Source organism: Paramormyrops kingsleyae, chromosome 16, assembly GCF_048594095.1.
Source record: "Paramormyrops kingsleyae isolate MSU_618 chromosome 16, PKINGS_0.4, whole genome shotgun sequence".
Taxonomy (NCBI): domain Eukaryota; kingdom Metazoa; phylum Chordata; class Actinopteri; order Osteoglossiformes; family Mormyridae; genus Paramormyrops; species Paramormyrops kingsleyae.
In genome coordinates this window covers 15,247,440-15,318,536 of record NC_132812.1, presented here as the reverse complement: position 1 = coordinate 15,318,536, position 71,097 = coordinate 15,247,440, and the positions used below count along the sequence as shown (strand labels likewise).

At 44.9% G+C, this 71,097-nt stretch overlaps 3 protein-coding genes and 1 long non-coding RNA gene across 10 annotated transcripts; 2 read left to right on the top strand and 2 right to left on the bottom strand.

Annotated features, from left to right (window-relative positions):
* Window positions 1-3,007: 3,007 nt before the first annotated feature.
* On the bottom strand, window positions 3,008-4,238 carry LOC140578691 (uncharacterized). The gene is made up of 3 exons (XR_011982956.1): window positions 3,638-4,238; window positions 3,219-3,501; window positions 3,008-3,091 (listed from the first exon to the last, which is right to left on the bottom strand). It is a non-coding gene; the product is annotated as an uncharacterized lncRNA (long non-coding RNA).
* Window positions 4,239-5,373: 1,135 nt separating this feature from the next.
* Window positions 5,374-24,673, top strand: LOC111852305 (glutamate decarboxylase 1-like). The gene is made up of 17 exons (XM_023828068.2): window positions 5,374-6,041; window positions 6,966-7,127; window positions 9,224-9,286; window positions 10,920-11,072; window positions 11,872-12,114; window positions 12,944-13,034; window positions 16,788-16,900; window positions 17,266-17,381; window positions 17,685-17,764; window positions 17,855-17,909; window positions 18,931-19,047; window positions 19,197-19,261; window positions 19,354-19,432; window positions 19,953-20,102; window positions 20,903-21,010; window positions 21,860-21,949; window positions 22,044-24,673. Exons 2-17 carry the CDS (start codon window positions 7,052-7,054, stop codon window positions 22,215-22,217), a joined length of 1,773 nt encoding a protein of 590 aa, XP_023683836.1. The 5' UTR covers window positions 5,374-6,041; window positions 6,966-7,051; the 3' UTR covers window positions 22,218-24,673.
* Window positions 24,674-30,463: 5,790 nt separating this feature from the next.
* LOC111852272 (Golgi reassembly-stacking protein 2-like) lies at window positions 30,464-36,893 on the top strand. 2 transcript variants are annotated; one of them, XM_023827969.2, is made up of 10 exons: window positions 30,464-30,515; window positions 31,543-31,623; window positions 32,236-32,439; window positions 33,687-33,773; window positions 34,066-34,196; window positions 34,283-34,415; window positions 34,927-35,050; window positions 35,187-35,273; window positions 35,376-35,498; window positions 35,961-36,893. In XM_023827969.2, the coding sequence occupies exons 3-10, from the start codon at window positions 32,296-32,298 to the stop codon at window positions 36,248-36,250; spliced, it is 1,119 nt and encodes a 372-aa protein (XP_023683737.2). In that variant the 5' UTR covers window positions 30,464-30,515; window positions 31,543-31,623; window positions 32,236-32,295; the 3' UTR covers window positions 36,251-36,893. The 2 variants fall into 2 exon arrangements, with proteins under 2 accessions (XP_023683737.2, XP_023683736.2); XM_023827968.2 differs by having other exon boundaries at window positions 30,476-30,666.
* A 2,803-nt stretch (window positions 36,894-39,696) lies between these two features.
* On the bottom strand, window positions 39,697-68,364 carry LOC111852271 (serine/threonine-protein kinase tousled-like 1-B). 6 transcript variants are annotated; one of them, XM_023827964.2, is made up of 23 exons: window positions 68,113-68,364; window positions 67,854-67,943; window positions 53,654-53,775; window positions 53,332-53,403; window positions 49,829-49,867; window positions 48,898-48,973; window positions 48,750-48,793; window positions 48,118-48,213; window positions 47,493-47,579; window positions 47,315-47,407; window positions 46,863-46,973; window positions 46,373-46,509; window positions 45,857-46,045; window positions 45,698-45,764; window positions 45,391-45,488; window positions 44,779-44,860; window positions 44,600-44,691; window positions 43,893-43,982; window positions 43,190-43,359; window positions 42,678-42,813; window positions 41,808-41,919; window positions 41,616-41,723; window positions 39,697-41,396 (listed from the first exon to the last, which is right to left on the bottom strand). In XM_023827964.2, the coding sequence occupies exons 3-23, from the start codon at window positions 53,768-53,770 to the stop codon at window positions 41,223-41,225; spliced, it is 2,190 nt and encodes a 729-aa protein (XP_023683732.1). In that variant the 5' UTR covers window positions 53,771-53,775; window positions 67,854-67,943; window positions 68,113-68,364; the 3' UTR covers window positions 39,697-41,222. The 6 variants fall into 6 exon arrangements, with proteins under 6 accessions (XP_023683732.1, XP_023683733.1, XP_023683729.1 ...); XM_023827965.2 differs by lacking the exon at window positions 68,113-68,364 and having other exon boundaries at window positions 67,854-67,986; XM_023827961.2 differs by lacking the exons at window positions 67,854-67,943; window positions 68,113-68,364 and adding an exon at window positions 67,533-67,817.
* Between the last annotated feature and the right edge of the window lie 2,733 nt (window positions 68,365-71,097).

Genomic DNA, 71,097 nt, shown 5'->3' with positions numbered 1-71,097 from the left:
AGGTGGAACACCTGGGGTCCCCGAGAACCAATGTGCATTTGGAATCTGAGAGGGAGTCGAAATTCCAGTAGGAAACTGCCATCTGTTATGCACTCGCTTCATACATTCAGTATATTCCCCATTTTAGAAATGAAAGTAGCATATGAATTTATTCTATATGACTTAATAGCCAATGACATTAGTGGCAGGATCAGTACCTGCTGTCTGTCGTTTTCCCATTTGGCCAGCAGGTGTCACTGGCCATCCTGTTCCTTTCTGTGTTTAGTGTCTGTCACAGTCCCTAGTGTGTTTCCCTGCTTCTCAAGCTGCTGTGCAGCTGAATGGACTCAGTATGTGGCTGAGAACCTGCTGTGGAGGGATCTGTTGAAAATTTTGAGTTTTGGTTATCTTGTTGGTTATCTTGTTGGTTATCTTGTTCTAGTATTTCCGTAAGTGGTTTTTGCACCATTGTTCTTTGTTATCCTTACTTGTATCTAGTCTTGTAGTAATGTTCTGTAGCCTTGTTTCTAGTTTTTCCTAGTGTTTGAGTCAGTAGTGATTATTGATTTTGCTCACCTGTTTCTTGTTCATCGTGGCCCTTAGTGTTCTGGTTGATTTAGTAATGCTTACATGTAAAGCTAAGTCGAGCTACACTTATAGCTTACTATGTCATTTAATCGGACTACTGTCCTTGTCCCAGTATACATGCATGGGAGGGGAATCAATTTATTGACCGAAGCATGTCCAACTCCACTACAATAGGTGGCGCTATGGCTCCTTTCAGCTTGTTAGTATTGCGTAATAGTTGACAGATGTAAAAAAATATATAAAATTATTAATAATGGACGTGCAGACAAATGAAGTGACACCAGCTTTTATTTCCTGCCTTTGTTTTGACCCCTCGCAGCCCCTTTGTGTCTTGTTAGTTTGTGAGTAACAATAAAACCCCTTGTCTCCAAGCCTCTGTGTGGATTGTCCCTTCTGTCACACCGTAACATTTAGCCAGAACAGCTTCATTTTTAAAATCTGTTACTACAGCTACTAAAAAAGAGCAATATAAAGTTATCTCGCTTTACCTCGATTACCACTGTTTGGCTCTATGTGGGATTTTAACCAGCAAGCCCTGGGTAACAAGGTCATTACCCGTGCGGACTGAAAGGTGGACAGCGTGATATTTATTTTGTTAACATACTTGTCGACGCTTAATTGAATCTGTGTTATGTTTGTTTTATGTAATAGCCTCAGGGCACCCTTCAGCAGTTTTTCAATATGTCATATATGTACAGCATCATTATCGATAATGTTAGGGTAAATGATTGCAATTAAAATGCTAAAATTGCATAACCACCACATTCGTTTCCATGATCATTAGACGTACAGTGATCTGATCATTTGTGTGCTGAATCTTCTAGCAATGTTATCTCATGCTGACATTTGCTCACAGACTTTTACAGAGCCATTTAAAAAAATCCATCCTAGATTTTGTGTTTCTAGTAAATCCTGTCAGGCAGCGTGTCCATAATGTTGTTTCAGTCCATCAGTGACAATCTGCAGACTCATAAACGCCATTTGAGGGCTCGCACAACACAGCTCGCACGTCACACGCTTGTCATGCCGGGCAGATTGAGGCTCTCTTTAAGCTGACAGCATATACTACTCAGTGTTTGTGTTCAATATTCATCCCAACACCAATACTTTTTCAATCTGTCAGTAAATTCATATCAGAGATCCGTTTCACCAACAATGCAGGCTTTTATAAAGATAATTATCTAAAAGATTGTACTTTTAGATAACAATTTATTTCAAATTTTGGTTTTTTTTTTCAAAGTTGTTTTTGTGTCCCTCATTCAGAATATTACAGTTCAACGTAATATTTGTTACGCAGACACTTTTAATTCTTTCTTATTTCTTGGAATTTAAGGCATTATGGGGTCTCAGTCCAATGTCCTCACCTATGACTCCTTGAGGGGCCCCTAAAATCAATTATTAACTGACATACGGATACAGGATGGCTTTGGATCGTGACTCAAATAGCCTTGTATTACAGTTTTTCTGAATTGCTAAAACACATTTCCTAAAATCTCATCTCTTTGTCTCAAAACACTAAACACAAATTCTAAAATTCAAGCTACACTCACAAAACCTTCAACTTGTCTTGCAAAACCAAACATTTGACCCAAAACTATTTTAACTTTACTCAAAATCAAGCACTACTGTCAAAAACCACACAAAACCAGCCAATGTGCAAACACAACTTAGCAACTATTACACACTACATAAATAAGTACAAAACACTGTGGGATAGCGGGAAAATAATATTTATTTATTCATTCATTCATCCTTGTACATTTAAACAAAAAAGCACACATATAAACAAAAAAGAACTGCAGCAAAAAAAGTTTTACATAAAAAAAAAAAAACATATATTTGTACCGCATATTCAGAAAAATTATTCTGCCTCAGCATCACGCCTCTGTGCTGGGTCAGGCCACAGGACTTCATCCACGTCACATGCTATGTTCTCCCTTGCAAGGCAACGGGGAAAGAAACCTTTAGCATGCCGAATCCAGCCCTGGCAAGATTCCACTCCAATGTCACCACATGCTCCATTCATTGCTTGAAGCAGATTTTCCTGCGTGTAAGGGTTTCGGTCATATACTTTCCATCTCCATGCCGAGAAAAACTCCTCAATAGGGTTTAAAAAAGGAGAGTATGGTGGAAGAAACACATTCATAAAATGCTGCTCATTGTGAAACCAATCGCGAATTCTTTGACCACGGTGAAAGCTCACATTGTCCCAAATGATAACATACATGGGATGCTCTGTCTGCTCGCGATCTCTCTGCTCAAGCAAAGCATCCCGTAGGCCATCTAGGAATGCTAGTAGTACTTCAGTGTTGTATGGCCCAACAGTAACATGACTGTGGAGAACCCCATAGCTGCTGATGGCAGCACAGATAGTTACATTTCCACCACGCTGGCCAGGCAGTTCAATAATGGCACGTTGACCTATGATGTTGCGACCTCTTCTCCTTTTTGCTAGATTGAATCCAGCTTCATCCACAAAGATGTATTCATGAGGCCTAACCATTGAGTCAAGCTCAAAGATTCTCTGTACACAGTGAAAACAAACTACATTTAGTTCTGTAAATGACACAGTATGATGTATACATGTGCTGCTTCCCAGACAATACAGGATACATTCTAGTACTGAGTTTACTGTAAAAAAGTTTACTTACTTGCACATATTGACATCGTTGCTCTTTCACTCTCTCACAGTTTCGCTCAAATGGTACCCGATAAACTTGCTTCATCCTTATCCTGTTGCGTTGCAGGACACGGTCAATTGTTGACAGACTCACACTAATTATTCCCTCAAAATGTATGTTGTCTTCTATAATCTGTTGCTGTATTTCACGCAGTCGAATTGCATTATTTTGACGGACCATATCCACAATAAGTGTCTCCTGGTGTTGTGAGAACATGCGTGTTCTTCCACCCTCATGTGGCCGTCTTTCAATTCTAAAAAAAAAAACATTTAGTTAGAAGTATACATATATACATACATATATATTTTATTCAGTAAATGTTTTCAAACACAGTACCATGGAGAAAATATTTTTCACTGTCCCCTTACTGAGACAAGTATACTTTTTACCTGTTTTCTTCTCTGAAGGTCCGGATTATAGTAGCCACTGAGAACCTGCTTAGGTTTGGTTGTACACGTTGCCCTGCCTCCCTCATAGTCATGCCATGCACCAGAACATGATCTATGACAGTTGCTCGAATTTCATTTGAAATTACAGATCTTCTTCTTGGTCTTCGCCCTTGCCCACCACCTCTTCCTCTTCCTCTTCCTCTTCCTCTTCTATTGTGTTGCTCCATTGTTGGATCCACTCATGCCATTTGCATTTGACTAGGCTTATATACTGTTTACTAATTGGGTTCACTGATTGGACACATGTGTTTTCAATTTTGAGTGGTAGTGTGTAAATGATGAAAACAGTGTGTTAGTTGTGTTTAACTTCTGTAGCCTGTGTGCATCATTCTGGGTACAAGTGCACCACACTGCTAAATGTGTTTTGTGTTTGAGAATGTGGTTAGAGTTTTGGTAAATGGGAGATTCAGATTTGCAAATTGTGTCCTAACCAAGTGAATAGTGTTTAAGATTTTGACAACTGTGGAATTGATTTGATGAAAGAGTTTTGGTAGTTGATAGTTTAGTTTTTACAATGGGATTTAGTGTTTTAGCAATTCAGAAAAACTGTAACACGGCAGAAAGAAACGTTGGCGAGTTTCAGTACCTCAGTTGTATCGTGAACGAGCGCCATCTGCTGTCAACATTATTGTATTACAAATGTTCTTAAAACATGGTTCCTTTTCTTCATTAATATGTCCTAAATGCAGTTCCGTTAGAGTTGCGTACATGGCGACTTGTTTTATTACTGTTTGACGTCATCCGGTATAGTCAGGAAATTTAGTTCAAGACATATGCAGAAACTGTTTATATTGGTGATCTATTCAGTTCATTTTAGTGTTTATTGCCAAACACCCAGAGAAACTGAAGGCTTTTACGTGTGACCACGGGGTTATGTGTAACAAAAGTGACAACACAATAACACTGACTGTACAAAACATTGCGAGACGGCGGGAGGTGCAGCTTTATACAGAAGTCGCGATGACACACAGTGCAGTGCAGTACAATAAATGTTATGATATGTGCGCAATGCCTGCAAATCCTACACAGACAAGCTCTAAGATAGAACGTCTTAGAAATGAAGTGGCATCCATTAAGCTTAAGAAAAGCTATTCATATACCAATTAACAGGTGACGGGATGTCTTTTTTCTATAGTTCATATCTAATGAATGTATTTGCAACCTAATAATTAATTGATTCAGATAAACATTGTAGCAAGCGTATACGTCATGTAATCATTTTTGAATATAAAATGATCATGTCTGGCTGAAAGGCGTTAGGGGAACTGTCCAAGTACTGAAATCCACACAAAGCGACGCCTCCACTAGGATCCCCGGAACGTCGAGAAATGGCTGCTTCGTGACTCGTTTTGTATTAAACTGTACTGTTCTTTATTGTTTATTACAAAATACATCGGACTTTAAAAGTAGTTAGCGCGTGTAGCTTTCACAATGTGGAACTGGTTTGCAGTTTCCGAAATGTTTTAATATGTAATATCAATGTAGTAAGAATTCCTATTCATTTTATGGTGTTTGTCACCTCCCTATAATTTTTGAGGACTTGTAGTGATTTTGGAACCGTGCTGACATTTAAAACCTTAAATCTTGTACAGAATCGCGGTCGGTCCAGCTCATTGATTCTCTGCTGCCATCTTGTGGTTGTAGCTTGTTCCGAAAACCGAGACATTCAGTTACGAAGGCGAGATCCCACTTCGCCGAATTGTGATGGTTCATTGTAATTAAAATTACCCAGCATGGGTATTGACAGTTTTAAATAAGTGTCAAGGGGTTCGAACAAAACATTCCCCTCCCCCCACGAGCAGTAGTTTTCCTCGATTCCAAGAGAGATTGACTTCTAGTGCACCGGGCACCTGATGACTTCCCTCTCTCCTCTTTGTCTGCTTATATGGTGGTTTTTGGGACGTGATGAGTTACTCACAGGACGAAATGTCTAAAGTCCATCTGCGTGATCGGGATTGCTAATGACGGTACAAATCCCCGTCAGCAGTCAAACGCATCCAAATGTCATCACGTTTCGTGATATTTTTCTGCCGACAAAGTGAATCCGTTTGATATTGGATGAACTCTGCACAACACCAGAGGAGGTATATTGGCGTGACTCATACGTGCGTAGTAACTGATAAATAGGCGATTCACGCTTTTGAAAACAGTAAATGTAACGTGCTTCAACAAAATGGTCACGACGGATGGAAATCTTGCAATCTATTTATATTCAGACGACGTTTTCCTGGGAATGTTATAAGCGCACATAACGTTGTATGGCTCTGTGGTTTTAAATTGGTTCTGAAATAGTTTGTCGGACTCTACCGCCTACAGCATACACCTGTGTCTGCTCGCCGGCACGGTAAGATGTCTCTCATATTTAATGCCTTTGGGTTTCCTAATATCTGTAACAGCGAATATCTTTCATTGAACATTCCTTGTAAATCTAAAGTGGAATAGTATTGGTTAATTGTGCATGTCAATATCGTTGAAAATGTCATGTTTGTAAGGAAAACTGTTAACACGATTAAAGAATGCGATTTTATGCATTATTTTATATTACGTACGGGGTGGCAATTAATGCCATAGAAATACATCACGTTTTCATCTCGTAACCATTTTAAAGAAAGATATTTACAGGCTGTGATGTGGTGGTTTTCTAACAGATCGTTTGCTTAATAAACAAATCGGTCAATCAGATATGTCACAATAAGAAAACTGCACAGATATATAAACTATATAATTATAAATGCTAATTCATATATGCCTATTTAAAATAATCCTTCCAATAGCATTCTAACATTTATAATAGAGATTCTCAGTGAAACCAACCTTTATACGAGTTTAGAAAACAAATTGTCGTAGCAATTCAATCAAACCCTAGAGTTTTTTTTAGTTTTCTAGCTGTTAGTTTTATCTGCACCTACCACGAGTAATTATATATGTAACGAGTTTTCAATCCAGTTAAACTTTCCAAATATCCATATAATTGAAAGTATTGATGTTATCGAAGATTCCCTAAATGTGCTGCTCTCTCCCGTTTCTCAGTTTTAACAAGCGTTAAATAAATATGCATACTATTCAATACTGTATCACGCCAAATCAACTTTTGTGCCCATTGAACTTAAAAATAAATAGACTCCATCAATATCCCCGATTTCACCAAATTTACCGTCTGGTTTGTCCCTGCATTTCTTTCTTTGATTTTTGGGTATTTTTTGTGCATAGAATTGTATGCGATAGCCTACAACAAATCTGATTTTTCCAATTCCCCTTTCTTCTGCAGCGAACTGTACATTTTCATCATAGATGAAATTAGAGTCCCTATACAGTACTATCGCGTGAGGAATACGGATCTCTGTCTTAGAACCGATGGCGACGTCTGCCCCTTCATCCTCGAGCGGCGACCCGGATCCCAGCTCGACTAATTTACGACCACCGCTCTCAGGTTAGTATATCACCGATAAATATGTGATATAAGTTAGTACCGTTTTCTATGCTAAGCTTCATAATTTATTATTTTTATAAAACAAAAAAACAGTGCCACACGTTCCATTGTAACCCAATAAATCAACCCAACACGGGTGGGTCGACCTCCCACGTCTGCTTGAAAGATGAACTTTGTTCTCAGATTGGGTGGTGGAGGCGCCGCTCTGAAGGAGGCCCTCAGGTTACCATTTCCCCCATTTTCCTCATTAATAGAATGACAATATTTTAAATGCGTAATTCAAACGTTTTTCTTTTTGTGATTTTCTTTTTGCTACTTGTGTCGCTTAAGTACGACATGTGTCATTGAACACTTAAAAAATCACAGTCATATTATTATTATTATTATTATTATTATTATTATTATTATTATTATTATATAAATCCGCTTTGGTTATTATTTGTAGTATTAATATTGTTGTTGTTACTTTACATTCAAGCCAGAAGGGGGGAAATGACACATTACTGTGGCTATGACTTAAAACGTTTGAGAGAGCGGTTCCAAGAGCAATTATGTGAAAAGTGGCGCTAATTGTTGGCGCCCTGAATTGGCCCTAATGGCTTTCGCTTTGCGCTGACTTATTGTGATGTCAGAGGAAAGGAGCGGAGGCAGAGGAGAGGCAAACGGCCAGACGTTACGGCTCAACGATTTTTTCCTATCACCTATTAAAGGAAAATGTGTTCCATCGTATAATTTTCTCCCCCAGTAATACAACGATGCAATTAAAAAGACCATTGGCTGAAGCTTGGCAAATATGACCATTATGGAAAAATAAATAGCAGAATTCGTTGATGCAGATAATATTCAGCATTATATTATGCACAAACATAACCAAAAAGCGTGTTGTATTTTGTATCTTGTTTTCTAGATGTGTCTGTTCTTTAGATTTAAATATCAACGAGAATCCTGGGTTGGTCTAAAATAGGATGCATTTGCTTTAAGAAAAACTGAGGAATACAAGAAATGGATGTGAGAAAATGACATAACCAGTGATCATGGAAAGTGTATCGATGCTTATACTGTATAGCGCCTGATTCGTTGCATTTATACGGCGGCGATTCAGTTATCGTGCCAGTCTTTTTTTGGGGCTTGTTTTGCCTGCGGCTTGTCGGTGTGTCACATCCCTGTCAACTATGCTGGCGCCACTACGAAGCCCATCTTACTGACGTCCCGGTGTAAACCGCTGCCACGTTTTTTATTTGTAACAAATCGGAAAATCGTGCAATTAATCATAAAAGGACAAAGTGCTATTTATTTGAATTATTTACTCGCAGTATACGTCGCACATTGTTTTGTTCGAATAGAATTCATTTTAAAGTGAATGTCACGTAACTTAACTCAAATTGTGCATTCAGTCCCAAATAATGCCGCGCTATTATGCTTAAACTATTTTAGTGTGCTCGTTTTCTGTACCCGCTATGTGGGTTTAGCCTGATATGCTCCAACGCATTCCATAATTTTTAAATATGTACTTTAAGAACAAAAGTAATACCATATATGAATTGGTTCAAAATAAAGACAAGAATTAATGTGTCAATAAAGCCCGCTAGATTATCTGTGGGTCTAGGAGATTTGTGGCGCATAAGATAATAGCAGGACTAATGGCCCCTGCACGCGCGAGAGCGGGTCTGCGGGACAGCGGTGTGTGACGCGCTGATGTGTTTTTTGATCAGGCCAATCTTAAAATGAACGAGAGGCTGGCAGTGCAAGTCCGATCTAGCAGAATACCATTTTTCACTCAATTAATTTCTGAACCCCCCCAACGACCCCATTTCATGCTCATTTATTTTAAACTGCCATCAGATTCGTGCCAATGTTTATTAGACATTCACGTCTCAGATGATCTTTATTGATTGGCCCATGGGATTAAAAAAAATAAACTGTTCTCGAGAGCGGGAGCCCCAGGCAGCAGAAATTTTAATCTACATTTCCGTAATTCGGCATTCATTATCTGCGTGGTTTAAATCGTTTTCTCGTCATGCGCTTTCAGTGTCAGATAAAATAAATATGTAAATATACAATCAGGTTATTCAATAGTTTTTCCGATTTTGTTATAGCCTATGACTCCTGGTGCGGAGTTGCACACGGATGTACAAGAAAACTGGGACTGAAGATCTGTGGTAAGTTTTGGAGCCTAACATCTTTATGCCGTAATACATTTCACGGTTGTATGAACAGCTTAGTTCGGCTTAGCTCTGAAACGGTGGGAAGAATCTGCCCTTTTAAAAGATAAATTTGTCCATATTTGTTCCTGGTGGATTGGACTAATTATGAACCTCGATATTTGTCCATTAATGTTTGTTTTATTTGTTTTTTTTTATTTTGTTTGGACATACATGCTTTTTTCCTGTTTGTTCATTTGGAACATGATGTGGCGAAAGACCGATTGTCAGTGTTATTTTAATCTTTAAAAAAGGTCACCAAGCAATACTCACCTTGATGAATGTTTAAATTATTTTAATTCGACCGAGACGTCCGAGACTTATTTCTTTCAAAAGGGGGAATGTTATATTGTCCGATGACTGAGCGTTAATTAATTTGAAAACAACATTCCACGCACGAATAACATCCCCAAGCAATAATCTTGTCTTTTCCTCAATCAAAGCAAAGTCCAGTTTTGCCTATCTGCCTTGCTGCGATAATTCGGTCCGCATTGTCACACGCTCCATATCTGTGCTGGATAATTAGCGTAAATGCCTTTGACTACAGTACTAGCTGTGAGAATATGCTGACCGTTTTGAGAAAAGATATATGCTTGGTTTGCATATTGAAATTGTTGTTTGTAGTTTAGCTTGCAATATTAATGAAAATGCCGAAGCGTGACATATATGTCACTACTTGTTATTGCGCTCTTTGTGTGAATCCAGTTTTTATCCGACGATTATGCCAGTTAATTTAATTCGTTCGTCTTCAGCATCGTTATGCACAATATGCATGTTATCTAATAATAGTGATTCGATTAGCTATTGCTTCCTTTGTCGATTTTTGGAAGTCGATTGTCCTGCGTTTATTTGTTGTTGTATACTATATGAATGGGGGGGGGGGGTAAATGAAAATGCTCGTATTAGGCCTGCTTCTATAAATATATCATTTGGTTTCTTCCATTGCCTTCGTAATTTTCAGAAATAGATATTTAAGAGATGTGGGCTATTCAATACATATTTCAAATTCCATATGGAAATTGGGCCTAAAGCACGGCATGTAAATATAAATTCACTTTTAAAAAATAACAGCACACCCACAAACTAAGTACAAGCGATTTTATTGAAATCATATTTTTTATGCCGAAACATGGACAGAACGACCCCTGCTGGCAAACACGAGAAACGACGATCGATATAACGTTTATATTGCTCCTGGGAGGATATCACACGGTTCGTCTTATTTATGTAATTGTATTACATTTGCAGCTCTAATACCAAATATTACAATTTGATCATTATAGGTCTGTTTGTTTTTATGCACTGCCATGCCGTACGGAAGTTATGATTTCTTACAAACATAACTTCCCTTAGCAAGCCGAGCAAAGGACATTAAAAAATAATTCTTATCCTGCTTAAAGTGGATAACTGCAAGGAATCCTAGATGTCAATTTCATATTTTATATTTTTTGATTACATGTGTGCATTATACAAAATAGTTTAATTTAATTTTAATCTTCAGTGATCTCCAAAGTACCAACGCTAGAATAACTGCATCTTCCAATTCGCAGTTTATCGCCTAACCCTTATTCTTCCTCATTTAATAATCCAGGGTTCTTACAGAAGAACAACAATTACGAAGAGAAGAGCAGGATTGGCGGTTCCTTGAAGGACCGCCAAACGTCCAAGACTCTGTTCTCTTGGGAAAACAGCGATTCACAGTTAAGACGGACAGAGACCGATTTCTCCAATCTTTTTGCTAGAGGTAAGTCAGTAATTTCCCTCCAGTTTTTTTTTTTTTTATCAATACATGTTCTTTTTGAATTGTCCAAATCATGTCAGCAATGAGCCATTTGTTGTAGCCTATGTTTTTGGTGAGGTCAGTCGGGGTAAACGGCGCCCCCATAAGGTTGTGTTATTAGTAGCTGCTTGGCGTCTTGGCTTCTCTAACTCAGTTAAATGGGATTGTTACAGTGGCAGTTAATCACATTTCCACTTCCCGGAAGTAACTGGAAGACAACTATTTTGTGATTCAGAAAAGTTATACTGAATTGGAATATACAGCAGGCCTATATCATATTTATGCTTTATCTTTGTTTTAAACCCAGTTGTAACGTGGAACATGTAAAAACAACTGTGGGTCGTAAAAGCCGTTTTGGCTGCTGACGTAGCGATCTGTCAATTGATTATACGAGTTAGAAGGGAAGAAAACCGGAACATAATATAGTAACATATTAAAATAACAGTGTGAAATTATTATAATAGATCACGGCTGGTGTTTTATCCATGCATTTGAACGCCTGATGTCAACTTTAAACTTGGAATATTGATCAAAGATAAAGACCGAAAGATTAAATAAATACCAATATGACTGACCTGTTTTTCATATTTGTTTTTTTTTTTTTGTTAGGTGGTCAATAAATCGTTAAAATCTTGTCTGATTGTGTGCAGTGCTTATTTGATTTATTGATTCATTCATAATAATTATGAATTAATGTTACTGTTATGTACCATTTATTTGTTTTTATCAGGAGAAATGACACTTTTTCCCATTTGAATGATAGATCTATTACCAGCCAAAAATGGAGAGGAGCAAACCATACAGTTCTTGCTGGAAGTTGTTGACATCCTCACAAACTACGTCCACAAGACATTCGATAGAACCACAAAAGTCCTGGACTTCCACCACCCTCACCAGCTCCTTGAGGGTATGGAGGGCTTCAATCTGGACCTTTCCGACCAGCCGGAGTCTCTGGAGCAGATCCTGGTCGATTGTAGGGACACACTCAAGTACGGAGTGAGGACAGGTACTGCAGACCCTTCAGGTTATTCACACACACCAACATTATGGCAGTTTAACTTCGCGTTAACAGGAATAAGGCTCTAAACCACAAAAAGAGCAGCGTAAATCCTGCCTTAAGGCTGACGGTCATTTTACTTCGTCGTGCACAATGCCACGGATTCCAAGTACCTCAGGTTGTGCAGGAATTCACTGTAATACTGCCTTCGTGTTCTACTGAGGCTCATGTGGGAATCCTGTACAAACCATTTCATAGTTTCCTACAAGTATATGATTTTGGATTAGGGCCAATTGAGTCAATGGGTTTTAGTGAAAAAATCAGATTAGAGGCACAGCAGAACTGAACTGTCCATGGTGCTGATGTTTTCCTGCCAGCACTTGTGCATGAATCATATTTATCTGCAAGACATTTATTTATTTAGCAAGACCTTATGTCCGAAGTGACATACGTGTGAGATACTGAGAGCTGAGTCAACTAGCCATGGGGTCACAGGTGCCACTCGGGGGCGTCGGAGGGTGACATTTTGCCAGGGGGTGCACCATGTCTAGCTGGTCTCCTGGCCTTGTTCAGAGGCCCATCAGCGATATGATACTCAGACGGCCATGGGATTTGAATCCACAACCGTTCGGACATGGGCATAGATCTCTAACCCACTGCACTACACACTTACTCTTTTAATGCTTTATTTATAAGAATTTCATGTAACAGTTTCATTACACCTAGGCCTACCTGTTCATATTTGAATTCACATGCAGATATTGTAGTATGAGAAGTGAAAATTCGAGAAAATTTTGAAAAGAGACAAAGCTGATATTAAAGGTTGCGCCCCCTACAGGTCACCCGAGGTTTTTTAACCAGCTCTCATCTGGCCTGGATATAATCGGCCTGGCAGGAGAGTGGCTCACCTCCACTGCAAACACCAACATGTGAGTTTCAGCCTGGTTTCATATTCATCAGTTTGTTTAATCGGCACAGTGGTTCTGTATAATATTTTTTATCCCTCCCAAAGCATGCAGTAAATGATCATTTTTATCATTTTTGGCTTCATGGGATGTTTCACAGCCCACATAATCTGAAAAACATTTTTAGACTCCCAAGAGCCAGGAGCTATTTATCTTTGTTTTTAATGGATGTTGTCCTGTGTTGTGGCATTACATAAGGAGGTAGTCAAATGCTCATGAATAAAATAACTTTTGTAATATATGTGTGGTTATTAGCTCAGTAGACTCAAACTCTGATTTAGGCTTATAAGCTTTCTCCCTGGGGGAGGGGGGGGGGGGGGAGGGTGCGGAAGATTAAAATCATGCAGCTGTCCCTTTAAGTAAGAAAATGTGCGTAGTGGAGCAGGAACACAGAAAAGGCTTCTGCTTAGGTGCTTCAGATATGACATAGATCTGCCCAGATATCTGTCAGGGTTATGTCACATGACCTATTTCATGTCACATGACAATCTATTTTAAGATGGAGTCAGATATTAAGTTGATGAGGCACTGAGGGAATGCCATGCTCCGACTGGCATCATGCCTTTAATAAATGAGATAGATCGTTCGTCCTATTCTCACTAAAGGATTGACTTGTATTGTTCTATTGTTGATTTCAGTGATGCCGTAACAGTGCGCTGCAGGAGCCTTCGAGCAAAGCAAATTGCATATTGATCAGCGTTCATGGTTTTGTGGGCTGGGGGTCCATTCTGTGCAATGCATGTCAATCCACAGGAAAAAACACAATGACTAGTGACAATTGGATCCTCTGAGACCTTTCGATAAGAGCCTCAATTGGGCAGAATTAGCTGCAGAATAATAAAGGTGATCATTCTGCGGTGGCTTTTGTTTAGAATGGACCAGCATAGGGAGACAGTATGCTAATGTGGGGAGGGGGGTGGGGGGGGGGGGGGGTAAGCTGTCCTAGATACAGGTTAATGCTCCATTGACTGTGGCTCATTGCTCACTGGTATTTGTAGACTGACTGCTGCATCCGGGCAATTTCAGCATTGCCCCCCCCCCCAGCAATGATGGTGGGGCGTGTCAGGCCCTACTGAAGGACACACAGATACTCTGTGGCTGTCACCTCCAAAGCCTTTTATCGTGACTTTGTCACCACTCAGGATGATATTCCGAGAGGAATAGAATGGATGATACGTTCCGACTCTTACGGAGATCTTCAGAGGAACGGCGCATTCGCACGCTTTTATACATCGACGTGTTTTTGCAGAGCAGCTAAAGGTTGAAAATGCTGCCATTGGAATATGATTGTGAGATGGGTGTGAGGGGAGGTGTGGCCGTCCGGGGGGGGGGGGGGGAGTCCCAAAAGTGTGCGCACTCCCTTCACCTGTTTCTTAATCATTGTAGATTGAGTTTTTTTTCCGCTCTCCCCAGAAAACGCATCCAGACCCCAATGCTCAGTTACAGACCTTCTGTAATACACCGCTTGCTTACTTTCTCATATGTCTGTTTTTTTCATTCAGTTTTCCCCCCATAGTCATCATGAAACAGCTGTCTTTTGTTTTCACAACCATTCAGTCATTTTTTAAATGAAATGCCACCAAGAAAATGCATCACCCAGGACTGACCTCCTGCAGTCATAGACTTGCTTGTGTCCCTTACCCTGATTATCTGGGGACAGGTGAAGTTCAGAATTGCCTTCATCAGGGACATTCCTAGGATCTTAACACATCCAGGACTTACCAGAGACCTAATATGACTAAGGGTTTACAAACAGAGCTTGGCTGTTAATCGTTCGGAGCTCATTCAGATTCATTCACTGGTGTTTGACCTTGTTGTCATTCGCTGGCATTTTTGGAGGGTTCTTTGCCTTGTGTATGATTTTGAATTTCCATCCAGTATTTGGGTCTTTTGAAAAATAAAGAACAGAGTGCTGGCGCTTGCCCTACAAGGCAGCTCTCGTCGTGCTCAGGCAGAGAGGAGCACATTTGTGCTTTTCTTTTTCTCCAGTGTCTAATGAGGTTATTATAACGTCACGCCTGACACTTATTGACTGGCACTTAATGTGTGTAATAAAATCGTCCTCAGTGCATATCATCATGAATATAAATAATTGTGGCAGGTATTTTTGCGACTGTGTTCAGTCACCTGTGTTGTTTCTTCCTGTCTGTGTCAGTTGTCGTAAGGTTTTGGGGTGAAGGTATCCATAGATGTAGTCAGCAGAAATGTTTACCGCGATTCAAACCACGCACTTGCACATTAAATAAACACAGTCCTTATTTAGGATATGTGGCTTGTTCAACCTTCTGACTCTACTTGGTAGATATTTATTGATTTTTTGAGACTCATGGAAGGGGTTGGTTTGAGTGAATATCAGAAACAACAAACTTGGACCTGAATGTAGAGTAACTGGCCGGGTCCGGCAGCGGCAACGGACTGTTGGGGAAACACCTGTGCATTTTACCAAAAAAGGGACGTCAGTGTGAATCCCCTGAACATCTCTGCTGCCTCCTGTTACCTTCTGAGTATGACTCTCGTGATGCTTGCAGAATATGCTTTTCCTAATGACAAGCTATGTTTTCTTTCCCTTCCATACTGGTCTGTAAAGCAGGGTCTTTACTGTAACTTTCATGAATCAAGAGCAGCTTTTTCTTGAGAAAAATAATCGTTTTGAACCGGTTTAGATTTTTTTTCCATTTTTATTCTTCTCTGTTAAAGCCAGAAAAAAAACCCCTCACGAATCTGTACCTCTGCACATCTTGTGAAAAAGGCATGGCAACAAAAGAAAATAACACGACACTGTTTCTTTAAGCACCTACACGCAATATACAGCATTATTACGGTTGACTGATGTTGGAATGAGGTACCATAATGCATCAGTATTTCACAGTCCACTGCATAGTGCATCCAAAAGCGAGGCTGTATCTATCCCACATTTTAGGGCTCTTTTGATTCTTCATGCCCACTGTCTATCCTCTTTTCTCTCCCCTGGCCTAGAAGCTACATTTCAAGCTGAATGAGCTCTTATCTCCACGCACCATGGCTCTCTGCTTTGTCCCTTCCCATTCTTGCCAAATCAAATGGGTCTTTTCATTTCGATCAATACAAATGAACAGATTTAATTAGAAAGTCTAGATGCTGATTTTATTCGAATGCGGTGTACCTCTCTCTCCTTTGAGATGATGTTTGCATTTGTTTGTTGCGATGTCAGTCCGTTTGTAGTTATTTGAAAATGTTTGAGAAGCTGCAGAGATTATGGTAACATTCTCGCTGAGGAGGTAGTGGTCGCCTTGAGGAACATGGCCCATTTTATGTGGTTATTTTCAGAGAGCAAAACCAAAAGGTTAAGAACAGATTTAATGAAACATAAAAATAGATGTCGAGGGCCATTACAGAGCCCAGAGGTATAATACCAGTAAAATGTGAGTTTTTGTATGTCATCCCCACCCCTCAGAGCTCTCCCCATCCCCACTACTGCCAGCATACTGCTTAACATGCTGCAAATCTCTGTGAATCTCTGTTGGTTTGTATGCTCCAGTTAATGTTGTCTTCTAATGTCCTGTGTCTTAATCGTCATTATAAACATCTGCAACAAGAGTTCAAAGCCCATGTCATTTTTCCATTTAAAAATAATGCTACTTTTTCATTTTGCATTCAGCCTTGTTTGGATGAGGCTTCTCAGAGGCTATCTTTGTGTTGATTGGAAAGTAACACGGAAAGGCGTGGCCTGTCTTTAAGGTTCACCTATGAGATTGCTCCAGTCTTCGTGCTCATGGAACAACTGACTCTGAGAAAGATGAGGGAGATAGTCGGATGGCCAGGTGGAGAAGGAGATGGAATATTCTCACCAGGTCAGTACAGTCCTAAGTCTATAACCTATATTAATTTAGCTAACAACCTTGAAAGCTCTTACCAAGACATCCACTATTAAAACCCCAAATTTTTAGGACAACAGTTCATTAGAGAAATTCAAGTCCAGCACCCCTGTTCAAGGGTACGGTAACTTGGGCTCTCCAGGGGTTTGGACCAGCAAACTTGCCACCTGAAGTCCATGTCCTTAACCTCGAGACTGCCTTCTGTCCATATATAGCGATGGCAAATTTACCTCCTGGAAAAATTCCACAGAAAGACACCCTGTTTCCATGTAGAGGGCATTGTGTTCATGTCTTTGGCACAGTTCCTCTGTCCCTGGAAGATGATGTCATCTTCTTTACAGGTGGAGCAATATCCAACATGTACAGTGTGATGGTGGCGCGCTATAAATACTTCCCAGAGGTCAAAACCAAAGGCATGTCTGCAGCGCCCAAACTGATCCTCTTCACTTCAGAACATGTATGTCCTGTTCCCAGCCTATCAGGCAGACCCATTCTGACACACCTGGGTTCGACTGCCTAATTTTGTATTATCATTCCTTGCCTTTATTTGATTAAACCAAATGAATTTCAGAAGCAATGCAGTGGAGTTTACTTACCTGTGATAGATTGTTTGGCGAGCTACACTCTTTATCCTTGAGAGTTTTGATTGGTGGAGGGAGTGAAATGGGGGTGTGGTTTATCTGATTGCTCCAATCTCTGTGCTTGTGGAGCACTTACAGCTTTGATTGATAGCGTGTGGGACCGCCCCTCTCTGTTACAGAGCCACTACTCGATAAAGAAAGCTGGGGCAGCCCTGGGCTTCGGAGTAGAGAACGTGATCCTGCTGAAATCTGACGAGAGGTGGGAACGCGCGGAGGCACGCATGTCGCTCACGACTTGTGAAACGCACATGAGAAGTGGGTTTAAGGGCCTCTCTCCTTCTCCTTTCAGAGGGCGAGTAATTCCTGCAGATCTGGAGGCCAAGATCATCGCAGCCAAGCAGAAGGTGCGCCCCAAAGTTCCTCCTTAGTGGTGGTTAAGCAGTAAATGGCCAAAGTCAGTTCTCAATCTCAGCTGCATGCAGAGTGGAATCCGAGGCTGTAGATTGTGTTGTATGTAAGCGTTTAAGCACCAGACAACAAATACGTCAGGAGAACAGGGAGTGTGACGTGTCATGGCATCTCCGTCCCCTGCCTGTAGCATCCTGCTATGGTTTGCTAGCAGCTCCGTGTCTGACAACAAGGCTTTTCAGAGAGTTATCAAATCGGCACAAAATGATTACCAACACCCAGATACCTTCACTAGAGTGTATATTCAGACCCAGATATTGACCACTGGCCACGAAAATCAGCCAGGCTGCCACCTCTGCACTCTGCTGCCCTCTGGAAGGTGTTATAGATCTATTAGGATGCACATTCCCAGGTTACTGAAAAGCTTCTACCCGAGCACTGTCAAAGAACTGAACTCTGCTAAATAACTGTTCACTGCATCTAAGTGCAAAGTTCTGATCACATGTCTTTCACTGTTACAAATGGCATTATTGGGACAAAAGTGCAATATCCCTGGACTCATTGTAATTACTGTAATGGAACTACTCCACTATTTTCTATATATATACTTGCACCTTGTATATATGTATGCATACGGGGGCACTGAAGGTTGCATTTATTTATTTATTTTATTTGTTGCGTGTGTGCAGCTTAATACAGTGTTTCCCAACCCAGTCCTCAGGGAACCCCAGACAGTCCATGGTTTTGCATCCTCCCAGCTCCCAGCCAATCAGGAACACCGAATACCTGTTACAGCTGCGCTGGGAGCTGAGAGGAAGCAAAAACGTGGACTGTCTGGGGTTCCCCGAGGACTGAGTTGGGAATCACTGGCTTAATATGTAGAGCACATGTATGTGTTGAATATGTAAGATATATTATATTATACTACACGTACTATCCAGGGGATGCACTAAATTTCATTGTACGATGTCCATCTGTGCGATGACAATAAAAGGCATTCTATTCTATTTCACACAGGGACACGTTCCTCTGTTCGTGAACGCCACAGCAGGCACCACCGTGTACGGCGCCTTTGACCCCATCAACGAGATCGCAGACCTCTGTGAGAAGTACAACATGTGGCTCCATGTGGACGTGAGTGTTACACCAATCACCAATCCCGGAGCACGTACTAACAGCGCCTCGGCCAATCCCGGGCGCTCACACATCCCCCGTCCCGTCGGATAGCACGCCGCGTGATATCGTGCGGGATGGGGTGAGAGTTCCGCCTCTCGTTTGGGCAGGGCGCCTGGGGGGGCAGCTTGCTGATGTCCAGGAAGCACCGGCACAAGCTGAGCGGCGTTGAGAGGTACGGACCGCTGGCCCCGCCCACTCACCCACACGCAGTGGAGGTGTGGCACGGCGGGCAGTGCGCTAACTCTGCTGCTGTCGCTGCCGCAGGGCCAACTCGGTCACCTGGAACCCGCATAAGATGATGGGCGTGCCCCTGCAGTGCTCCGCCATCCTGGTGCGAGAAAAGGTAAGAAGCTAACCCATCTTCAGACACTGGCATCCGGATGCAGACAGCCAGCATCTTAGGAGAGACAGACGGAGGACACATGTAGCTATTGTCTGCTCTGAATGACGTATTTTGATTCTCAAAAACACAAACCTGCATTCCTTATTAAGCATGTGACCCTGCTGATACTTTAACGACCCTGTTACTAACATGGGTTATCAGGCCCTTTGCTCTTAACAAGGTTCTCAGGGGTCATTAAACCCCTCTTCTCGATGACGACAGTTTACACACCGAAACATTAGTGCATTATTTCTTTCTAACTATGTGAGTTGCTTGTTTCCGTGGGGGCTGAACGGTGAGGTGCACTGAAGTTTCTGTGGTTTCCGACCTTTGCAGGTTCTCCCCATGCTTTCTAATGGTGCTCCAGTTTGCTCCTACAGTCAGAAAACATGCATTTAGGTGAATTGGTGTCTCAAAATAGCCCATAGTCTGTGAGAATGTGTCCTACGGTTTACCGTCGCGCTTTCCTGGACGTTTGCAGGGCCTGCTCGAGGGATGCAACCAGATGTGCGCCGGCTACCTGTTCCAGCAGGACAAGCAGTACGATGTCAGCTACGACACGGGGGACAAGGCCATCCAGTGCGGCCGACACGTGGACATATTCAAGTTCTGGCTGATGTGGAGGGCTAAGGTGCATTTCCCTAAATGCAAAAACGCTGAGATTTTCCAGTCAGACTTCACCTGCAAAATGCTGAGAAACTTCTGAGTGAAACATAATTCAGTGCCATTTAGGAACATTGTACAGCTATGCTAGATATTTTTAAATATTTTACCACAGGCCTGGGCAATTATTTTCTGCGGAAGTCCAAATCATATCTTCACCATGTCAACAGTGGCCGTTTTTAAATGATTATTTTCATGTCCTACATTCTAAATTCGTTTTTCCTTTTTGAGATGGCTCAGTTTTGTATGCTGGTATAGAAGTAGCAGTTGTCTTTGTGATTGTTCTTGGGAAGGCAGTTTGGTGGCACTGTTGTTTCACACCTTTGGAACCTGCGTTTGAGTCTCTGCCGCGGTTCTGTGTTCACATTTTCTCCCCCAGTTGTCATGGGCTTTTCTCTGCTGTTTCCCCCTCACAGTCCAAAAAACATGCTGATGTTAACTGGAGTTATCAAATTGGCTACAGGTTTGAGCGAATGGTGTGTGAGCGCATGGTGTGTGAGCGAATGGTGTGTGAGCGAATGGTGTGTGACTGTGCCCTGCAATGCGTTGGCACCCCATCCTGGCTTGTTCCCTGCCTTGTGCCCATCACTGTGACCCTAAAAATGACACACAGCTACAGAGGATGGATAGATTATTCATGGAACTTGAACATAGTATTTTTTTTTTTTCATTTTAATGATCTGGATGATGGATCTGGCTCTTGATGGATCTGGAATCATGTGACTCTTGACAGCACTGATTTCTTTTTCCTCTTGTCCACTTCACCAGGGAACCATCGGCTTTGAGCAGCACATCAACAAGTGTCTGGAGCTCGCTGAGTATCTCTACAACAAAATCAAAGACCGGGAGGGATATGAGATGGTTTTCCAGGGAGAGGTGAGCCTACCCCCCCCCCCCCCCCCCTTCTGTCTTGGTCTGCTCCCAAAGATAACAGACGTGGCCAATGGATTACCTTCATAAGGTGTCAGGGCAGAGAGATATGTCACGAATATAAAGCAGATCCCATTAACTGTGGTGCCCACAGCACTGTTTCATTAATAATCGAGTCCTGGGTGGCTTAATGTATCGAATGCAGACTTTAGGTCTCCTGACTAGGGTGGGGTGGAGGTATGGCTTTGTGCCAGGGGTGGATGCCCAGACAGATTTATCACCTTTTTGGGTCCCATAGCTCTTTCTCCCTGATGGTTCTCTATTACAGAAACCCAAGTAAGCACAGAAATACAGATTTTATAGATCCCCAGTTTTGTGGATGGGCCGCGCAGAGAAAATTTGGAATTTTCTTGCATACAAACTGTATCTCCAGTTATAATATTTCCTTCAGTCAGTTTAAGGCAGAGGTGGAGATTTCCGATCCAGAGAGTACAAATCCAGACCAAGATTTTGTTTCAACCAATCAGTTGAGTACTCTGTGACTGTGACACAACTGGTTGGTTGAAACAAAATCTTGGTCTGGATTTGTACTCTCTGGATCGGAAATCTCCACCTCTGGTTTAAGGAACCTCTCTTCAACCGTTCTGTTGCTATTTAAAAAATAATTTATATTAAATTTTAAAGCTATTGGTTCTATGCCAAATATGTGTCAGGATGTATCTGTGGGGGTTGGGGGGTGTTCGTCTCAAGATCATGTGCAGGAAGATCTATTTCTGTTGTATGCGTTCTGACCTGTTAGTTATTGGTGGCAGTTTGGTGATGATGTTGTAACGATTGTTTCGGGTCTCTCTGCAGCCTCAGCACACAAACGTCTGCTTCTGGTACATCCCACCGAGCCTGAGGGGCATGCCGGACTGCGAGGAACGGCATGAGAGGTTGCACAAGGTAGGCCGACTGTCACCCCTGCATGAGACATCGCTGACTGCCACGTTTAGGCGGGAGCGGGATGAACATCTGCCTTTTCTTTACGTCAACCCAGGTGGCACCGAAAATCAAAGCCCTCATGATGGAGTGTGGGACCACCATGGTGGGCTACCAGCCTCAGGCAGATAAAGTGAACTTCTTCCGCATGGTTGTCTCCAATCCCGCCGCCACAAAGTCCGACATCGACTTCCTGATCGAGGAGATCGAGAGGCTGGGCCAGGATTTGTAGGCCCCACCTTTAGCCAACGAGAACGTAACCAGCTCTGCAGGGACTTTAAGACGCCTGGTGGCCCCTTATCATGTTGAGGTCTGGGCTTCTCCTGTGGGATTTTTAAATCGTAGTCGGTACGGTACGGTAGGTCCTTCTTGGTAGTGGTGATGCCCCTAAATCCCACCAGCTCTTGTTACAGTCTCTTATGTCCTATAGCTGTGACTCTTCCGTTATACATCACATATCAGGGTCAATGATCCCACTCAGTCTTGGAGCCACGTGCTCACTGAGAGATCCCAAATGATCCCCTAAGCTTCTTTGACGTAAGTATACTCAAGAAATGCCATGATGTACTATAGAAATATATGACCACTCTATATATGTTAATTGCTCTATATTGTCCATCCATGCTTTTCGTTGAAGCTGTAATTCCTAAGCCTGACCTGCAAACACTCTTTCCAACCTGATCTTCCCACCCAGTGTGAAATAACCAGGAAATTGTGAGACACAGTTTTTGCAACACATTCTGTACTCTATAGCTGTTTATTAGGCAGAATGGACTTTGTGCAGACCGTGTATAGTACTGTAAAATTGCCTGTGTGAACAGACATAGACGCCATAGTTTTACCTTAAAATTCATTCATACAATTGTAATATCAATGATATAGGTATATGAAGAAACGGCTTTGTTTATATTAAGAAATGATCAGTGTCAAACAGCTGTAGCATTTTCGCCCATTAGTAATGTATCTTAATTTATATTGTAAAGCAACTTGAGAGGTTTAAGTAAATATAAAGCATTTAACTGTATTTGTGAGCCAAAGAAAGAGAAAAACACATATATGTTCTGCCCTTAGAGTTATATACATATATGCATATTGGTGAATACTCCAAAAACTCTTATATAACATAATTATATATAACATCACTTTGACACCTTACACCTTAGACAAATTCCTGTGTGGATTGTTTGTGATGCGTCACTGTAATATTGCGCTGACAGAATGTTCCGGAGTCACCCATCAGCCTAGCTGGTAGTTGAAGTAGGTAATTAGGCACCAGCAGTCCCAGTGTGCCCAGTTTTTCATGTAGCGTGAAGCACAATGCTAATGCTAACGGGGAATCTTTATCCAGGGTGGTGGGAGGATGTGTACTGATTATATATGATATATATAATTTAATATTTTAAATTTTTATTAGGTGGGCAACTCCATGAAAGTGTGATCACGTAATTCAGCACTTCAGTCTTGCCATATGCATTACATATTTCTGATTTATATTGATTTTAAACAATACAGGAATGACGATCTCCTTTAACATTGTTTAGAAGAAGCCAGTGTACCTGTGTGACTTTTTGAGAGCAGAGATCTCTGTTCTTTGAATGCAATCGCAAACATAAGGTTGGCACTTTACACTTCAGTCATGCCATTGCAAAACATTGTCCTATTCACAGTACTAATAAAATCTCCATATGAACATCGAATGGCTTTGTGTATTGCTGTAGTCATGGTTGCGTCAGCCCTCTGGTCAAGTAACTTATAGGGATTATTCTAGTTTGACGAAGGACAGCAACCACCCAACCCATAGCCATAAAAACCAAGAAACCAGATCTCAGGATTCAAACGCACAGCCCTTCCGTGAGAATTATCTGTGTACCGGACAAATATTATTTAGATGAATCTGTCAATCTAGTCCTCCCATATCTGCATTTTCAGTAACTGCGGTTTCAGTTACCCACGGTCTGAAAAAAATTGTACAATGTATAACGGTATGTTTTTTCATTGTTCCTTCATCCTCTGAGGGCTATAAAAATCATGATTTTCATTGCTCTGTCATCCCTTGATACATGATATGTTTTCATTGCTCTATCGTCTCTTGAGAATTTATTACTGTATAATAATGTACAATGTGTTTTATTCTTACTGCATTTAATGTTGAGATTGTCTTACTGTGCATACCTTATCAATTACAATATGTATATTCATAAAAATCGGGTTATATATGGGATCCGCGAATTTGGCTATCCGCTGTAACTCTTGGAACATACTTCCTGCGGCTATGGGGACACTACTGTATTTCACATTTCTTCTTCGTTTTATATCTATGCCCGTGTATTCTTTATATTCAGTACCACTGGCTGCAAGAATTGTGTTTGTTAACCTTAGCATAACATTGCAGCTTCTCAGATGGCTCAGGAAGCCGTTTTGTAATATTTGGTCAGACACAGGGGTCCTTGTGCAGCTCAGGCCTGCTCTTCAGGACCCACAGCTGTCTAGGAATATGCCTGATGGATATTATCATGGTACAGAGGCCTGTTTGAAGGATGTAAACATAACTTTACTCAAAACATAATGAGATGAGTATCGAACATGTTTCAGTTGTACTGCTTCTGTCGTTACCGTGATAATAGCCACTAATAAACAAAAATGTTCTTAGTATTTCGTTTGAAAATAAAAGACGACAAGGGTACCTAACACCCTAGCAATTATTGTGCATGTTACATCAAAACATAAAAACGTGACGCAATAATCTCTTATCATAACTTAACATAAAATCAACATACATTTGGTTTAATTTTCAGCTTACTATCTGAAGAAGCTGAACCGAGTCACTCATTAGTTAATCGTAGAGAGGTAATGATGACAGTATTGTCTAAGTTACATTAGATTGATGGATAATTACAGTGCAAATTAGGAAGCAGGTGTTTCAGTCCTATGGAAATAATTGAAAGTAAATGAAAATGAATAAGGCAGATTGGACACTCATTCCCAGCCTCATTTTTCGGTTGCTTTCAGTTGTGTACTTTATAGAACTAGTAACTCACCTGACATCCACTTGCTTCTTATATTAAATCACTCTGCTATATTCCCTGGGTGATAAACTTGGGGGTTTATCATCTGTAACATAATGCAAAACCTATTGTTGGTATTTTACTGCTGCACATAACACCTTTTTATACATTTCATCTACAGATAATGTAATGAAATGGTACGTTTTTATTGCTATTGTAGCATTTTGGAGATTTAAAAAAGGCAAGTAACTGAATTGTAGCGTAGCATGAAACTTTAACACTGGCAGACTAGCCCCTGTGTTTGTTTTTGCCCGTTGTGCTCAGATGCAGCTAAAGAGTCTTTCCTGTACGGGCTATTAAATACCGAGTTTATTTTGACGTTACATTTGACGGCACAAATCCTGCCTCATGCAGCTGCAGAAGCTCCCTGGTCACATAATGGCTGTGAGATTATCAGAAAAGGAAAGTTGCTATAGTGCTAAACATAATGGGGGGGGGGGGGGGGGGGGGGGTTACAGGGTTTTCAAGCCGCATACCATCCCATTCATGCAGCTATTATAGTGCAGCATTCATGCAGGGTGGGGCACCCATCACCTCAGAACCACCCAGCCCCCCGCACAGTATGAAATACATAAAATACACATTTTACATTTTATCCAAATCGACATACGGTTTTTGTAATTGAGGAAACAGGGTCAGACAGTCCTTGGAGCAATTGGGAGTCTTGCTCAAGGGCCCAATGGCGAAATCATTTTGACAACCCTAGCATTTGAACTGACAGGGGTGATTTAATCATTTTTATGGTGGACAGGCATAAGAGGGGCCACAATGCATACAGATGGGGCAAACCTTATCATTAGCCAATAATATGTTTAGAATTGGTGAGTGACAGGGGAGGGGGCCCACCACGGGCCAATCAGTTTTCATCTGGGGTCACTGCTCCTGTGGCCCCGCCCCTCTGAACCAGCAACCTTCTGATCTCAGGCACCATGTCCTAAACCACTGAGCCACAAAGTACAAGAGACTGAAACCCAAATGAGGGAGCAGATTTACAGCTGTCTAAGGAGGGAGATCGCTGCAGGTGTGACCCCCCAAGCCGTGTATCCGCTGTGTTCTACACGCCACACCCTTCATCTTTCGTGCCTTTAATTCGATATGCAGCGCGTACTGCTGGTTTACGCTAAAGGCGACTGGCTATTGATCCCATCAAAGCTTGACTTGTGGAAAATTATGGTTTTCATAAAAAGCCACTGACCTGGGCTGCAGTCAAATGCCATTCATATTAATGGGTTTTATTGAAAGGAATTCAAGGAAAAATATGAATCCCAACATAATTTCCAGTTGTAGTTAAGGAGCAGAGACATAAAAAGTAAGCAGAATTAAAAAGCCCATAAAAGCTTTTGTGCTCATATCATGGCTGTAAAATCCTTCCGGATGAAGAAAGTTTATTCAAGATGATATTAAATCTCTTAAATAACATAGCATTGTTTTCTAGACAAAAATGCGCAGTACATAAATCACTATTTTATGCAGCTGGACCGTTACAGAACATGCACGAGTTTAACAATAAAAAAGGATCCTCCTTGAAATTAGTGACATCAGTGAAATTACCTTATTAATTAATGCTAATTTTATTACTGTTACAATTCATGCTCATTCAGTTAAACTGCAATGCTTACAGTGATGTGTTAACTAATTTTACATGCAAATAAAGAAATATGTAGCAGAGATTAATTGTATTGACTTGCTTAAGTCTCCCCTGGAGCAATGGGTAAATCCCAAACTGGTACCTTGTTAAACTGGAAAGCAAGCTATTAGCTCCTGTTTTCTATTACCTTGAAGGAATCAGCAAGTACCAAGAGTAATTATTCTACGGCAAGGACTCGCTGAAGGACTGAACGAGGAGCCATTATGAGGTTATAATGATGCAGCCCCGTGGGCGACCCCAAACAGATCACGCTTGGGGTAATAAAAGATGGCAGCTGACCCGGTCTGACAGTAGCACTGAGCTGCAGGCCAAGGCTAAAGAGAGGTATTTACAAATAGGCAAGAGCAGTTTTGTCATGTAAAGCGTGTGTCCAGCATGCTAATGTTAAAGCTAATGCTAAGGCTAAAGCTAATGCTAAGGCTAATGCTGCTCATATGCCTAGCTGACTCTTTAACAGCATTTATGTTTGCAATATGCTATTTGTCTCACTTGTACGTCGCTTTGGAGAAAAGCAACTGCTAAATATGTAAAATGTACACGTCCATATTGCGGTCCCATATTTTCCCAAGCTGCAAGGCACCAAATATCTGTGCCGAGAATGATAACATGTGAGGCAAACAGTCACAGGTCTACCCGAGAGTCTAGACTACCATCCTGTACCTGTACTTAAGCGATGGAAGGATGGAAGCTCATAGATCTCATACAGACCATTTTCCTTTCATTTCAAGCTGTAATTAACAGCAACAATTATATGACTGAGTATTTTATTATTACCCTTGTTTGCCTTGTTTGCTGTGCCTCCGCCTTTTCTCTACCCACCCCCCCCCCCCCATCTCCCCCCCGGCTCCTTTTGACCAGCTTCCCAGACAGAGGAGCTCAGTCTTCCATGGCCTGCTTAAACACTGCCCCCCTCCCACCCCCCAACCCCCGGGGGGTAATGAACTGTCACAAAGAAGTGTCTCTTCAAAACACGTCTGCTACTGAATTAAACTGATTTCCTGTCCACAATCATGGCCGCTATTAATCGCGTCAAAATCAATTTAGGAGATCTGCATTAGCTCACGAATTCAAATGGGGCCCACAGCTGCAGCCTGTGAGACGGAATACCCTAGAATCGAGGTGACAGGGGCTGCATCCACACATCTTTGATCCCTGTCATGTCTGCCCCCCCCCCCTTATTGCTGTCAGGGTGGGTGGCTCAACCCTCCAATGGATTTAGAGGGAAATCATTGCAGCTGGCATTCTTAACCTTGGAGATATACCCATGATTATTTATAAATAATAATACCACATATTATTATATAAAAATCCTGCTATGTGCTGCTGGAAGAAGACACTCGTTAAGAAACCTCAAAGTGCGGCAGAGGCTCAGAATCAGGGAAGGTGTGATAGGCAACGGCACAGCATTTTAATAAGGTGTTTTACGTTGCATGCAGGGAAAAACAACAAGACCATCGATGCCCGTCACGTGATCAGCCATAACAATATAACAATGGTCAGCCATTCCAGATTCTCTGAAAAAGGAGAAAAAAAAAAAAGCAAAATGGATCCCTAAAAATCCATAAGCCCGCCGCGCAATTTCCAGCGTTTTTCCCTGAAAGCATTGGCCGGAGATCACGGCTATTTTCCACGCCGCAGTGAAATGGATCAAAGGATAATGATCGTTTATGTTTAGATTCGGGGACGGTGGCGACTGGAAGAGGTGCAGAATCGGGGAAAGCCGAAACCATTATGCGACTGAGATTTCATCCCGGCCTGAAAATTGGTCTTTTCATAATGCACAAAAAAGCTGCTCACAAACAGCAGAGTATGAAGGCGTCTCTGAATCCAGTTTGTCTCTACAATACAATACAATACAAAAGTTGGCTATATTGAAGTGTTTTTTATATATTTTGCATTGTTCTGCTAAAATACTCCAAATGGAAAACAAAGTCTCCAGTCATCTGTTCTTCAATCTGTAACAAAATTACAATAAAAAACTATAACAAACAATAAATAAATGTTATCCCCCACAACGCTGACTAGGATACACGATTAGAAGAAATTTGAATGTACACCTTTGGACCAGGGTACAGATACTGATAGAGCTAGCTAGAGAAACAGCAGAATCGCAATTTATATATGACTGTATGCACACACAAAAGCAAAGACAGAGTCTTCTGCAAGAACTCCGTGATGTACGCTTGGCTGTAGAAGCTAACAACGCCTTAGCTTTGTGGGGGGGGGCCCCAGACGGGCCGAGACAATGAAATGAACTTAGACAATTTTCACAGATCCAAGACTGCTCATCTTTGCATTTCCCATTTCATCTATGTGTTTTCATTTTCTGTTGTTTATCTATTGCACTCACTGCAGAGCTGAACCATTTCCCAAGTTGGTCAATTTCAGCAAAATCCAGCAGTATATTCCTTCATGTTTATTTACATTTTTTCCTTCATTATCTTATAGTCTTATTTATCTCACCAAAAAAATTCTATTAAATATTCTTCAAATATCATAGGAAGGATAGTGTTAGATTTACATAATGGAGAATGCAAGAAAATAAAATATATTGTTACTTGTGAGGTGGACACTGTCAGTCACTGGTAGGTATCAGGAACAGCTCTTGTTGTGATATTCAAACCCACTAGTAATGTAACTCTTGTGCCTAAATAAAAATGTTTATAAATCACTGATTGGCACCTACTGCCATCCCTACTAGAGTCTCCCCCTGCACGGTGCCCCATGCTGCCTATGATTTGTGTCAGGAACCACCCCCAACAACCCAGTACTGATTAAGCAGTTGGAAGATGGATGGATGGATGGCTGAATGGATGGATGATCTGTTGTGTAGGATTGTAACTGCATTTTGGCTTATATTGTCCTCTCTCTGTATATTTTAGTGACAATGTTGGCCAAAAATGGTAAACGTGGTTGGAAAGAAAACATCTGCAGTCTTAGTAGCTATGGTATTTGTCTTAATTATCATCATTATCATTATTACCATTATCGTTTACTTCTGTGGGCTGGATCTGTGCCGATGACTTCTATGACTGTAAGTGCTTTCTGAAAATGTGCCAGGTCACCTTTCATTTGTACAAACTTCAAATACATGGTTCATATTTTCTAGTTCCATCGGATATTAAAAAATAATAAATCTAAAGTCTAATGTTACTGTTGCCTACAGGGTCTTGTGGTCCAATCCAGCCCCAGTATGCGTGGAGTTTGCATGCTCTTCCTAAGTTGCACAAGGGTCTTCCTGCAGTCTAAATACACGCAGTTAGACGAATTAGCATCTCTGTTCTCTGCATGTGCCTGTCTACCCCGCAACCCTGGCAACATGCAGCCAGAAAAACAAAGCACAAGACACAAGGCAGCGGAGCATATCTTGGGGCCGCTGAAAGAAATCGGACCACCGCAGACCCTGCAAAGAATTTCAGTTCCTTACTTTTGTATATATCATCTACAGTGTCGAGCAACAATAATTTTAGCATGTTTCTTTAATATATCTAAAGAAGATCTCTGTCTTGAAAATATTTATTACAATTCTATCTACAACTTGGTCTCGGCTTGTTAAAAAACGGAGCTGTATAATAACATAGATGATTAATCAGCAACGTTCAAGTCCCATTTTCAGCGCTTTTGCCCAGTCTTCTATTCCTGTAAAGATAATTAGTTATATTTGGATAAACCCCATGCAACGTAACGTGGAGGAACAGTAATAACACACCTACACCAGCAATACTAATCGCCTCCCTCCGTGTCCCGTAGCGCCCCCTACAGCCCGGCTCGAGAAGTGCGCGTTCCGGCGTCCGTGCTTCCTGGATCCCAGTGCCACGTAAGAACACCGGCGGCGGACAGAGCTCGGCCGTGCTACTGGGGAAGAGTCGCGTCTTCGCCACAAACGAGGAAGAACCGGGGGAGAAATGGGGGGATCGCAGAGTGTCGAGATTCCCGGAGGAGGGTCGGAGGGTTACCACGTCCTCAGAGTAGGCGACTTTATTCTTCATGCCGTCATTTGTCGGGCTGAAGCCTTGGCGTGATCTGCGTTTAGGCGGCCTCCGAGCCCTTGGACGCCGCGCGGCTCGCTAACCGAACACGGGGATTGAGCTGCGGCCTACTAATGATGCGGGAGCGCTGCAATCGCAAGTGTATTTAACTCACTGCACGACTTTAGTTTATGTCAAACACGATTAAGGTTTTCTACTAAAAATTTGCATGACGTGCAGTTTTGCACTCGTTTTTTCCATTTCTAGTTGATATTTAGCGGTGCTCACCGAGGGCTAACTCACTGGCGAACCGATTCTGACTCAATATATTCATGTTATATGTTTAAAATCATTTCAGTAAACTGACAGCTCTTTATTTAGAATGTGACCCGTGTAATACAAAGGTAGGCCATAATCGACAGCATGCCACCTGGCACCTCAGCCAGCGATTGACAGATGAATTAGTTAGATTTTAGTTAAATATACTGTGTGTGATTACTGGTGTATATGAGACCCTGGTCTGCTACTCTTTTGGCCCCGGTGCAATAGCGAGGTGCGCCGCGTTATCCCGTGTCCTCCTCGTGTCGACGTGTTTGGTGTTAAAATGTTAAGGTGGCTGTTTTGTTAGGCAGGGCTGTGGGTCCCACATAGCTCTGATCTTTGTTGCCACCGTTGCTGTGTGATTCCCTTCGTTTCCTGAGTTTATTCAGATTAAAAGCTCGTTTATTATATTATAACAATTTAAGTACTGTTTAAGTTGTATTACATTGACTGGGCGACACTAAAGCAGTGTTTTAGGGCCAGAACCTGTTAAAAACAGTCATTCTCCCACCCAGGTGTTTAACCGTTTCTGAAACTTGGTCTCGTTTTCTACAGGTACAAGAGAATTCCCCAGGTCACCGTGCAGGATTGGAGCCATTCTTTGACTTTATTGTTTCTATAAATAACAATAGATTGGTACGTTCTTCCCCTCCCTTGACGGAACAAAACCTGTATTAATGCTGGAGATTCATGACAGTCAGTGTTCGTAGTGCTGCAAAAGAGCACTACAGAATCAGAACTGTGGTACTTAGAGAGCGGTGCTCGTTAACGGAAGGGCTCCTATATCTTAATGTATGCCTCCATCCATTTTCTATAGCAGCTTGGTCTGTGCAGTGTCTCTTTGGACACGGACCGGTTTTCTGCACACACAAGATTGTTTCACAGATGTCCTGTAGGGGGCGTGGGTCATGAATCCTATTGTTATGCCCATTGTGGTGATTTCACCCCTTACAAGTTAATTGGAGGACCTTTTCAGATCATCCACATTTTTGATCAAGGCAGAGAGGATGCGGTTCACCTTAACCTTTGTGAGATTATAGTTTCTGAGTGTGTTTTTCACAGCATGAAGTAATTATGAGAATATTTCAAATTTCATGTTGACCGAGAGCTGTAATTTGCAAGCCTGGTCTGCCTTCAATAATACTGGCATTATCTTCACCATGTTCTTTTAGTCTCTGTGACTAATACTCACTTATACTGGGACACTAATGTTTTTTTATTATTATTATTCATTGTTGTTTGGAGCAGAACAAAGATAATGACACTCTGAAGGACCTTCTGAAGGTGAATGTGGAAAAGCCTGTGAAGATGCTGGTGTACAGCAGCAAAACACTGGAGCTGAGGGAGACCGCTGTCACGCCCAGCAACATGTGGGGCGGCCAGGGGCTGCTGGGGGTCAGCATCCGCTTCTGCAGTTTCGAGGGAGCCAATGAGAACGTGTGGCATGTGCTGGTGGGTATACCCGCGTCCAATCAGGAAGCAGCTTCCACAGCACTACATGCCATTACTGAAGGCTGGTGATGTTTTGCGCACATATTTCGGAACTAGTACATTGACCAGACTGCTTTTTGCGTAACTTATTTAGGGGAAAATCAAGTCAGCTGACCCTGGCAGCCTTTGGCACCAAGCTTGTTAAAATCAGGTCACCAGATAAACTTTCCATATCCTATTTTTTTCCTCATGAGATAGATACAGGTGAGCAAAAATAATAGGTTAATATTTGTGGAAAAGGTCAAGGTTGGGGGCAGATTTCTGGTTAATATGACTAACATTGATTTTGTAGGGGGCTGTATGGGTTAGTGACTTTGTGGGTTAGTGCTTGTGATCAGAAGGTTGCCGGTTCAAGTCCTGTGGCTGGCAGAGAGATGCTGTCTTTTGGGCCCTGAGAAAGGTCCTTAACCCCCCAGTAACTCTAGTGGCGCTGGACACTGGCTGACTGCCCACCCATCTTGCCCTGACATGTATATATGTCTTTGTTAGAGGTGGGTGTGTTGATCCAACTATCGATAGTATTGATACCAATACTGGTATTGTTATCGGATTGATACCAGCGTGATGGGGTCGATACTTTAGTTTCAGTTTCTCTCCTCTATATACATTCTGTATGTTGCTCCCGCTTCACCAAAATGACGAAATGTCTGTGTAAATTATAATAATAATCATCAATACTTTGATCCTCGTGGGGAAATTGTCTTTTTTACGCCTCCCTCAACGTGCTCTTTGTAGAGTAAGCTGTCTGTGAAGTCTTTGTGTCTCACGGGGTGCGGAATAGGTAGCTGTAAACCCAGTTTCTCCATGCAGATGAATAAAGTGTCGCTATTCCGCTCCGCTTCTCTTCTGAATAATCTGCTTGAACCCATGTACTCTTAACCACAGGGGTCTTATTTGACGTGCGCGAGCTTTGGGCTGTATTCATTACTATTCGGTACAGCAGGCATCTTGTATGTATTTCCTCCTCAAGCCTGCGAACTGCGTTTCCCAGCAGGCCTCTGCCATCTGTTTCTCTTGCCGCTCGTGAGCGCCGCAAATCTACCGCTCCCAGCGAAAACAAACAAGGAAATCTGTGCCGTAATAAATGGCCCTGAAAGTCATTAGCGTGTGTAGCTATGCGGTGAAGGCCTCTGCTGTCTGAAATGCCTCTGCTGTCACAACTGGGGGATTTTGCACGCAACGTCAGCCCTGTTTCCTGTCATCGACAGGAAGTGGAGGCCAATTCGCCGGCCGCCCTGGCTGGACTGCGGCCGCACACGGACTACATAATTGGAGCAGACACGGTCATGAACGAGGTGCCCTCTTTCTCCCTTTATGTAATACAGATGCGTTCATTTTCTTGAAGGTGTAGCTGTGGTCTGGTGCGGTGTTTCTCAACTCGGTCCTTAGAGACCCATCCCAGCTCCTAACACATGTGCTTGGTATTCTGTGTTTTTGTTTGGCTGGGAGAGGGCAGACATGTGGACTGTCGGGGGGGGGGGGGGGGGGGGTCTCAGGACTGGTTTGAGAAACACTGCATTAATGTTTCCTCCTATGTTTGTGCACTGAGCACTTTCAATCTCCCTAACTGCTGCTGCTCTTCTGTAGTCGGAGGACCTTTTCTCGCTAATCGAAACGCACGAAGGAAAAGGTCTGAAGCTGTACGTGTACAACACGGACACGGATAACTGCCGAGAGGTGGTCATCACGCCCAACAGCGCGTGGGGCGGAGAGGGCAGGTGTGGATCCCATCCGGGGGCAGGGGCTGGCATCCAGGGAAGCCCGACGTATGATGGAATCCATCTCATTTCCTGTTTCTCTCCAGTCTGGGCTGCGGCATCGGCTACGGATATCTCCACCGGATACCGACCCGGCCGTTTGAAGAGGGCAAGAAGATCAGTTTTCCTGAGCAGATTCCCGGCCAGCCGGTCAGCCCAGTGAAGGACGGCTTCACTGAGGTGAGGCCACTGCAGACGAGCGTGGGACAGGCATCCCAGCTGCTTGGAATTTCCGGCAGAAAGTCAGTGCCTCCACTGGGTATCCCTGATGAATGATGAACACGGGGGGTTTCGGCTTCCAATCTGTGGATTTTAAGGCAAAGCTGTCTTCGTGAAATTTGCTGGCGAATGATTGGGTCGCCGTCAACAAAGCGAGATACGGTAACCCTGGATGAAAAATATCTGAGAGGCCCAGAGTCACTCCCCGAGCGATTTAACCGACGTTCTCCCACAATTTATATTCACTGGCGCCGTGGCTCCTGGCACAGTCACACGCCATCTGCTGCATTTGTGCGGCCAGATCCCATTTTCCGTGGTGCCCTCATGCTGACATCCAAAGTCACCGAACTGATGTTTTCTCACTGTCGGCCATCGCTGACGCCTCCGTCCCAGACGTGTAGGTGCGTCTGTATTCCAGCAGGTGGCGACCTTACCATACTCCCAAATACTAATCAATCATTTTCATGCCCAGGTGCAGCTCTCCGCTGTCAGCCCACCTGCGGCTGTCCCGCCAGCTGCCTCGGGGCTTGAAGAGGGGCTGTCTGGCCTGTCAATCAGCTCAGCCACGCCCACAATACCCAGCGTTCTACACACAGGTACCTCCTGACCTTTTCACTCCCAATGCATGGCATTCGTCCTTCATGCTGCCTGTCAGCCCCCAAACCATTGCCTGTCAGCTGTAATTTATGATTTTAATTATTATATCTTCAATGCTTTGCGTCTTGTTTCAAGGTGTCCCAACTGTGCCTCTCTTGCCCACACAAGTCAGCCCTTCGATGGCGGGCATCTCGCCCCTCAGCCCAGCCAACACATTACAGGGTCAGCTTCACCTCTTTACTCTATGCCATTTTACAGCACCTGGACTCTGGTTTAGGGTTTAATCTAATTTTTGTTTTCTGCTAAAACGCTGTGCCCATGCAGGCTTGATGACCCTTCCAGGCGGCCTCCCCCCGCTTCCCACCCTACCCAACGTGAACCTGACGCTACCGGACCCGACTGCCGCTTCGTTACCAGGGATCGGGTCGCTGCCCCCATCCACAGCAGGTGAGACTCCCTGCCTGTAAATCCGCCCTACTTACCGCACTTATGCATTCCCTGGAATTAGCGGGGATTGGTAGCTTACTGTCACATAAATACAGATGGGAATTATTCTTTTGTTATTCTGAAGCAGTGTTTCTAAACTCAGGTCTTTGGTAACAGTCCACATTTTTGCTCCCTCCCAGGCAGTCCACATTTTTGCTCCCTCCCAGGCAGTCCACATTTTTGCTCCCTCCCTGCTCCCAGCCAATCATGAAAACCGAATACTAGGTACAAGCATGCTGGGAGCTGGGAGGGAGCAAAAATGTGGACTGCCTGGGAGGGAGCAAAAATGTGGACTGCCTGGGAGGGAGCAAAAATGTGGACTGCCTGAGGTTCCCCATGAATTGGATTGAGAAACGCTGCTCCATAGAGGTATTTTGAGGCAGCGATGCGTTATTGGCTCCTTGCTATGCTCTCGTCCTGCAGGCCTGCCCCCCCTCACCTCCCTGCCGCCCCTGAGCCTGTCGGGCTTGGGCCCGCTTCCCATGCCCACCATGCTGCCCCCCCAGCTGGCCACGCGGCTGCCCCTAGTCTCGGACCTGTCGCTCCCGCCGCCCGCTGTTCCGGGTCTGGCTGATCCGGCAGCTGCTCTGATTCTGGACGCCGTCGCCACCGCAGTCTCTCCTCGCCCCCCCAGTGACGGGGGCGCACCCCCAGAGTCCGGCACTATGGAGACGCACGTGACAAAGGCTGAGGCATCCTCCGCCTCCTCGTAACAGCAACCCCCTCCCCCCCCCCGACCAGCTCTATTTAGAGTATTTATTCAGTCGCAGGAGAGATTGCACGTCCCTACAGAGAAACCCGCCGTACTGCATAAGGCACATCCTAACAGTGAAAGCAGGGCTCCGCATGTCGGCAGGAACAGCGAAGGGAGTGAAGTGAAGGTCACATTCACCGCTCACATTCTCTACTTTACATAGTCTCTGTCTGCAGGCCCTGTGATTCATCCCAATATAATCATTCACTGATCAGCGCGCTAGTTTGTTTTGGGGAAACCATAGGTTTTGGTCCACTTCTTGATATTTTTCCCTCTTTTTTTTTTTCTTTTTTTCCTTTTTCCATTACCACCACATAAATGTTTCTTTTGGTTCTGTGTATCCCATCTCGTATAGCAGCGATAGACAGTCCAGCTCTACCGCTCCTTTCCGGTAAAATCCAGAGCATTGTGTGGTGCCCTTTGTGTGCTGTTTGAGGAGTATTTCGTTGCAGGGTACTTAACGCCCTACGCTACAGGGGGAAGTTATTGGGAATTAAATGGGTGCTGTTTGGCTGGAGACCCAAGGAGGGCGCTGTTGGCCACATTCAGAAAAATAACCATGTCATCATACACAAGCAATAAACTCAAGGAATTTTACACTATTCTTAGTTGTATTTTGTCATGACTCTAAGCTCTTTGTTTTATAAGCTATGAAAATTCATTGCTGTATACTGGAGGGAGTGCGTCCATATTGAAGTATTTTGTGGTTTGACATGGTCAAAGCAGGGATTAAAGTGTGTTAATGTTTGCATCAGCATCACACCGACATAAAGCTTTAAGCTGATTGGAGGAGCTTGGCATGCCCTGGCTGAAGTGGTCTTGTTCCGTTATGAGATTGTTTGCAAGACCCCTGACCAGTTAAGGAACCTGTTGATGAAGAGTGAACTCTAGATGGACTAGAGTGGTTGTCAGCAGTTGGTGGATGGTGGTTGGATGCAGTTTAGATGCAGATTAAAATACAACTGAACCCACTGCAGTCAATCCCCAAACACAAGGTTTACTGTATATGAAAAAAAACAGCTGATTTGACAACTGGGGCAATTTTTTTCATGTACTGTGGACCTTGGCTTTGAGGTTCTAGTGGAATTTGGTCCTTCATGAAAAATAGTTGAGGACCCTAGTACCTGACACCTGACAAACTTGCCAAAAATACTTTTTTTTTTTTATACGATTTGCTCCTGGAATGGTGACCTAATTCAGTTTGGTAATGTGCCTCTGACATCACGTACCACATGACCCTGCGTAGGCCGCCGCCCTCAGGCAGGTCAGACGTTCACGGCAGGGTGGCGCAGTGCTGTGCCTCTGACATCACGTACCACATGACCCTGCGTAGGCCGCCGCCCTCAGGCAGGTCAGACGTTCACGGCAGGGTGGCGCAGTGCTGTGCCTCTGATATCACGTACCACATGACCCTGCGTAGGCCGCCGCCCTCAGGCAGGTCAGACGTTCACGGCAGGGTGGCGCAGTGCTGTGCCTCTGACATCACGTACCACATGACCCTGCGTAGGCCGCCGCCCTCAGGCAGGTCAGACGTTCACGGCAGGGTGGCGCAGTGCTGTGCCTCTGACATCACGTACCACATGACCCTGCGTAGGCCGCCGCCCTCAGGCAGGTCAGACGTTCACGGCAGGGTGGCGCAGTGCTGTGCCTCTGACATCACGTACCACATGACCCTGCGTAGGCCGCCGCCCTCAGGCAGGTCAGACGTTCACGGCAGGGTGGCGCAGTGGTGTGCCTCTGACATCACGTACCACATGACCCTGCGTAGGCCGCCGCCCTCAGGCAGGTCAGACGTTCACGGCAGGGTGGCGCAGTGCTGTGCCTCTGACATCACGTACCACATGACCCTGCGTAGGCCGTCGCCCTCAGGCAGGTCAGACGTTCACGGCAGGGTGGCGCAGTGCTGTGCCTCTGACATCACGTACCACATGACCCTGCGTAGGCCGTCGCCCTCAGGCAGGTCAGACGTTCACGGCAGGGTGGCATTGTGCTGTGCCTCTGACATCACGTACCACAAGACCCTGCGTAGGCCGCCGCCCTCAGGCAGGTCAGACGTTCACGGCAGGGTGGCGTTGTGCTGTGCCTCTGACATCACGTACCACATGACCCTGCGTAGGCCGCCGCCCTCAGGCAGGTCAGACGTTCACGGCAGGGTGGCGTTGTGCTGTGCCTCTGACATCACGTACCACAAGACCCTGCGTAGGCCGCCGCCCTCAGGCAGGTCAGACGTTCACGGCAGGGTGGCGTTGTGCTGTGCCTCTGACATCACGTACCACATGACCCTGCGTAGGCCGCCGCCCTCAGGCAGGTCTGACGTTCACGCCAGGGTGGCGTTGTGCTGTGCCTCTGACATCACGTACCACATGACCCTGCGTAGGCCGCCGCCCTCAGGCAGGTCTGACGTTCACGCCAGGGTGGCGTTGTGCTGTGCCTCTGACATCACGTACCACATGACCCTGCGTAGGCCGCCGCCCTCAGGCAGGTCTGACGTTCACGCCAGGGTGGCGTTGTGCTGTGCCTCTGACATCACGTACCACATGACCCTGCGTAGGCCGCCGCCCTCAGGCAGGTCAGACGTTCACGGCAGGGTGGCGTTGTGCTGTGCCTCTGGCATCCGCGTAGCGAGCATGGGGGCCAGATACTGTCAAATGAGCTTCACACCTCTGTCGTGCTTTTTATTCTGAATGTTGAGTCATTTATATAATGACACATTGATGTGCTTTGGACAGGGCCCGTATTAATGCTACTGTATTTAACAGACGCCATGTCCAAGATCGGCTGTCTGTGCTTACGTGGGCTAATCAATGCCTTTTCCGTACTGTCATCCGTCCATCACCTAGACAACGGTTCTAGAGTCATCCACACTAGAATAGACAGGCAATAGACAACGTTACAAAAGCCCTATTACTGCAAACTGCTGCATGCATTTGTAAAACTGTCATTTTTTTTAAAGGAGCTAAACAATGTTAGTGCACGAGAGACCATTTAAGCCACAGTTTCCAAACCGTGCAGAAACAGACTCTGGTTGGTCTGTGCTCCTGCTATTTCCTTCATGTGCCGAATGAAGACAAATGGCTAAAAGTACAGTGAGGTGCTGTATCGCCGCTTGTATTTCACAGCCAGGATCAATGTAGCAACCGGAGGCCACATGCTGAAATAATTTCAAGGGCAAGAGGGACGTCACTGCAGAGCTGCGCTCCAAACCGGCCTGTATAAATAATGCGTGTCTAATTACACCAAATGACAGCAGTGGCAGAAACACAAGACAACTTGGCTGTCTTTCTGCCACCAGGCTGTTCTTCCCCATTGCAAAAACAGAGGGAAAAAGTTAAAAATAGCTGGGCGACATCGGTGAGAAGGACTGACCCATTTCTGATGGCGAGGATCACAAAGGAAACCAGTGTCTTAAAACCAGTGCTGATGGATTCTCTTTAATGACAACAAATGTTAGCAGGAAGCTGAGGCGCGTCGAGGCGCTCAGATGCCGTCTTGCCGCTCGACCACGTCCACCACCTCCTTTATGGCTTTCCCAGGTACATTTATTTTGGGGTCACTGTACCTTTTTGTGTACAGTAAGGGGGGACCTTACACCTCGAGGTGAACACAAGGCCCGTCATCGCTGAAGAATAGGAGGGACATACAGATTGACAGGTACGGCGGAATTTGACCGAAACGTCATATTACGTTATTACATCAAATTATGCTGTCTTCCAGAGCGGCCACAATGTGTGGCGTTCTGCTGTCCAACGATGCAGACACGCCATGTCAAGTCACCCGATTCAACTCAAACACACAGTCCGGGTACTTCCATGGTGGACAACTCTGCAGAAGATAGAGAGATTTACTGCAGTGAAGCAGTCTCACTGCAGTGCTGAAGCTGATTCAGTGCTGGCTGTCTGACTCCCCCATGCCAGCGCAATTTAAATACAAAAAAAAAAAAAAAAGTAAAAATTAAAAAAAAAAAAAACCCACGCAGGACAGCTTCCAGCCAAAGTCTCCAATTTTGAACATGCTGTGTTTTTCCCAGTAACTGATATTTCTTTTCATCAGAACTGTACAATCTTGTACCTAAATATTAAACCATGCTGCCTTATTCCAAAGTAAAACACCTATAGCAGCAAAAATTAAACACATTTCAAGAGATTTACAATAAAAAGGAGGGGAAAAAAAAAACATTGTACAGAATCTGCTGAAATTCAAGAATAACTGAAATTGACTCCTGTACAGTAAATATACATTTATTTTCTAAGAGGGTTTTTTTTTTTAATCTTCCTGCATAGGATTCTATACATTGCAGTTTGTCTACATTTGGTTACTTTGTGCATTCCACAGTATGAGCCTGCATGAGGAGAGGGGGGCGCCCTTGAGTCCTCAGTTTGCCAGACAGCTGTGCCCCCCCCCCCGGTTCAAAGGAGGCGCTCGGCATAGAGCGAGACTCCCTTTCCTCGCATCGCCGCCGACGGCAAGACTGCTGTGGGAACCACGGGACTCCCGAAATAAACTGACGGCGGTTTAATCCTCCGTGCTGGGCGGACGCAGAGACCTTAGAACAGCAGGCTGCCCTGTTTCCCTCTCTGTCTTCCAGGCCATCCAACCAGCAAGACAACTCAAATTACAGGAGTCACGTTTCAAGCTACTTTGACGCAGTGCTCTTGAATCTGCGGCCTCTGTCAGGCCCCACTTGAAATGGAAGAAAAAAAAAAAAGATCAGTTCTTTCTTTTTTTGTTTTTTTTTGTTTTTAACGTCCATTTTCGTTCCTTGAAAGTAAACACCCATATGTAGCCCGGCGTGTCCTACGCGGTAACCAAGCGTCGTCACGGCAACATCCGAAGGGCCCGCGGGGGGGCTGAGTCCTTTTTCACTTGCCGAGTGGTTGCCGTGGCCTTGGGGGGTGGGGTGGGTCGAGAACACTGTCGCTCGGAGTGAGCTCTCAGTAGGAGGTGATGCCGGAAGGGGGGGGGGCGGAGGTGCCAGAACCACCCATCTGCAAGTTCCCTGAGGAGTTGGACCGTCTCATGTGTGGAAGCAGGTAGGAGTCACTACCGAGCTGGTGCACGTCGATGCGGTCTTCCTTTCGGTACGCCAGACAGCGCCTTATGAAGCCCTGGTGAAAACAGCATTCCATAACCATCCATCCAAAGTTGCCAGGTGCAAGACAGCAAGAAATCGTGATTATAAATCTGTCCACTAGATGTCAGCAAACACTGCCAACTCCTGATAACAGTACATATGGGAAAAATCTGCGTTTCCTCTTAAATCAAACAGCGATGGATGACATTGAGGATGAAACGCTGTATGTTTCATGGTGAAAATCATTCCTCACCTTGGCTTCGTTACTGGCGACAGGCTTGACAGGGAACTGGACTTCAGTGGCTTTGAGTATGGTGTTCTCCTGCAAGATGTCCTGCTGGGACTGATTGTGGCCAAATGGCTGAAAAGGTAAACAAGACAAAGGATGGGCATCCAGAAACCAGTCTGGAGCACTGGAAACATGGGGGGCGGCAGGAATCCTTACCTTCCTTCCATAAAGACACTGGAAAAAGATGACCCCCACGGACCAAACATCCACCTTGTTGGAGATCTTCGGAGGTTCTTTGCCAACTACAAAACACTCGGGAGGTAGGTACCTAAATGGAAGAAAGCAATGAGATTAACAGAGATGTAGGAGACGGAGCTGAACGTCGGGATAAAACACTCAGTTTTCACACTGACACAACCTGCACAGGTACATGATAGCAGGTCTGGGCAATTATTTTCGGTAGAGTGACAAATCGCACCATGTCAGCAGGCATCATGACTTGGTATATTTTACTTTTACCGTTTTCAAAAACAGGTGTAGAGAAAAAAAAATAAAATCCTGTGCATCATGGGCGTGTCCCCCTCACAATTATTCATTTGGACCTCCCCACATTTAACATAAAATATTAGTTTTATGCCAGTGTGCCCCCCCCCCCCCCCCCCCCACATTCGAAATTGCATTTATGTTTAACTTAACATATACACCAGCAGCAAAATTGTGGAAACACCTCGCATTTCTGGTGTTATGCTTTAAAAATTACTACACGAATATTGGCGGTAAAGTTTATAAACAATCAAAGAATTGTTACAAATATACTTTGGATGATGAAATACGTTAACCGGAGCAACAGCAGAATACAGTTCTGCAATCTCTAAAAACATGGAAGCGTTTCCGCAGTTTTGGCCACTAGTGTATATTAGTGATTAAAAAAAAAATCTATCGATCTCCATAGATTGGAACATAAAGTTTTATTTTAATGACGATGCGGAGAAGTCAGAGGCTCCATGCGGTGCATGTGACCCGCTAGCTGGCTCTCGCTTTACCCGAACAGCGGCCACACCTCCAGACACACACGCCTCCTCTCACCAGTAGGTTCCCGCTCCCTGTGATGTCAGATCCATCCCATCCACGCCATAGTTGTCGTCGTCCATTATTTTGGACAGGCCGAAGTCCGTGATCTTGATTTCCCCACAGGCGGTGCCGTCCACCAGCAAAATGTTACCTTGGCAAACACCGAAACCACAGTCAGTGTCCAGAAAACACCAAACCACCGCAGTCTGGCAAAATAAAGGTCATGGAGATAAACTGCTCCTCTAAAGGGCAAATGGTTTATCTAACACAAAGGCTAATGTCCTCAAACAAAATTCCAAAAGCTGATAAAACCTCACATCAACAACTCTAATTACATGAATTTGTTGGGAATATAAAACAAAACACATTTTGTTTACGCTTTTTGTAGAACCATTTCAAGTTTTTTTTTTTTCTTTTAACCTTGAAAAGCAAATACATATGGACTCATAATGGGACAACTGGGTTTCAGATGAATTTTCCCAGTAACCTCTGAGCTCAGGGGCCCCAATGAACCTGAGAGGACCTACCAGGTTTGAGGTCGTAGTGAATAATGGGCGGCTTGATCTCGTTCAAGTATCGCAGCGCGTTCACAATCTGCATAACGATGGAGCGCGCCTCCTTCTCCGACATCAGCTTATGCTGCTTCAAGTAGAAGTCCAGGTCGTTGCCTTCACAGTATTCCAATACCGTACAGAACCTGCAGGGGGAGCCACACGCACCCCTATCAGTCTCTATTCAAAACCCGCTACAGAAGATACATATACGACAGTGTACAAACCCAGCCCATTAAGCAAATAGCTCTTCCACACTGGTGATATAGTAGGCCCCATTAAATGAGGATATATGCATTCTCTAAAAAGTAAGCTCTACAAGCTGCAAATGTCAGTCATGGGTTGTGACAAACAAAACTCCTCGTTATTTTACTAGATCTGTTGTAATTCATCCTCCAAACACTAGGGGGAGCAGGTTGTTACAAGGTGACTCAGCATTGTTTTCTCTTCTTCCCTCCTGTCACTGCTGGTGTTTTGCGCACATTATTCCTTTCCTTCCTGCCTAAAGCCCACTGCACCATACCCCTGGAACGGTGCCGTGGTCAACCCCCCTCCACACCGCTTCGCGATTGGTCAGAATAAAACCAAGTATCACACTTTGACAGTCAGTCAGTGTCTGAACATGGCACTCCCTCTGGGTACTGAACAAGAAAATAAACACAAATCGGCCATGACTCACGTATCCGTGTCCAGAGAGAAATAGTCGTACAGCTTCACTATTCTAGGGTGATCCAGCTGCTTGTGTATTCTGTACTCTCGACAGGCATGTCTGCAAGAAAACACATCACAGAAAGAGGCTTCAGCACGATGGAGGAGCCACGTTACAGAAAATCTGCCCAGCAGCAGCAGGATAGTAGAGGAAAAGTCTTTTTAGGGGTCGGTGGGGAATATTGAGGCCTGACATCAACAGGATTCTGGATGTTTTGGTTGTGGAAGTTCTACAGTGTATCTGTGTTGGCTTCCTCCCATAGGCATGTGGTTTGACAAATCTGCATTTCTAAATCGCCCATAGTGCATGATACCGTGTTTATGTGCGAGTGCGTGTGACTGGTAATGGACTGGCATCCAGTCCAGGGGATCCCCTGGATCCTGGCACACTGAAATCTGAACTAAATAAGCAGTTATGGATGGATGGATGGACAGACGGAAGATGGATGGATGTTCAGGGATCAGGATGATGGAGGAAGCACATTTTACTTTATGAGTGCATCTGGCGATTTCAGCTCATCAACAGAGAGCCCTTCCTGGCAGCGGTGAGCGCACAGGGAGGGAAATCACAATTACCAGAATAACCGAGGTGGAACATGGCGGGTTTGGGCTAAACAAACCACGCCAAACTAACGGCCGCCCACACGGCTGGGAAGGGGGGGGGCAGGGGGAGCATACTTGTGGTAGTTCTCCTTCTTTTCCTCCCTCCAGTTCTTGTTGAGCTGGTGGATCTTGACCGCGGTGTACCGCTGCTCAAACAGGTCGAAGGCCTGCGGATATCGTATGGTTAGACTGAGCGTAACGTAACCAGTGCTACCGGACCAGCAGCCAAACTCAGCATCCCAGCATCTACCCACCTTATAAACTTCGCTGAAGCCCCCCCGTCCGAGCAGGTGCAGCAGCAGATATCGCTCGTTCAGAGTCGGGTGATCTTTGAACCTTCAAACGAATGGGAGCAGTTAACGAAAAACTTAAGCGTTTTAAAATTCTGCTTAAAAAAATATCCGAATTCACCTCGAAAAGCCAAATCCGACGGAGTCCAAAAACACCCAACACTGCCAGACCATGTTCGCATCGCTTATTCAGGGCCGTATAAGAAAATGTATTTAAACTTTAACCTGTTTAATAATTTCAGATGCAGTTGTATGAGCTGCATAAAATTCACTTTCGGAAAAGTTTCCCCACCAGTAACAAAGGAGAGTTTTCAAACTTTATCAGATCCCCTGCTGAGGTGCCCATATAAAATTCAAACAAACGAAATCGTATTCATCCCCTTGAAGTCTGGCACACGATCTGCCTCATCACACATTCTGAATGATGTTCAACCACAACACCAATTTATTACAACCACCATTGGGCGGGCACTCCAGCAAGACCTTATGCCGATTTCCGAGGCCGCACCCAACTGACCAAAACACGGACCCCCTCCATGGACAGACCCCCCCCCCCCAGGGCTGACCCAGACTCACTGTGAACTGTCCTCATTATTTATCCTCTTCAGCTCACGGATGTGAAGGTTGCGTACTCTTTCAAGACGCTCCAGTTCAGCCTGGATCTCGGCTTCCTCCTATAAATGATTGGCACCCCGACAGAGATCGGGCAAGGTGGGGGGGGGGGGGGTTGGGGGGTGAGCTTCACGTTTGTCTGTACCGCTGACAGGTTTTGCACAGAATAACAACACCTGAGGTAGTACTGCAGCGAGCATGCCTACAGCAGCCCCGCCCAGATTATCTGTCAAGACGACGCGTCTCGCACAAACATTTACAGTCAACTCACCTTCTTAAGATGCCCCAGTCGCAGTTTGAAGATCTCTTCCTGCTCGTGGTACTCCGCTACACTTAACCTTTCATACATGGGAAAGAAAAAATAAAGGTTTAACAAGCCGTCGCATGGAAACGTCGACCGCCTTCCGCCGACACCCAGGCAGACGCTCACAGCTGCGGCAGGCTGGGCTTGATGAACGGGTCGCTCTCGGCTCCGTTCACCGCCTTGGCTTTCCTCTGCTTGGGCTCGGAGCTGGAGGCCGGCGCTTGCGAGCTGCTGCCGGATGGTGGCTTCCTCTTGGCCAGGAGTTTCCTCTGCCTCTCGATCTCCTCCCTCTGCTGGTTGATCCACTCTTGCTGTCTGTGTGGGGTAGGTGGGGGGGGGGGGGTACAACCCATAACATTACAGGGTGGGTCAAGTAATCCAGCAGAGGTGCTATATTTCACTGTGAGGAAATGAGACGGGGCGCTGTGCAACTCAGCAGGTTATTGACTGGAAGGTTGTGGGTTCAAATCCCGCAGCCAGCAGACTGATCATATCACCGTTGGGCCCTTGAGCGAGGCCATTAAGCCTAACTGGGACACAGTCTGACCCTGTTCTCTGATCCTCATGGGCACTTCGCTTTGGATAAAAACTCACTGCTCTGTCCTGTGTGCCAGATCTCCAGAGTGGCAGGGAAACACTCACTTGACCAGATTCTGGAAGGCGAATCCGTCAGTCCACTGCTCCGTGAAGGAGGCGCCGTGCCGCACCGTGGTGAAGTGACCCAGCCGCAGCCGGTCCTGCATGCTCTTCTCTCGGCACGCCTGCTTCTCCTGCGTGCTCTGAGGACCACAAAGGCGACAGCCGTCATGCCCCCTGCGTCCTGTAAGGGGCGCTCCGTGCCTGTCCCGGGGGCCATGGCTTGCATTTTAAGGTCCGCTCGCTCAAAATGGCGTCCCCACAGAACAAGCCGGAACTGTTCCGGATTTGTACTTTAAATACAAACACAGAAGCCTCCTCTCACAGTTACGAGGTCCCTCCTTGCCATCGTCTGTCTGTTGCCAAGGGCAGCTGTACATACAGCAGTTATCCGCTTTCCAGACAGGAGGCGAGAGTAACTCTCACATTTACAACAAAAAGCGCAGAATGAGGGGGGGAAAAGACGGGGGAAAAAAAAAAAAAGACAAGCACCAACCTTTTCGATAAGCAGCTTCTTGCTCATGGTGATACATTTATTTAATCGCTCTTTATACTTCTCAAGTAACTTCTGCTGTTCATCTATTTGTCTCCTGAGATCACAGTTTGCCTGTGGAAAGAGACGAGGATTAAATGAAACAGCTGGGAGGAAAACGTGACGCCGTTCAGCATGTAAAGTGGGCGTCGCTCTGTGCGCTGCTTCCTAAAAACTGCAGCGATCTTCCAAAAAAACCCCGGAGTGCCTCGGGTTTGCTGAATACACCCAGATCAAATTATTCATCATACTAAAGCAGTCTGCTCTTTTTTAAGTAATGCAAACACCTTCCCTGTTAAAGTGAAGGATGTTTATTCAGACCTAACTAGTCGATCCCTGATGCCACTTACTCCTCCATGAAAGATCACCGAGACTCTGCAGGCCCCCCTTCCCGCCTAATTAGTGCCCCCGCTCACCCTGAGCAGATCATCTATTCTCCCTTCTTTCTTCTCAAGGTCCAGGTTCTTATTACTTTCGAGGGCTGCCAGCTTGAGCACAGTAAGATCAGTCTGTATCGAAACAAAAATCGCCTGGGGTCAGGTCTGCAAACAAAACTAATAAAACACAAACAACAACAAACAAATTAGACCCTACCTGAACACATTTGAATGACAGTTGCCTTGAATGGATCATGTGGTCCCCAAATGACAGGCTAGTAGGAGATGAACTGTTTTGTCTCATCTGTGCCAACAAACGAGGGGGGGGGGGGGGGAACATGTCAAACAAAACGTTTGGTCACATTTCACTGGTTACAGTGAGATACTTGTTACAAACACACCAAATATTGAAAGGCCTGTTTATTTAAAAATATATGTTCTCGTGCATTCATAGGTTCAGGATTTCCAGTAAAAAAAAAAAATTAAATGCATATAATTTGGATGATCTTCAGGGCTGCCATGTGCTCAGCTTTTAAAATCATCAACACGCTGGGTAATTCAAAGTGCCAGACCTCAAACCTGCTGCTTCCAATCCTATTTCCCATCAGTCCCATTGACTCTCATTGCAATGACAGTGAAATGGTAACTGGGAACTGTATAGAGAACTGACCACATTCTGGCACAGAACGACATTCTGTCACTAAATGACAAATGCTATTATGGACTAAAACAAAACAAACAGCCAGCAAACACAAGGAGGAATACATCTATAATTCTGGGGGGAAATTCCTCCGAAAGATTCCTGGATGATGAGAAGATATGTCATTCCTGGGAATACTCACCGTGGAGCCCGGAGCAGAGTGGGAATGTGAGTTCTGGGGCGAGCGGATGACTGGAGGTGCACCCCTCAGAGGACTGGATCCATTCCCCCCCTGGAACTAGAAAAAGATCGCCATAAAGAGGCGTGCTGGACACCGTCTCCGGTGCGGAGCGAGCCAGTCTTTGGGCCCATCGAGAAGAGTCCAAATGCACCCGGGGACAGTGATGCAGAATAACGGCAGAATAACTACAAAACCAAACCTGAAATAAGCTGCAAACACGCAGGAAATGCTCACGTCATACAGGAGAAGTAATATGCCTCGTATTTGTCTTTTATTGTGTTTGCCTTGACAGCCCTAGATACACAGCAGTCCTTTTGGTTAAACCTGCTGGCTGTGGAATTAAAAGCAAACCCTACAGGGTACCTGGCCAGTAACCACAATGAACGCATTCGGCCAACAGCTGCGGCGTGACCAGTATATCTATTAACATTCACCCCTATTGGGTTAGCGCAGTGGTTCTCAAACAGGTCCTCGGCCCCCCCCCAGGCAATCCTACCAGGAGCTGGGAGGGAGCAAACACATGGAGCACCAGGGGGTCCCTGTGGACCGGGGGGGAGAAACACTGAGTTAGCGTCCTTCGCTAAGTCACTCACATCAAAGTAGTCGCTAATTTTGGTTCCTCGGACGATGGACTTCCCTGCAAGAGAGAGACGGAGAGTGTGTGAGTATTGCAGGCTGAGCTATAGCACGTCCATCGGCCCAGGCTGTGGCCCTGGGGGGGGGGGCTGGAGGGCACCTCACCTTGGCTGCACTCAGACTGACCCTCTGCCTTCCGCTTCCTGCCTCTTGACGACTCGGAGTGCTTCTTGTCGGGGGTCTGTCAGATGAGAGTATAACATCTCCCTGAAGGAGGTTCTGGCCATCGCTGAGACATGGAACTTACACGCCACGGACGAGGTGAATGATGAGCAGGCCGGATGGAAATAAACGGCGAGCGTGAAGCAGAACAGAGGCGGACAGGACCCCATAGCCAGAACACACCTACGGCCAAAAGCCGAAACGGACGCCAAGTTATGCACGAGATGTATAAACTGGATTTCCATGACATCCCGTCCAGGGTGTCCCCCGCCTCACTCGCTCCGATTCCTGGGACGGGCTCCAGGCTCCAGACTGACCGTGACCCTCAGCAGGGTAAGTTCTCGTGGTTCCAAGATCAACACTCACAGTACCAAGCAGTAAAGCTCCTGCCTGCACCAACGTACACTAGAAAAAGCCCCCCCGCTCAAACACATGGATCACTCCTAAGCACGGCAAACACGCAGCTCATAAAACGGATACAAATAGTTTGTTGAGGAAATCACGCCAAGCACACGCAGGGGAGACTGCGGGAGGCGGCAGCCACGGAGCAGAGGGAGTCCCCCGGCTACAGGCAGCCACTGACCCGCTTCCCGACACGGATCCGGCACATTCTATTTCCCTGCCATCTGGAGGTGACTCATGGTCCTTGGTTTTTGACACTCGGGTGAGGGGGGGGAGCGATGACTGCATTTCCACAGACGGATTTTTCTAGATGGTGATGATTTCTCGATTCGGCCATTAATAATTTAATATCTGGCGGACACAAAGGCGAGCTTGTGTCAGGCCTCGGAGGCGACGGCCGTGCTGCTTCACCCGCACGTCAAAGGGTCACGTGATCGGCGCCGGCCAATGGAAGCGCTGTAGTCATACGTACCGAGTATGCAGGAGAGCTGCCCCTCTTCACGTCGGAGCCCTGCTCGGGGGGGGGGAAATGGGAAAAAGAGGAGGAAAACGGGTTTCAGTGATTTATGTACCAAGGGGGCCGGTTGCAAAGGTGGGGGGAGGAGGGGACACAAACGAAAACGGCAGAGATTCCGTATTACACCTAGAACCCGATCGGTACAGGAGAGAGAAACAGCTGCCATTTTATACTCCCGGGCGAGCCGGTCAGGAAAGAGAGATATTTCACGAGGGCCAATAGTAACGGGCCACGGTGTCCATGAGCGGACGATGAGATCAGCAGCGTTTCTCTGTGATGTCAGAAGCAACACAGCGATACATCGCTTCCTATCGGTGACAAAGCAGTTTTCCTTGTGGGGAAAAACACACAAGTAAAAGACTTCTACGATACAATGAATGTCTCTCGTCCTGCTTCACGGAATATGCTAATTTAACCAATAATGAATAAATAATAATGATAATAATAATAAACAAACAAAATACCCACTCAAACCACAGTACCAGCAGAGCCTCCAAACCGCCAACCACAAGGGGCAGAGCTCGAAATGAGTCCCACCCCCCTCAGTATGGCGTATCCCCCCCGGGAGCTAGGCCCCGCAGAATGCCCCCCCCCCCCGACAGGTGGTGCCTGGCCCGTTGTTAGTCATTAGCATCTGTGGGCCTTCTGTGTGAGTGCAGCACGGTGACACAGAGAGCGGACACGCGCAGACTGACGCAGACATGCACAAAGGAGAGGGACACAGAGAGCAGACACGCGCAGACTGACGCAGACACGCACAAGACAGAGGGACAGACAGAGAGCGGACACGCGCAGACTGCCGCAGACACGCACAAAGGAGAGGGACACAGAGAGCAGACACGCGCAGACTGACGCAGACACGCACAAAGCAGAGGGACATACAGAGAGCAGACACACGCAGACTGACGCAGACATGCACAAAGCAGAGGGACATACAGAGAGCAGACACGCGCAGACTGACGCAGACACGCACAAAGGAGAGGGACACAGAGAGCAGACACGCGCAGACTGACGCAGACACGCACAAAGCAGAGGGACACAGAGAGCAGACACACGCAGACAGACACAAGACAGAGGGACATACAGAGAGCGGACACGCGCAGACTGACGCAGACACGCACAAAGCAGAGGGACACAGAGAGCAGACACACGCAGACAGACACAGACACGCACAAAGCAGAGGGACATACAGAGAGCAGACACGCGCAGACTGACGCAGACACGCACAAAGGAGAGGGACACAGAGAGCAGACACGCGCAGACTGACGCAGACACGCACAAAGCAGAGGGACACAGAGAGCAGACACGCGCAGACTGACGCAGACACGCACAAAGAAGAGGGACATACAGAGAGCAGACACACGCAGACTGACGCAGACATGCACAAAGCAGAGGGACATACAGAGAGCAGACACGCGCAGACTGACGCAGACACGCACAAAGGAGAGGGACACAGAGAGCAGACACGCGCAGACTGACGCATTCACGCACAAAGCAGAGGGACACAGAGAGCAGACACACGCAGACAGACACAAGACAGAGGGACATACAGAGAGCGGACACGCGCAGACTGACGCAGACACGCACAAAGCAGAGGGACATACAGAGAGCGGACACGCGCAGACTGGCGCAGACTGACGCAGACTGACGCAGACTGACGCAGACACGCACAAAGCAGAGGGACATAGAGAGCAGACACACGCAGACTGACACAGACACACACAAAGCAGAGGGACATAGAGAGCAGACACGCGCAGACTGACGCAGACACACACAAAGCAGAGGGACATAGAGAGCGGACACGCGCAGACTGACGCAGACACACACAAGGCAGAGGGACATACAGAGAGCAGACACGCGCAGACTGACGCAGACACACACAAGGCAGAGGGACATACAGAGAGCAGACACACGTATGTCTGCACTCATACATTTTCGATTAGTACCGCAAAATATTCTTCCAATTTAGCCTTCCGTCTATAGGCACTGTCTAACAACGAATCTTTTTGTAAATTTTGTTACACATACATCAGTGAGCTCCGACTGGTTTGGACTTTGAACCCTTTTCTGAATAGCTTCCTTTCTCTTCTCCAAATTGGTTATTCTTCACAGGAATGAAGAATGCTTTGCCTTTTCCCTCAGAAGCCAGCCACATGTGAGCATGGACGATGTACAGGACTTTCGCTACATGGTAAATGTTGTTTTGCTCACTTGGGTTTTGTCTCCATTGTTTGCTGTTTACAACTATTTTGAAACTCAAAAGGAGACTGAGCCACGTTTAAGTGCAGCTCCAGCTTATGATAAAGACGACCAGCCATTGAACATTAGAGCAAGAGTGCACTGAAACTGAGGGGGGTGGGGGGGTGGGAGAGAGTGAGACGTGTAGCGACTACATTTCTGGATCCCTGTGCCATTGCTGTGGTGGTTCCTTTTATGTACAACTTTGTGTTTGTGACACTACAGTATAATTCGCTTTTGCTAAATACGTGCATTTACTTTAAACACAAGGCTGTGTGTGAGATTAATCAACAGTCAAGCATTTATAAAAACTGAACTTTATTACTAATCAAAGTCAAAATAAATTATTCAAAATATATACTTCGCTTCTATAACCAAAAAATTTTGGTTGGACAAAAAAAAATGCACAGACATGCGCTCAAGCTACAACAAACAAAAAAAAAAAAACATATAAAAAGCTTTGGTTAAAAGTGCAAATGAAAAATGTCAGAAATATACACATTAACAACTCCTCTTATATACAATATGTACAATTACACAAATGCTAAAGCTAATTATTTGTGTTGTCGTCAGCTACGTCATTTATTTTTTACACCAAGCAGTGTGAACGCTGAAGTTTGTTTTTTTACACTAGTAATAACAGTACTGCGGAGGCAGATCTTTTCTTTCGGAAACTCCCGCAAAGATATGTTAATACAGTAGTGCGAACATAGCCAGAGACACACATAAACCAGAGGGACATACAGAGAGCAGACAAACACAGACAGAGACACCACCAGCAGACTCAGATGCACAAAACAGAATCAGAGAAACCACACACACACACACACACACACACACACACACACAGCAGAGACAGGCACTGGGACATACCTACACAAGCCCAGACCCTCCTCTGTGATTTGTTCCACCATCAGGTCTGGCAGTGTGGATGGGGGGGGGGGGGGGGCACAGACCTAAACAATAAGCCACCTGAGGCGCCACAGTACCGACCACACGTCGAGCCTCCCTCACTCATTGGCCTCGCAGGTCACCTGACTGCATTTCCAGTCTGCATTTCCGCTCAGAGCAGCGGGAAGGAGCTCAGGCACACAGCGAGGCCTGAGACACAAGCCGTCAGAAAGCACCCCCCATCTGGGCACGACTTCTATGCCATACGTGGAGAACCATCACTGGGGGCGGGGGGGTCGATTTTTAAAACAGGAATAATTAAGACTTGCCTCCGATTCCTTGTCGCTTGACGATCCAAGGCTTCCAAAACTGTGGTTGGAACATTCATTGTTTGTCAAGCCCTAGAAAGTGAAACACAGTGGTGAGATGGAGACCGTGAAAACAGCTTTTCAGTTGATTGAGGTTTCAGGTACCAGCTCGGCCATTTGCACATTTCAGTTCCAGTTTCAGTACATGTTACACTGAACTGAAGAATTAACAGTTTCGCTTTAAAATCTGCTCTGTGCTCCTCCTCCAACACCTCCCAGGAATTTGAGGTCTGATGCCCTGTCTGGGAGGGGGGGGGGGGGGGCGGTCGATTGTCCTTGCCACCTTAGCGCCCCCACTGGTGCTGCCGGTGCTCCCTCCAGTGCTGCCACTGACGGCCCCCATGAAACGGGCCTCTAGCAGCTCCTGCCGTCGGGGATCCAGGCTCTGCAGTTCGTCCATGGCACCTGGAAGGGGGCAGATAGAGGGCCAGTGAGGACGCGGCGAGTCGCGCTCAGACCGCGCACGGCGACCGCGGACGACCGCGGCGCTGCACTCTCGGCAGACTATGCGAGTGTGCACAGCCGCCAGCAGCAACATCGACGGGAACGGCAGCCATTAGTACGGTCTGTTCGTGTCGACACCAAAGGGCAAATTCATTTTGAAATTTACCGTCTTCAAGACACCACTTAACATGGAAAAAATTTAATAAATGACAGCCCCTGTACACAGTGCAAATATGAATATGCAGAGTAAAAAGGTGGGGGGGGGGGGGCGCATTTCACTGGTACTTTCAGCCAAATCATGTTCATGCTTGTGTCTGCTCATCAGAAACTCTTGGGAATGGGGGGTGCTGCATCAACTTAACACATCCTTCCAAGACTGCTCTGAAGCCAAACTAGCCACGCCCCCTCTGGAGTGTAAAAGTTAATAAATGAGGGGGTTAAGACTTACTAAATTAATTAGAACTAAGAGAAGTATATGCAACCAAGACAAAACAACCTGCTAAGCTTTTGCATGGCTGCTTGGAAAGTTAAGGGGGCTGCAGGTGTGGGACCAGAGAGCGGGGGGCCCCCCACCAGCTACTGGCTCCACCCCGGAGGGTAATGGAGGTCGTGTCAGACAAAGAGGCAATATGCAGAGGGGGGGTGGGGGCATCTTTTTAAAACTTTTCTCTCAGCACCACTTCAGTGAATACACATGCGTAAGAATGACTGGAGAATCAGGAGGGGCGCCGGGAAAAAAAATGAGTAAATAAGGTGAAGAAATGAAAACCACCCTCCCCCTCCTATGGCGATCCAGACACCTCCTGCCCAAAATGTTGACGAATGCACTTGCAGTGCTGTGAAATCCGACAGGGGAGAAGTCCCCGGTGGACTGAGGAAGACGGGAATCCTGCAGAACTTTCCCACCCGCACCCTGCCACTGGCCGCTAGCTGAGCAACATGGCTGCTTCACCTCCGCAGGCACACTTGCAAGGAACAAGAAGGGCCTGTCTCCTGGGGAGGACTCTGGCTGGGGGGAGGGGGGGTCCAGCCTCTGACAGGCATGCGCGGCTCCACACAAAGAACAGCGGGGCAGGAAATAAACAACCATGGAGGTCCCCCCCAACGAACCGAGCGATTCGATTCTACCAAAGATGCCAACATCATTATGGTAAGAGCGGCAGAAACAGATCAGTGAAGTCAAACATGGTGGGATGGGAGGGAGAAGTACAGGACGAGGGGACGAGTGACAAGGGAGACCAGCACAGGGAGGGACGAGTGACAAGGGAGACCAGCACAGGGAGGGACGAGTGACAAGGGAGACCAGCACAGGGAGGGACGAGTGACAAGGGAGACCAGCACAGGGAGGGACGAGTGACAAGGGAGACCAGCACAGGGAGGGACGAGTGACAAGGGAGACCAGCACAGGGAGGGACGAGTGACAAGGGAGACCAGCACAGGGAGGGACGAGTGACAAGGGAGACCAGCACAGGGAGGGACGAGTGACGGGATGAGTACAGGGAGGGACGAGTGACGGGATGAGTACAGGGAGGGACGAGTGACGGGATGAGTACAGGGAGGGACGAGTGACGGGATGAGTACAGGGAGGGACGAGTGACGGGATGAGTACAGGGAGGGACGAGTGACGGGATGAGTACAGGGAGGGACGAGTGACGGGATGAGTACAGGGAGGGACGAGTGACGGGATGAGTACATGGAGGGACGAGTGACGGGATGAGTACAGGGAGGGATGAGTGACGGGATGAGTACAGGGAGGGATGAGTGACAGATGAGTACAGGAAGAGATAAGGGATGAGTACAGGGAGGGATGAGTGACAGATGAGTACAGGAAGAGATAAAGGATGAGTACAGGGAGGGATGAGTGACAGATGAGTACAGGAAGAGATAAAGGATGAGTACAGGGAGGGATGAGTGACAGATGAGTACAGGAAGAGATAAAGGATGAGTACAGGGAGGGATGAGTGACAGATGAGTACAGGAAGAGATAAAGGATGAGTACAGGGAGGGATGAGTGACAGATGAGTACAGGAAGAGATAAAGGATGAGTACAGGGAGGGATGAGTGACAGATGAGTACAGGAAGAGATAAAGGATGAGTACAGGGAGGGATGAGTGACAGATGAGTACAGGAAGAGATAAAGGATGAGTACAGGGAGGGATGAGTGACAGATGAGTACAGGAAGAGATAAAGGATGAGTACAGGGAGGGACGAGTGACAGATGAGTACAGGAAGAGATAAAGGATGAGTACAGGATGGGATGGGTGAAGGAGGACAAGTGCAGGAAGGGTTTCATTCCTTTATGAAATCACACCACGATTGCTGGCGTATAAATAGCTTGGCTGTGGGATTGCCTCTGAGCCCAGGACAGTGGCAGAAATGCCATCAGTCGACTAAACGGATGCCATGACCGCATGACATGACCCCCAGCATGACATGAACAGGGCCCAAAAGCCGCTGAAAGGCAGCGACGCTAACTCTGATTAACGTGGCGGCTGTGACCGCCACAGGGAACCAGGCAAGTCAGATTACTGACAATCATTACCAGCCAGAAGACAAGATTCCAATGCAAACTGGTGTAGACGAAAGAGAAATGGCAGAAGGTTGCTGGTTCAAATCCCAGAATAGCTTATAGTGTCACATCTTCAAGTAGTTTGCTTTACATTCAATAAAATGTACAAATAATCAAAAATAATACTAAAACCTTGTCTAAGATCTGACTGCACCTCATCATGACCGTGATATAGTTGGACACCTAAGCAACCAGACAAGGCAACAGCAGGCATGCAGGGGGGACTGGAGCAGTGATGCCAGTGACAGTGACACTGCACCAAAACTCCAGCTGCTCACGAGAGTGCAGAGGTCAGGGATGCAGGGCTGGACCTGAAGAAGGTCACCTTCTCAATGTCAGAGCCCCGGCCAGCTTACAGCTCTGGAAGATGCTGAACCTGGATGCCGTGGGAAATAGACCCAGCTTAACCGGGATTCCAGGACCCAAACCAACCGAATGAGGGGAAAATAAACCGGCGAGCTTGTCACGCCACGGGAGGGGCTGCCCAAGACGTAAAACAAATTCCGTTAATAATGACGGCTAACGGCGGCTGTCTGCGGGCGGCACATCGCCGTCAGAGACATTAAAAGGCACCAGGACAGGCGACTCCTGACACATACACAACTCAACTCGCTGAGCGACTCGCCGGCAGCCCGTTACCTAGCAACCTCCCAAATGCGGGATGGGGGACTTAGAAACTGCATCCAAACTACACAGAGTGTCTCATCGCGGAAATGCGGGCCACCGCAGCTGGCCATTTCATTTTAAATACCGCAGCGCATTAACGCATGATAACTAAATGAAATGTCGAGCTTAACAGGTTTCTGAGCTCTCCTTTATTGCAGAACAAACACTTCGACTTGGAGCTCAGAAAATAACCCCATTAGGGAGATCCAGATATAGATTCATTTCACACAGAGATTCACTGCAAATTCTTTATTATTATTTAAATCCTGAACCAGGACTGCCACTGTTATACAGAAATAAAAATAATACACTGGACAAATCTTGACTTTAAATTAAAATAACACTTTTTATACTTGAACCTAGTGAACCCACTCAAAGATTACTGTGCCCCACCTATTGGGAGCTACTGGGAAAGTTTACTGCCAATTGCATCAAATCCAAGTAAGCAAGGAGGACAATAACAATCTTATTAAATAATGTGACTCTGTAAGCAACGCTGCACACTTCCTACACCCAGATGCTCCAGGCAGAAACACACTCACAAAGCTCCCTGATCCACAGTGCCTATAGCTATAGCCCCTCCCATTCAGCATACAATCCTTCCCAGCATGCTCCTCCTACTCCCAGGAAACTACATTACCCAGGTATCCCTGGCCATCAGCCTCAAAGGCCAAAACACCACAGCATGTCTAGTGACTCCTAGGACACATTCAAATCATCCATAACACAAGGGAGGAGAAAACGAAATACAACTGTAATTGCATAATGTGCCCAATGGTGTGCAACCAGATGTAATTTCAGAACGGCTTTATTAAGTCCTCGTTAGCTTGTAGCCTGATTCTCCCCTCAGACAGAGCACTTAAGATGTGTGAGGGCATTAGCATAGCACCAGTCTCGGACAGCAAGATGGCTGCACAAGCTTAGGTTCAAGCTGTGAAGAATAAAATACCCAATGGGGACAAAAGATCATGGCTTATTGGCCCCTAGGCACCAAGGACAGATGCCACCTTAGCAGAAAAGGAGCTTGGTTACGCCACCGCTAATGCTATTGTCTTGCTGAGCAGAAATTAGGCTGAACTAAGCTGGATTTGTTTTGTCCATTAGTCAGAAACTAGGAGCGTAAAAGAGACCCAAGGATGCTAAATGTCAATAGCAGAACACCCAAATGCCTCCAGATTAACAGAGCAATAATCAAGCCAAAAGAAAAAGCAGAGAACCAGCCTGACAGAATTACTAGCAGAAGGTAAGTGCTTTTCACATTACAGAAAACAGATTTTTTCAAGTGAAAATTAAATAAATACACAAGCACAGAACATTTAATTGTAAACTGTAATCACACACAAAAGTCTCATTTCTAAGACAACCACAGGTCACACTGGAAAATTCTCCAGTGCACAGTGATACATGATCACACTTCCTCTTAACGGGATTCACTAACAAAAATGATGCCCCAAAAAGATGTTTAAGAATTGAGTGCAAACTACTCGACCACATGGCCGTATGGTTTATCCAGTCACAAAATGCAACATAAAAATGGACCACCGATGGATCCTGATATAAAGCTATAACAGCCATGTTTTCCCATAATTCAACACAGGAACTGATGTAATAAACATCTTTGTGATTCATCTTGACCAAAATGGGGAAAAAAAAAAAAAAAAGATGAACATATCCGTACTGGACAACTGAAGGCAGCTGGAATCAGAAGTGGTATTAAATGTTACCATTCTCCACTAAGCTCATTAAAAGATCAATTCCCAGAGTCTACCTAAAAACACTACTGCTCCCAGCTGCAACTCAATCCCAGCCAGAATTTTTTGCAGTAATGTTCCAAAATCAGAAAATTACTCGATTGGCCATCCAGGAGGACTAAGAAAGCCGAGTGTTCCAAACTTCACAGATTAGATCTATAACAATTGCTGTAATATCCCTTTCGATATTTTCTTTCTAATAGAAGAATGGCATGAATCAGTCACAGCTAAGCTCAATGGCTTTTATTGCGCCCGGATTAAGCGCATAAAGGTAGCACGCTGACTCAGGGGGTAAAGGCGTTTCACCTCCAGGCTTCTGCAGTAGTTTCCTGCGCATTCTGCATGTTCTCCCTGTTTTCATGCACGTTTCCTCCCACAGTCCATAAACATGCAGCAGAGGCGGCCTTACAGTGTGCGTGTGAGCCATACAATGAACTGGCATGCAATCCAGGGTGTTTCCTGCCTTCATATGCCAATTAATTAATCTTATAAGCCAAATTCCTTAAAAAAATATATCAACATGGCCATTAAGTCCTAAAGACGTTTTTTTTTTTTTGCTTCGTTCGCCAAGAAAGTAAATAAGTAAAATGGCGATGCCAAGTGCAGGTTGTCCAGCATAATTGGCACATGTGTCTTCAGGAACAGATGTGGTTCCTTGACGACGGGTTGCCTTCCTCTTAACAGCATGTAGCCCAGGACTGAGGTAGCTGCGATGCTTCAGAACATCTGCAGCAAAAACAGGAGCCTCAGGAAAAGCAGGACTCGTTAAATCAGCCAGACCACGTAGCTCCAAGGGCTATACACCTCTTCCTAACATTACACCATTGGCATATGCTGTGGGCAAATGCACATTATAGAAGGCTAGTAATGCAGCTGGATATTTTACAGGACTGATTTAGGTTAAAGCCCCTCTGACTTGACCCGATAACCCACTAGTAATCGGCCCACACTCTTAACCAGTACACCACATCATCACAACCCCCACCTATCCGTTATTAATGTGTTGAAGTACACCACATAACCAGTCCCTCCACACCTTGAAGACACTTAACTGGAATTACCTCAAAGCAAATAGTTTACTGCATTAATGAACTTTAATACCCCCAAGCGTAGGTGTAGAACCAAATTTGACATTTAGACCCTTTTCGGTGTTTCCTTAAATCAAACATATTTTGACTTCACCACCTATAACAATTTGCCTCACAGTCACTGATTGCATTGCTAATATTGAGCAGAACACAATTCCCTGCAAATGATCATGCATCATCTCATGGTGGGGCGAGGGGGGGTTAAGGGACAATCTTAAAATGGGGGCGGGGTGGAACACAGGCATTCTGGTGGCTGCCTTCGGACCGAGATCAACGCCATTTTGATTGGTTGAGCAGTAATGAGGTCAACGGCAGAATTTGAAATGTCAGGTCAAGCAATGATCTAGGCGCAGACAATTGCTGGAAACCTGTTCTGCTGCTGTTGCTGTTTTTGTCCTTGTCTGCCGCTCTCATACAGAACCACTGGATCCTTAGCGTTCTTAGGATCCTGAGGACAATATACAAAATCCCAAAGATGCTCTTCTAGCGATCAGACTCTGAGACGGGGTTCGGCATACGCCGCTTCCACTGAAAAACATGAACTAGATTCAATATGGAGTTACGGGTTCGAATTTGGCATCAGTCCTGCTTGTGGAGCTTATTCGACCTCTGTTCTCATGGGTCACCTCCTTCAAACCAATTAGACGCTGATCTAGTCAGGTGGGGGCTTTAAATTTCCCGACACACTCTCCCCAAGCGAAGCACACTTTTTCATATCTAATCACTCAAGGTAGGAGTTTCATTACTGATTTCATGAGCTTCTCTGCATGTACCCTATACCTGGTTGCTTTTATATATACACATGTTCAGTTACTATTTGCACATTTTTATGTCTATTTTCAGCTACATTTTACTTTAATTCTATAGCTTTCTGTACTTCTGTCATAATTGTGTGTTTAACTGGATACCTTGCGCCACCACCGGCACCAAAACAATGAACAAAAGTTTTTTTTGTATATGAGGAACCAGAAACAGAATCATGTCCTCCACTCAATACACACTACTACGTCTGCCTGGAAATACTGTTGTTGAGGATGGATGGAAAGGGAAGAGTGGAAGTCGGATGACAGACAGCGGTTAAGAACAGATGTCAGGTCACTAGATGCCGTTTTTTGAAGAAAAACATTAAATCAACTTGCAATTATAACATAATAAAAAGTAGAGGTCATATCTTCAGAAGTGATGTCAGAGATGACATATTCCTGATCATACTCTGAATGCTAGTTACTAGTACATCTACTGCAATATAAACCTAATTTGAATTCACCATCCACAGCTAAGCTCTCCACGAAGCGCATTGCTAAGTACTCTGCCTGTACTCTCTTATTTGCTCAAGTAGTTACCACCGTGGATCCACAGCATTTTACTTTGAATCTAATAAAAAAAAAAACAAAATATTTCTGAACTACCCGCTGGGTGGTGACTCAGTTGCACAGTTAAAATCTATGCACCCATATTTCTCGTCATAACACCCCTGCAAAGAACATTTGTGCAGTTTGATATCTTAGTGAAAACAGCCTCATCTCAGCAAATCTGGTGACTTTATCTTGCGACTTTAGTTCAGCAGTCCCATTGGGTGCATTAAACTATTAATCCAGCACAAAAGCAACTAAATTATATAAAAGTATTAATTCTATCTCAGATTTAAAAGAAAGTGCATTACAAATAAACCCCGACATTTTACAGTACATGCTGCATTGTGGTGATTGCAAAAAACGGCAGGGTGGGCGGAGCACAGAGTCACATGACACAAAGGGCGGGGCACAGGGCATCCTAACACTCGAGGCATAAAGTAGCTATACGAACATTCAGTTTATAAATCCATACATCCATCTTCTACCTGCATCTCCTGGTCAGGGTTGCATGGGGCTGGAGCCTTTCCCAGAAAACAGGAAGCCAGTGCGATTCATGTATTCCTACCTTAGACCAGTCAGTGAAACGCTATCAAGAAAAGGCATCACGTGACCTGCAAAGTGGTGGAGTCATGGAGAGCCCATATGCCGCTATACTAAACTCGCAACAGGGATCTCACAGCAGACACTACATGGACAAACATGGAACTGTGCGGCCAAACACACATACTGTCATCCTCTCCACTGTTCTTAAAATACACTACTTGTATTCTGTCTGAACTGCCAGACTGGATTTGCATTACGATTTTTGGGGTCTTTCACGATCATTATCATTATAATACAGACGTGATGCTGTGGTCTCACACCTCCAGAGGGGCGGGCTTACGGGTTTCGTCCTCCATACGAGGTTCACGCAGTCTCCGAGTGTAACAGTTGTGCAACGGCGTGAACGCTAGCAAAGAACTCGCAGCTCTGCACTGGCTGTGACGCGTTACGATGCATGAGCTATCGAAACATTCTGTATGTCATATGCAGGAAAAAAAAAAGCAAGATAGAAACAACCTTTCGTTTTACAAACGAAAACAACCTAACCTGGATCTTTCTAATGTGACTCTTCACTACGTTTCTTCCATCCCTGAAATGCTCCTATCTAAGAAAAAAAAATTCTTCGGGGGGGATCACAATTATTCGACATGCCGAGCGACAGATTCAGCCTGCGGGGCTAATCAAAGGTCTCATTTCGCAGCAGAGGCTTAGTGTAAAGGAGCTGGCGGCGGATGAGGTCCACTGCAACCACGTCAGCCAATCATGGACCAGCTTCAAGATAAGCCGGGGAGGATCGTCCGGGTGCCGGGAGAATACATTTCTTTACGGTTTGTTAAGCCCTGTTGTGCCACCTGTTTGTTCGGGGGCGGGGGGGGGGGTGGTTTGAGGAGAGGGGGTGGGGCCAGGGCATGTTCCGAGGGAAAGTGAGGTGACCACGACTATAAACGATAATACCCTTTACCTGCCATTGTTCCTGAAAGCAGATTAAATAACTTAGAGTTTTAGGTCCCATTTCTCCAGCCTTAGACCTGTACAGCAAAGGGCCCTTTGATTTCCGTTCTCCGTCTCTCACATCCACAGTTCCTAAGCGAAATTACATCTTTACTTTTCACTTGTACCGTACTTGTACTTTACTTTTCGCCCCACTGCACTGCTGGCTGGCCGGACCCTGTATGACACTGCCCTCACCGTCCCGAAGTTCTGTTCTCACAAAGGAAAATTCTAAACCTAATGAACAAACGGTGCTGATTTAGTCATTAAAAGCAGCTATTGCAAGGGTAAAAAAAGCCTGACTAGGATATAAAGGATAAACCTTGAATCCCATTTTTTATATAAACAAACGTCTCAGTGAACAGTGCATTAAACAAAAGTATGATTCTTAGTGTATCGTCACACTGACTTTTTAAGTTGAGAAAAAAAAGTCAAATGAAATGACCCAAAACTTTGCAAAATGCACAAAATCTACCAATATTCCTGCCCTGTGAAAAGACACCATTCACACATTCACCCCCCTCCTCGCCCAAATAACACCCCCAGCGACAGCGCAGTGGGTGGGGGGAGGGTCCTTATCTGATTCCAGTCATGCCAAGCAAAGGGAAAGGGGGCCCATCTTTATGAACTCCTCGCGCAGTGAGGCGGCCCCCGGGTTGACCTGGATGCGCTGACGGTCGGCACCTGCGCTGAGGTCACACAGCGTGTGACACGCACGTCACCCGTCTGCATCTGTCACGCACAGCAATGGTGCCTCTATCCGAATTCTAACCACCCAGCCCCCAAAACCAACGGCAAACAGAAGCTTATTCAAAGATAATGTTACAGAAATTACAGAAACGTGTTTAGTCTTTCCTGAGGTAACCTGAAAATTCTAAGTGGAGGGGGGAAGGTGGGTAGTGGTGGCCAATATTCACTAAATTCCCAGGTATATTTTTACACCACCCTGGCATTAAATCTCCAGCACCAGGTTTTAAATGGGTCTGGGAACGAGGACAAGCGGACCGTTCCTTTCACGTCGACGAGGACCCCGAGCGTGAGGCACACACATTACTGTGAACGTTGCTCTTGTGCAAACACATACCTCACTGCGGGACTGGGACTGAACCCCCATCCCATCCCATCCCAGCAGCCGGTCGGAGGCAAATCAGGTGCCGTCCGTAGCGTCTTTGTGACGAGGATCGATTTCCTCCAGAAGTCACGGCCGGTTGTTTTTTTTGACAGTATTTCCTCGGTGCGGCGACAGTGACCAGTTTAGCATTTACAGCTGTATTCCTGAAGTGTCCAAGCACAGAAAGGATCCCTTTAAAGGAGCACCGTGCTATGACGGCCAAGCCTGTTTGCGTTTCAAAAATAGCCTGAACTTTGCCCTAACAGCAACGTGGGTGGGAACACCATGACAAAGGGTCCAGATTAAAATCAATCATAGCAAAACAAACAAAAACATACAAGAATCACCTAAAAGTGTCAAAGATCAGCCTAGCTAAAAAAAAAAATGCTCAAATAATGCCTCAACACTTAAAATGACTGCCTGTCCGTCATTACACGAATGATTCACGGTAATAACAATCACCATAAACCTTGTTATTTTTATATTTAATAAACATAAACAACACTAAAACACCCAACATTCTGACCACACAGGTCTTACCATGTGGTAAACACAATTATTACGCTCAGGTTAATTGCCACCCCCAAAATCCAAAAATAATACTAATTAAAAACAAAAAAAAGGACTGGTATTACCTTCAAATCCCAGCTCTAAAACCAACCACATGAACCCAGCAGACCAACACATAGAAAAGTCTAATACGCAATAATGGCTTGGGTCCAAACAGCTGGCATCTACGGTAATACCTCTAAACAAGGTGGCTGCCCTGAATCAATTCAGCAAACACACCGGTAAGGTACCAGCAGACGGACCGGTCACGAGTCCAATTCTCTATCCTCGCACTCCATAAGGGCATTCGCCGCATGTGCGTTTGGCACAAGCACTGACGATGTTCCCGTGAAAGGAGATTCAATTAGCCCTTGATGAATAACATGTCATCTAATAAATAATACTATTACCACCCACGCTGAAAAATTTAAATTCCTTAGAAGACCCTCCTGAAGCCCTTAAAGGTCTCTGCTAAAACAGAGAGAAGCATCCAGACAATCAGACAAGGCCTAAATCAGGTCTGCGCATCGGTGCCATCTCCTAGCATTCACTGCCCACTCAGACATTTTCTGACACTGCCAGGCTAGTCAAGCGGATGACCACAGGACAACAGGCAATTGCGTCTGTGCTCGGGAAGACGCACACAGAAAATGGCAGGAAGAGACTCAAAAAAAACAAACACGAAGAAGCGATCTTTGAAACGCAGGTCTGTCCACTTACGCTCATGTGTTCCCTTGTGCTCATAGCGGCCTCCTCTGCGTACCCTGATTTCCTCTGGCCATCCAAAAATGCGCGGCTAGGCAAATTAGCATCTCTAGATCACCCGTAGTGTGTGAGCGCCTGCCTAGTAATGGGCTCTCATGCCATACAGAGTGTCCCCCTCCCCTTGCACCCTGTGCATCTTGGGATAGGCTCCAGATGACCCTGTACTGAATGAAGTTATGTAAAATGGATTTATGCAAAAAAAATCTGAAACATTCCCACAATGTGAACGTGACAGCCAGACAAATCAGTATTCTGGACGGTAAATATCTTAATGTTGCTGATGAGGAGGATTATTTCAATATAAATGTACATAAAAAGAGCAAACAATCACACAACTGAAGTGACTGAAAAGAAGCATCAGCACTACATTGTAGCAATTTAAGCTTTTACAATTGAGAAGACTTAGCTCTACCATGATTCTTAAAGTTTAGGAGTCTCAGCATTGGCAAGCAATGCACTATGCTCCTTAGAAGCAAGGAGTCTCAGTACTAGCATGCAGCTTGCTATGCTTCTTAGCGGCAGTGAGTCTCGGCACTGTGAATGTAAATGCCCTCCCTCATCTCCCCCCCCAGATCTCTCTCATCACACCACTGTATAGCCCACGTTGATTTCCCCCCCCCCCCCTTTTGCTCAAAACATCAGTGTGTCCTCCATGACCTACAAAGAAAAGAGCACACAGCTTTTCTTTAAATGCCAAAGAGGAAACTGTGCTTGCACTTAAATGCACTTGCAAAGTATTTTACCGAATTCTGCTGCAATTGCCAAGTTGCAACTGCAATCAGAAAAATAGATGTCACACACTTGCAAATGCTTCTGTTGAACACTGACAACCGGGAAAATACACAAATACACAGAACCAGACAGCGTCTGTTAATGTTTCCCCCTTCATACAACACAGACTTGTTTTTATTGCAGTTGCTGGACTCCATCCAGAAGCTCTTTCATAAGGCACCTCCGTTAAACATGTCAGTAGCCATTCACAACTTCTGTTGCAAGTGGTTCCAAGCATACAGGATGTGGTAACAGAACGCAAAACGTCAATGACGCAACAATGCCGTGCGCCAGGTGCACAAGGACCACGTGCCCTCGCCTTTGTTGGTGAACCCCGTGTCGCGGCTATGACGTCACGCGGCACAATGACGCAACGATGTCGTGTTCCGTGTACTCCCAACATACATGTCCTCTCCCTTAGCTTTACTATCAGACTGCACGTTTCTCTACCAACATATTTCAGGTATATGGAAATGCGGTTTAAAATACACTTGGGGAAAAAAAATTAGCAGAATCACTTGAAATGATATTAACCGGGTTGAGCAGCTGACATTCAAAACGCCAGATGCAAACTCTGTATAACTACTTAACATTGACACGGACAGCAATACACCGGTTTTATGTCGCGCCACCATTTTAGCAACAAAAAAGTATTTCCCTAAAGGTAGACTAAATTAGTTACAAAAGTGTTTAAGCCAACGCTGCAAAAAAAGCATCGAAGCCGACATTAATGACCCACCCTAATGAAAGACCTTCGCTGGCAATATCCAACATTCAGATCACTTCGCAGATATTACTCGACTTGTTAAACTGTGGAACAAGAAAATTACATTTAAAAACATCTCAGCCCGTTGCCCTTGTTTGTAGTCGCGCAGACGAGCAGTCCTATGTGCTCAGTGTACGGCATACTTTACTCATCCTACTGCAATGAAAATATTCCATCCTCGACATGATGCCAAAAAGCCGAGGAAGTTGCTAGTTGCCATGTACGCTGGCTCACAAAACGCCGTGTCGCTGGACTCGATCAACTCGCTCGATGTGCAATTTATTACTTGGTTATCCGACTAATAAGAGCAGCTCCGGTGGCACCGCTAAATCGATCCACGGAAAAGATGAAAAAACTCTCCCAAAACAAAATCCAGAGGTCCTCCATAATGTCAAAGGATCCGACCCTGTTTATCTTCGCACATCTTTAGCGAGCATTAAAAATGGGAATGCACTAATATTTTCGAGCCGGTTTCGCGAACTGATGCTGCTATCTAATGCTGGAATAGACCCCCCCACCCGAATCGGACAGCCCCGATTCTCGCACCCGAGCCCGCCGACGTGCAAATAAACACGGCCAGGCGTTTTTTTCCCTCCTCGCACGGCCTCTTGAGCTTCAGTCTTGGTGGCTCCATAATGAGCAGACACCTACTGACTGGCTGCACTGTAGTACAGTAAGCGAGCAAAGCTACCTTGTCCATGGCCTCGGCGTAACCGGGGGCTGCGATTTCCCGACAAACTCTCCACCCTGGAAAAAAAAAGCGGCATAAAAGAGCAACAAAATTCTCCTGATACCTTCCTTGGCCTTCACCGGCGCTGCGGGATGCTGCTGAGAAAGCAAACCCGGTGCTGGGGACGCGGAGACCTGGGACCAAGATGGCGTCCCCTCCAAACTTCCACCACTTCCACTGTTACTTTGGACACTCATCAAGCTACTTTTTTTTTTTTTTTTTTTTTTTTTAAGGACGAAAGAGGAAACAGGCGCACGCATCAATGGTAGAAGAAACTTCGATGATCCCCCGCGATCGCATCGCCGGTACCACGGACGCAACAAACGGAATGCATCCCATAATAGCTAATATTAATATGTAATCTTATTATGTTTTTGACACATACCTCTCCACTCCTCTGCAGTGCGTCTCGGAGCAGCCCGTCAGCGGATCCCTTCGCCACCAGCGTCACGCGTCGCTCGGCCGAAAAACGCCACTGACGGCAAAGACAGAAACAAATAAATAACAATTAAAAAGAAAGACAAAACCGCCCCGAAAATGTCGTGCTCCGGAGTGGCATGGCGTGTGCGGGGCTCGCCTGCGGTGCCTTTTCAAGCAGAATTGAAATGCAATGAAAAACTGATTTTGAGATTCCTCATTCTCACCAAATTCGCGTCTAGCTTATGAAGTGGGACTGAAGAGGCAGAATAAGAAATGTCGTTAAAAACACCTGATGGACACTGTCCAACATAAGGTTTAAAAACAACCTACATAAAAATCTCAGACAAAATATAAATATTGATAGAAAGAATTACTTTGGCCGATATTTTCCCAAAGTTATATTAATAAAATTAATTACAGTTATTGTATTCAATTACTATCAGTACACAATTGCTTTGGTATATACATTTATTTTTTTCAACTATGCAGCTCGATTTCCAAAAATATACACATGGGGAAGAACTGACTCCGTTTTATTCTACCCATAATTCATTTTGGTCGTTATATATGACGTAACCTTAACCCCTGCCAGCGTCAACAAAGATTAGCCTACTAAATGAATAGTACACACGTATACGTTACATCTATCACACGTACGTATCAGCTTGTGTTACTTAGCACGACTGTCATATATTCATAATGCTTGGATCAAAGCTTTTGAAATGCTTTGATTTATACGCTGTAGGTTGTAGGGTAAAATCCAGCGAGGATTCTGTTATTTATCGTTGGAAAAGTTAATGCACTCGAATCTCAGAGAACCAAGGACTGTGTTAGGTCTTACTATCCCGTTCAATTTCCGTTTTTTTAGTTTTCCCCTATAAAAACTATTGCCTAACTTGTAAAACTACATGACCATCTGTTAACCATGTGTGCATGCGTATATAAAGTTTCTTTGTGGAAGTTAAATGTAAATATATATAGAACAACATGCATGTATATTTTATAATAATAAGTCTACTAGTGTTTCCCATCCTCTTCCGATATTGTCGTCGGCATATATTCGCATACGTTACATTATTGTTATATAATTTCAGTGTCCTACTGTATATCTGTCTGCATAAAACACTGTTGGAAGCTGTCCACTACGTATACATCTGTTAGCATAAAGTCAACTAAAACAAGCTGTAAAAAATCACTATAAAATGTGGAGGGCATCAATTATTCTGGTAGCTCTAAAATTTTCTTTAAGACAATTGCAGGTATAATATTTACATGAGCGATTATCCTTAAAACAATGCATCCTCACTACTATTCCTATGTCCTTCCCTCAAATACTTGACTCTAGGACGGACGCAATAGCTAATCCCGCCTTTATCTTTCAGTTGCAAGCTATATAAATGGTTCACAACCTTATAAAGATTTACACTGTCCTTCAGTTAAGACGTTTTCAAACCAAATAAATTCTTGGTCGTGTTTGCTTATAACAGGGTTGCGTGTCAGTTCTGAACTGAATTGAGAATTTGAGTTCAAACAGGTTACACGTACGATACAGAATTTTATTACGAATTAAAATACATTACAGATATTGTAGTTAAACTGAATTACATTATAACTGATGCGTTCATTTTGTGTGTCATTATAGGTCACTTTGTTATAATTACTATATTGAAACAGTTCATCGTAAAGGTCATGTTGATATTTAAATACCGTTTAAGAACTATGAAAATCACACATAATTGTATTAATTGAGGAGATGAATCAAGAAAAATTATTTTACATTAAACCTTGGTGTTAGAGTATTTTTGTTATCTGAAATTCTACTTCATTATTTTAGGCACACATGTGAAAAACATACTTCATTTTAAATATGAATAAATTAAATTTTCACATTTGGTATCCAAGGTAATATTTTACATTTTATTTGCATTGTTTAGCAGTGATTAGTGGCAGATATTTTTCGAAGATTACACTGGCAATTTTGCAAAAATGACCGAGTCTTTCATGTTTCATAAATGAGCAGAATTTCGTTGAATGTCACAGAATTTCATAATTCAATAAATTCAGAGCTGACGTTTGCTGAAGTGACACACATCCAATTACAAGTGAAAGAGCCCCCCAAAATATGTGATTTTACCCTTTCAGAAAGGTTACAACAGTGTTCAACAATCACAATAAAATGTCGCACTGGAATTAAAAAGACATTTTGGGGATTATTATGTCACTTCAAGCTAAGTGAAAATCTTGAGGAAACTGTAAAAGCAGATATTGGTTTTCCTTGGCCACAGAGCTGCTAATCACATGTGGTGCCCAGAGACTATTTCCATTTACAGCTGGTCCCAAACATCTCTGCGTTTCTCCACATCAGCTTCATGAATCAACAAGCAGCATCCTACTCCTATAACTATGGCCATATGCACTCAAGGTGCTGACATGACAGGTGCTTCATTCTATGGCATTTAGCCCAAATCTTTTAAAAATACATGACCTACTTTGGAATTATGGGTTTCATGTATTTACTGCTTTCTCTAAACTACCAAAATAAGTTTGCTGTCTTTCCGTTGTAGACACTTTTTAGTGCTTGACTACAACATGATAGAAGACAAAGGTTGTGTACTATTGGATGAGCAATGGGCCTTCGAATTTCCCAGGTTCCTTTGCGCTCCTCCCCCCAGATTTGGTTAATAGAGCACCTATTTATTGCACTCCTCATATAACACCTGGGTCAAATTAGGTCTTTCACATACATATTTACCCAAGTCACTGTACTCACTGGTTCAGCTGTCACACCCAGTAACTTCACGACAGGCAGTGAGTTGGAATGACTGAACTGAACAGTTGGACAAACCTCATAAGTTGATACGTTGTCAAGAACATCCAGAAGGTATATGGATAATGTTTGTCTTGGGCATTTGACATGTAGCACAACCCTTCAGTTGTAGACTCAATAGAATAAGCCTATATTGTCTTCGTTAGCTGTAAATGTACAGTTGGTACCTGAATTTTAAATCCCATACTGTTTTTTGTAGGATTTCTTCAATGCAAAGGCTAAAGACTTAGTTTGAAAGTTTGATTTCTGTCCATTTTGTGTGGTGTTTCCATGTTCTCCCCATGCTTTCAATAACATGGTTTAGTCTATCAGTCTAAACCAGGGGTCTTCGACTCCGGTCCCAGAGAGTTACTATCCAGTAGGTTTTCTATCCTACCTGGCT

What these genes read in the sequence shown, in the direction of transcription:
- LOC111852305 (XM_023828068.2), top strand. Translation starts at nt 7,052, where the DNA reads ATGGCGACGTCTGCCCCTTCATCCTCGAGCGGCGACCCGGATCCCAGC. An exon ending in ACTGGGACTGAAGATCTGTG is followed by an intron (nt 9,287 to 10,919) that starts GTAAGTTTTGGA and finishes TTAATAATCCAG; the next exon opens with GGTTCTTACAGAAGAACAAC. An exon ending in CAAGTACGGAGTGAGGACAG is followed by an intron (nt 12,115 to 12,943) that starts GTACTGCAGACC and finishes CGCCCCCTACAG; the next exon opens with GTCACCCGAGGTTTTTTAAC.
- LOC111852272 (XM_023827968.2), top strand. Translation starts at nt 30,604, where the DNA reads ATGGGGGGATCGCAGAGTGTCGAGATTCCCGGAGGAGGGTCGGAGGGT. An exon ending in CAGACACGGTCATGAACGAG is followed by an intron (nt 33,774 to 34,065) that starts GTGCCCTCTTTC and finishes GCTCTTCTGTAG; the next exon opens with TCGGAGGACCTTTTCTCGCT. An exon ending in GCGTGGGGCGGAGAGGGCAG is followed by an intron (nt 34,197 to 34,282) that starts GTGTGGATCCCA and finishes GTTTCTCTCCAG; the next exon opens with TCTGGGCTGCGGCATCGGCT.
- LOC111852271 (XM_023827961.2), bottom strand. Translation starts at nt 67,728, where the DNA reads ATGCGTGCGCCTGTTTCCTCTTTCGTCCTTAAAAAAAAAAAAAAAAAA. An exon ending in GCAGCTCTCCTGCATACTCG is followed by an intron (nt 48,974 to 49,828) that starts GTACGTATGACT and finishes CTCATCTGACAG; the next exon opens with ACCCCCGACAAGAAGCACTC. An exon ending in TGTCATTCAAATGTGTTCAG is followed by an intron (nt 47,408 to 47,492) that starts GTAGGGTCTAAT and finishes GTTTCGATACAG; the next exon opens with ACTGATCTTACTGTGCTCAA.